This window comes from Plectropomus leopardus, chromosome 16, assembly GCF_026936395.1.
Source record: "Plectropomus leopardus strain MGB_pleo_1.0 chromosome 16, ASM2693639v1, whole genome shotgun sequence".
Lineage (NCBI taxonomy): Eukaryota > Metazoa > Chordata > Actinopteri > Perciformes > Serranidae > Plectropomus > Plectropomus leopardus.
In genome coordinates this window covers 6,885,784-6,943,876 of record NC_142191.1, presented here as the reverse complement: position 1 = coordinate 6,943,876, position 58,093 = coordinate 6,885,784, and the positions used below count along the sequence as shown (strand labels likewise).

The 58,093-nt window shown below is 38.3% G+C and overlaps 5 protein-coding genes and 2 long non-coding RNA genes across 9 annotated transcripts; 4 read left to right on the top strand and 3 right to left on the bottom strand.

Annotated features, from left to right (window-relative positions):
- Positions 1 to 2,655: 2,655 nt before the first annotated feature.
- LOC121955147 (heat shock protein HSP 90-alpha) lies at positions 2,656 to 12,810 on the bottom strand. Its single transcript, XM_042502969.2, has 11 exons — positions 12,659 to 12,810; positions 9,851 to 10,000; positions 8,617 to 8,983; positions 8,391 to 8,524; positions 7,362 to 7,688; positions 7,094 to 7,259; positions 6,286 to 6,476; positions 5,215 to 5,362; positions 4,608 to 4,876; positions 3,893 to 4,226; positions 2,656 to 3,098 (listed from the first exon to the last, which is right to left on the bottom strand). Exons 2-11 carry the CDS (start codon positions 9,998 to 10,000, stop codon positions 2,986 to 2,988), a joined length of 2,199 nt encoding a protein of 732 aa, XP_042358903.1. The 5' UTR covers positions 12,659 to 12,810; the 3' UTR covers positions 2,656 to 2,985.
- A 137-nt stretch (positions 12,811 to 12,947) lies between these two features.
- LOC148186807 (uncharacterized) lies at positions 12,948 to 13,295 on the top strand. The gene is made up of 2 exons (XR_015779146.1): positions 12,948 to 13,104; positions 13,262 to 13,295. It is a non-coding gene; the product is annotated as an uncharacterized LOC148186807 (long non-coding RNA).
- A 579-nt stretch (positions 13,296 to 13,874) lies between these two features.
- LOC121955148 (heat shock protein HSP 90-alpha 1) lies at positions 13,875 to 18,961 on the bottom strand. Its single transcript, XM_042502970.2, has 11 exons — positions 18,790 to 18,961; positions 17,788 to 17,934; positions 17,044 to 17,410; positions 16,819 to 16,952; positions 16,412 to 16,717; positions 16,142 to 16,307; positions 15,822 to 16,012; positions 15,588 to 15,735; positions 15,228 to 15,496; positions 14,384 to 14,717; positions 13,875 to 14,290 (listed from the first exon to the last, which is right to left on the bottom strand). The coding sequence occupies exons 2-11, from the start codon at positions 17,932 to 17,934 to the stop codon at positions 14,181 to 14,183; spliced, it is 2,172 nt and encodes a 723-aa protein (XP_042358904.1). The 5' UTR covers positions 18,790 to 18,961; the 3' UTR covers positions 13,875 to 14,180.
- Positions 18,962 to 22,246: 3,285 nt separating this feature from the next.
- On the top strand, positions 22,247 to 32,569 carry wdr20b (WD repeat domain 20b). Its single transcript, XM_042503424.2, has 4 exons — positions 22,247 to 22,551; positions 26,532 to 26,714; positions 27,585 to 29,015; positions 29,766 to 32,569. Exons 1-4 carry the CDS (start codon positions 22,303 to 22,305, stop codon positions 29,820 to 29,822), a joined length of 1,920 nt encoding a protein of 639 aa, XP_042359358.2. The 5' UTR covers positions 22,247 to 22,302; the 3' UTR covers positions 29,823 to 32,569.
- Positions 32,570 to 34,216: 1,647 nt separating this feature from the next.
- On the top strand, positions 34,217 to 48,040 carry LOC148186806 (uncharacterized). Of its 3 annotated transcripts, none has more exons than XR_015779133.1 (3): positions 34,217 to 34,900; positions 40,651 to 40,748; positions 47,081 to 48,040. It is a non-coding gene; the product is annotated as an uncharacterized LOC148186806 (long non-coding RNA). The 3 variants fall into 3 exon arrangements; XR_015779134.1 differs by having other exon boundaries at positions 46,553 to 48,040; XR_015779132.1 differs by having other exon boundaries at positions 46,307 to 48,040.
- On the bottom strand, positions 42,064 to 49,428 carry mgat2 (alpha-1,6-mannosyl-glycoprotein 2-beta-N-acetylglucosaminyltransferase). The gene is made up of 2 exons (XM_042503377.2): positions 49,261 to 49,428; positions 42,064 to 43,989 (listed from the first exon to the last, which is right to left on the bottom strand). Exon 2 carries the CDS (start codon positions 43,727 to 43,729, stop codon positions 42,314 to 42,316), a length of 1,416 nt encoding a protein of 471 aa, XP_042359311.1. The 5' UTR covers positions 43,730 to 43,989; positions 49,261 to 49,428; the 3' UTR covers positions 42,064 to 42,313.
- A 1,946-nt stretch (positions 49,429 to 51,374) lies between these two features.
- Positions 51,375 to 53,015, top strand: rps29 (ribosomal protein S29). Its single transcript, XM_088089426.1, has 3 exons — positions 51,375 to 51,535; positions 52,005 to 52,104; positions 52,908 to 53,015. Exons 1-3 carry the CDS (start codon positions 51,474 to 51,476, stop codon positions 52,914 to 52,916), a joined length of 171 nt encoding a protein of 56 aa, XP_087945552.1. The 5' UTR covers positions 51,375 to 51,473; the 3' UTR covers positions 52,917 to 53,015.
- The last annotated feature ends 5,078 nt before the right edge of the window (positions 53,016 to 58,093 follow it).

Here is a 58,093-nt window from a genome sequence, read left to right as displayed (position 1 = left end):
GTCTCAAAGGGTTTATGTCTTTGTTACATAATGCTTGGCATCATTCAAAACAACGACATCAACAACAACAACAACAACAACAACAACAACAACAACAACAACAACAACAACAATAATAATAACAATAATAATAGAGAGTGCTTCCTTATTAATTTTGGGAAAAAAAGAACAGATTTTTCCATTAAAACCTTTCTGGGAACTCCATTAATTCGGAAAAACGGTAATTTTTTCTGCAGTGATTACCTTCCAAACAGATCCCAAGCCATAGTTCTGATAAATCAATTTTTTACTCACTTACTCTGAGCTATTTGAGTTATATTATGTAAATAAATATACAAATTATTTCTCCCTTTTTAAAGAGAATGTTCACATACAAAATCATTACTTTTTTTTCTTTTAGCAAAAAGCTTCAGCTCTCTGGTCTGGGCTTCCTATATGCTGATATATTGCTGGTTGTCTTAACTCTTCTAAAAAGAAATTAGACATTAGACAAGTTTGAGTCAATTTCCTTTAAATTCCTCATCAAAACAGCCATTTCTATTATTTTCTTTTACCATCTCAAAGCCACATTTTGATCAATTAGATCCCTGGATTAGATAATCAGAAGTTACACTTTTTCTAGTAATTTATTATATATTGTTTACAAATAAAGCAAAACAATAACGTTTCTAGTTAAAAATTTGTCATGTCCTTTTTGCTACTGGACGTATTTTGCAGGCAACAATTGTTGATACCAAACAGAACTATTTACAGTACAAAACAGTTGCAAGAAATGTTCAAGTTATGCACGCATTTTTTGTCAGTCCACCTTGACCTACAGCTAATTGCTGTTTTCCTGTGGCTGATACACCCTGTGCCACTCAGTTTTCTAGAACATTTGAGAAGCCTGATGGAGGCTTCTTGGAAAGCAGCAGCTGTGTGTTATGTTACTGCCATCTACTGGAACTCACTTGTACACTACAATGACTACTTTCTCCCCAGACTTGTATTCTTAACCCTTTGAAACCTGGATCAACATCAGTTTTCTTGTGCTGTTTCAGACGCCTTTCACAAGCATTTAAACCGTAAGACTAAATGCAAATTGGTCTTTTTTTTGTCAAAATCAATTTGGCATAAAATGTCCAGCAAACTGCATATAAATTAGTGAAAGGTGACAAAAAATTACCTGAAAATTAGATTTAAAAAAAAATCGAGAAAATTAGAAAATGATCACATAAATAAGGAAAACACCAAGAATACTATATTTATAATTACACATTCAAAATAAGTTTACAGAAAAATATTTTTCTGCTTTTTGTGTGCTAATTTTCTTGTAATTCTTTTACTAATTTGTTCATTTTTGGGCAACTTTCTTGTCAAGTTGCATATTCCCTTCTTTCCATGTTTTTGAAAGTCAGTTATCCAGTTATTCCCAAAAAGCGGGTGCCCACAGGTGTAAATAATCAAATAAATGATGTGACCTGCACCAGTGTGCATGCTGGCACTGGGACAGTGGGACACTGGGGGACAGAGCAGAGCCATCAGTAGTGGTATTAGTAACACCTGTGCTCCTCCAGCTGTGACGAGCCGAAATGTCTCCTGTCCTGTTAGACTGACAGAGTGGGTGACTGTGAGGCGACGTCCTTGAAAGAATCAATCCCTCCTCCGTTTTTTTTCAGTTCAAAATTTTGGAAAGATCAATATCACCATGGCTACAGTCTGCAAAGGTTGTCAGTATTGTGTTGTGTGTTTATCAGCCACCACTGATGTCCTTAAATCCTCCTTTGCAATCCAGAATCAGAAATACTTTATTGATTTAAGGGGGAAAACTGTGGTTTGTTACAGCCTGCATAGATAATAACTATAAGTAGAAATAAGTACCAGCAAGTATATCAAAATATAAAATTGAAATACAGTAATAGTAAACAATTAAAATAAATTAAAATTATAAATGTAAGGAATAAAGTATAACTGTAAAGAAATGCAGCAACAATTAGCACTAGTATGTGAATATTTAAATTATAATATGGATACTGTGCTGAGTTTAAGTGTGTAAAATATAAAACTGCCCTATGCAACAATGCAACATATAAAACTAGTATGTAAATTCAAAATAAAAATATGTGCAATGCCACAATGAACAACAGACTACTGCATTTTTAATTCTCATAAATGTCAATTTTCTCAGCTTTCAAAGGGTTTAAGTAAAAGATGTAAAATTACTCGTAAAAACCTTATTTGAGAAGCTGGAAGCATTTTTCCCATAAATCTCTAAAATGAGCAAAATAGTTCTATCAGATGATTATTTCAGCTGTACTTGTAAGCCTATATATTTCTGGGTAATTTATTTTATAAACTTAAAGTAACAGAAGCTGTCAGACAAATGTAGGAGTAAAATGCAGTGAAGTAGAGGCTGAAAGTAGCATAAAAAGTGGTATACGTACCTTAAATTTGTACTTAAAGAGTAATTAAGTAAATGTACTGTACTGACCACACATCAGCTGCATCATATTTGAGATACAGTTATACACACGCAGCTAATTTCACTAAACTGTGCTTTCATGGATTTGACTGAATTGATTATCAATAGCTTTAACTTCTACCACCATTATCAATGGTCTTCATGCCCCCTTTCATGTTGAAAACCCACAAAAAGGATGAACAAAACACGACTCGTCAACATGGTAAACCTTTATTTTTGGGTCCCACCCCTTTCAGATACGGTATCAACTCTGCTTTATTTACAGTCAAAGTAAGAACACACAGAGAACATCGGAATGTCAATAAATACAAAAAACAATGATACAACCCAAGTTACAAAAAGTGACAACTTAAAAAATAATCTTCTAAAAGGAATGAATCTGAACTGCATGTGGTTGTTGCAAAGGAGAAATACAGTGGTCCTAAAAGAGGGTTGAGGGGAGGACTATTCATGGCTCATTTTTTTTACAACATTAAACTTTATTTAACACTATTTATGAACACTAGCAGGCCATAGAAAGTAGCCTAGTCCACCTCCTCCATCCTGGATGTGTCGTCGTCGTCGCCTTCGAGAGGAGGCATGTCCTCAGAGGGAGCAGGGGTGACTTCATCTGGTGTCAGATCGTCTTCATCGATACCTAAAAACAGGAAGGAAGCATGTTAGGATGCAGGTTTAACACTTAAACACTTTTTTCAAAAACATGGGACAAGGGTGACGAGCAACTTAACAAGAAATGACCCAAAAAGAAAGTAGCGAAAAGTAGATTATAAAAAGAAAATTACCTGAAAATAAGAAAAAAAGAAGAAAATGTCGTCAAAAAATAACACAAAAAACACAGAGAAAAATTAAACACATTTTTTTCTTTTTTTTTCTGTTACCTAATTTTAAATAAATAAATAAGAGAATTACAATGTAGTTGAATCCAGTCTGGATATTTTCCCTGAGATAATTTTCCCATCATTTCCTTGTAACATTTTACTAATTTTTGAAGTAAAAGAAAATTACCCGGAAACAATAACAACAAAAAAGAAAAGAAAAAGAGAAACAAATAAACAAAAAACACAGGAAGTTTTATTACAATAATAATTAAAATAATTCTAAATATTTTATGATAATTATATAAGTTTTCAGGGCATTTTTTTACTAACCCTTTTAAAAATAATTTTCTAAATCTGCAAAACTCTTCCAATTTGCGGGACATTTCTTATAAAGTTGCTCAGTTTTTATTTCCTGTGTTTTTGAAAGAAATCAAATAGTTTTTCTGAAGTTTCAAAAGTTTAAACCAGTGTTTAAAAGGGTTACAAAAATTTAACTGACAGACCTGTTGCTCTTTAAAAGTGTATCAATGCAATAATAAACAGCTTACAAATGTGAGAAAAATACAAAAAATGTCATAAAAGCTTTAAATTGTGTTTTTAAACAGAAACTCACCAAGACCCAGCTTGATCATTCTGTAGATGCGGTTGGAGTGAGTCTGCGGGTCGTCCAGGGTGAATCCCGAAGACAGCAGAGCCGTCTCAAAGAGCAGGATGACCAGATCCTTCACAGACTTGTCGTTCTTGTCGGCCTCAGCCTTCTGTCTCAGGGTCTCCACGATGGGGTGGTCTGGGTTTATCTCGAGGTGTTTTTTAGCAGCCATGTAGCCCATGGTGGAGTTATCTCTCAGAGCCTGGGCCTTCATGATCCTCTCCATGTTGGCTGTCCAGCCGTACGTGCTGGTGACGATGCAGCACGGGGAAGAGACCAGGCGGTTGGAGACTGTGACCTGTGGAGCGCAACGATAATAAACCCATTAACACCCGGATCAACATCAGTTTTGTTGCGCTGCTTTCAAATGCCTTTCACAAAGTATTTAAACCTGAGAAAATTGTTTTGATTTCAATGAGTATCTTGTAGAAATGTCCTGCATATTGCAAAAAAATATTATAAATATTATCTTAAAAATTTGTTGTTATGAAATAAATTAGGTATTAGGTAGATATTATTTTTAAAAATAGGGAAAAAATCCAGAAAATTATAATTATTTATCTTTAAGTCTTTATTTTGACCTCTTTCTTAGGAACTGTAACTGCATCGTATTTAACATGTAAACGCTGACAGCCCTAATTACAACACATCATGGTTTGCTTTAATTTTTTAATCTCACCTTCTCCACCTTCTTCTCCAAGATGTCCTTCATAATCTTGCACAAGTTCTCAAACTGAGACTTCTTCTCCTCCTGCTTCTTCTTCTCTTCTTCGTCCTCAGGCAGCTCCAGGCCCTCTTTGGTCACCGAAACCAGGTTTTTGCCCTCAAACTCCTTCAGCTGCTGGACGCAGTACTCGTCGATGGGCTCGATCATGTAGATGACCTCCAGGCCGGCTTTGCGGAGGCGCTCCACAAAGGCAGAGTTAGCCACCTGGTCCTTGGTCTCGCCTGAAATGCAAGACAATGATGTCATATGTATAACGGCTCCAGTTCTTAATCTACGCTCTCGTCAAAGCCACCCGTGTCCGTTGACAAAAAACAGCAATTTTGACTCTCAACGCACGAGCTGCTGTTCTAAAAATTGCTTTCTGATTCTCTGAAATACTCCAACCTGTAGTCGTACCGCCTTTCATCTACTGCCTGTAATACACTGACTATGGGTAAGTACTGCATACAACCCCACTTAAAAAGACCCAAACTAACCCTCTGATTAACTCAGTTCATCTCATTTTGAAATGCTTTATCATTTACAGTAAAAGCTCATGGGCAAAGAAGAGCATCCTCACCAGTGATGTAGTAGATGTGTTTCTGGTTGTCCTTCATGCGTGTCACATAGTCCTTCAGGGAAACCATCTCATCTCCAGAGGCTGAGGTGTAATATCGCAGCAGCTCAGACAGTTTCTTTCTGTTCTGAGAATCCTCGTGGATGCCGAGCTGAAAGACGAATAAAACTAAATGTCAGCAATTGTCAGCTCTCATTCCATTTCTGTCTTCGGGTAAAAATTGCATAACCTTTCATAAATTATCTCAAAGTTTAAAATGTAAAAACAAAAATTTGTGCAAAACTTTTTTCGAAATGTTGATAAAACACAATTGTGAGATGACTGAGTCTCCACTGAGTGATGTAATGCAACTTCTCTCACGATAGAAATCCAGTAACCATGGCGATGGATGTTCAAAACATTAGCAGGTGTATTTCTATTGCAGCCACCGCAGTAGCTGTCATTATTTCCAATCCAAGGTGACATAGACGTATTATACGAGCAATAATATAGTCTATGATATCACAGAGGAATTGTGGATTCAACAACCAGATGATCTGCTCAACTTTTGAAAAGTTATGCGATGCAGTAACACCTCCTGTAGCACCTGCTGCATCATGGCCCAAGGGAGCCAGTTCGTACCTACAAGCCATAGCATCATGTGACCTATACAAGTGAAAAAAAATTCAATTTGCTCAATTTGAAGGTTAATGGAAACCCGCCTAGTAATAGTGGTCTCCAAGGTGTACCCTATGATAACCACAGTGCCTCCATGTAATAAGGAGATGGCACTGAGGAGCACCAAAAGCAGCTTTTCTTTGGGACAATATGGCCAAAGGATCAGACAGATGGCTGCTGCCTAAAGGCTCAGACGAACAAACTGGGATCATTAACTGCCATTTCAAAGGTTCTTTTCAGCAAACGTGAAACTCCATCCTGCTAAAATCCACATTGCAGTTTGCAGGATTTGCAATGACACTGACAATCTCTCAAATTTAGGGCACAAGTGTTTAACACAAGGTAGCTGCCAAAAGTTTTAATGTGAGGAGATTAGGAACATTCACAGCTTGCACGGTGCAAGGCGAGGACACCAACCTTGATGTTCTTGGAGAACTGCTCGTAGTACTTTTTGTAGTTGTCCTTGTCCTCGGCGAGCTCGGTGAAGAGCTCCAGGCACTTCTTGACCAGGTTCTTGCGGATGACTTTCAGGATCTTGCTCTGCTGCAGCATCTCTCTGGAGATGTTCAGGGGCAGATCCTCAGAGTCCACCACACCCTTGATGAAATCTGATGGGACGGATAAAGACATTGTAATCAGAAATATATTCAACTTTCTAAGATTAATTAAAAAAGGCAACATGTTTCAACCACTGCCGGTCTCCGTCAGGGCTTTAAAAACATGTTTTCACATTTTTGGATTGCCTGAATTTCCTTCCTGTGTTTCTAAAATGATATAAGTGCAACAACTGTCTGTTTACATCCATGTATGGGACTTTATTTTCAGAATTGTATGCTCCATATGTAATTTCCTTTACTATATTTATGTATCATTTAGGTTGTATACCGAGATTTTCTCAGACTAGATTTCAAAACCTTTCAATGACTTTTCAAGGACCTGAATTTAAATTTTAATTACCATTTACATATAACACGAACAGAAAAGGAAGGTAAAATTAATAAATGTATGTTACATGGAAGGTTATCCACAGAAGATAATATACCAGTGTCAATACACACCTTTTCCAGAACTTTCAAGGATTTCACAAACTTCATGACTTTTCCAGCCTTTCCATGACTGTGGAAACCTTAATTTGTAGGTAATTTGTTCTTTTTTTGCTGTTTTTTAAAGAAATTGCTCCCAAATTTGCAAAAGCTATTAATTCCACATATGGGTGAATACTCACTGAGGTACTCGGGGATGAGCTCATCGCAGTTGTCCATGATGAAGACCCTGCGCACGTACAGCTTGATGTTGTTCTTCTTCTTCTTGTTCTCGAAAAGGTCGAAAGGAGCGCGGCGTGGCACAAAGAGGAGAGCGCGGAACTCCAGCTGACCCTCCACTGAAAAGTGCTGTGAGATATAGAGGTTTTTAGGTCAGTTATTGGGTCCCTTTTTTAAATTTAATATCATTATTGATATTAAAATGTTGATAGATATCATCAAGAGATCTACCTTGACGGCCAGGTGGTCTTCCCAGTCATTGGTTAGACTCTTGTAAAACTCTCCGTACTCCTCATTCGTGATGTCCTCCGGGTTGCGGGTCCACAGAGGTTTGGTCTTGTTCAGCTCCTCCTGGTCGATGTACTTCTCCTTGATCTTCTTCTTCTTCTTCTTTTTGTCTGAACACTTGTCGTGGTCGTGGTCGTGCTCCTCGTCCGACCCGACATCCTCAATCTCGGGCTTGTCCTCGTCCTTCTCCTCTTCTTCGTCCTTGTCTTTCTCCTTCTCCTCCTCCTCAGCTTCGTCGTCACTCACCTCCTTGTCACGCTCCTTCTCCACCTGAACAAAAACAGAACTTAGTCACTGGAAGTGGTGGAATGTAACTAAGTACATTTACTAAAGTTCTGTACTTAAGTGTGAATTTGAGGTACTTGTACTTTAGTATTTTTTACTAAAGAGTATTTTTTCCATGCTAATTTATACTTGTAGTCCAATACATTTCAGAGGGAAATATTGTACTTTTTACTTATAAAAACCATAACAGTTTCTAAAATATGTTTGTTATAACTTTAATTACCAAACAGTTTATACAAGTACAGCTGCAAAAATGTATTGATTAATCAGTCAAGTCACAGAAAATTAATTGCCAACTATTTTGATAAACATTTAAAGAATTTTCATTTTAACAGATGAACTTTTGGGTGATTTTTCTTCTGTTTCTTAGGTAATTTTTTTGGTGTTTTTATTTTATTTATGTGTTTTCATAGTAGCTACAGTAGGTAATTTTTTTCTGAATTGAGTACTTTTACCTCTTATACTACAAGTACATTTTCCTCATTATTCTTACTTGAACTTATGCACCATTTTCAAATTAAGTACTTATACTTGTAACATAGTATTTTCCCAGGCTGGTATCAGTACTTTTAAGTAAGTAAAGTATGTACTTTTTCCACCACTGGTCACTGGTGCGTGATTTTTGGATTGCTTTTTGGAAAAAGGGTGTAAATTAATTCAATACAAACTACTTAAATGAGCACTTACAAAGAGTGTGATGGGATAGCCGATGAACTGCGAGTGTTTTTTCACGATCTCTTTGACTCTTCGCTCCTCGATGTATTCCAACTGGTCTTCTTTCAAGTGCAGGATCACCTTGGTGCCACGTCCAATGGGCTCAGCTATATCGGGAAAAAAAACGCAAGTTACAGACGCCTCCCATGACCAACAAAACTGAACTGTGGCAAACTGTAAATGCATTTATTTAACTTACAGTTGTCCACTTTTACTGTGAAAGAGCCTCCAGCAGAGGACTCCCATGCGTACTGCTCATCATCATTGTGCTTGGTTATGACCGTCACCTTCTCAGCCACCAGGTAGGCCGAGTAGAAACCCACGCCGAACTGACCGATCATGGAAATGTCGGCTCCAGCCTGCAGGGCCTCCATGAAAGCCTTAGTGCCAGACTTGGCGATTGTGCCCAGATTGTTGATCAGGTCGGCCTTGGTCATGCCGATACCCGTGTCAGTCAGGGTCAGGGTGCGTTCCTCTTTGTTGGGAATGATTTCAATTTTGAGCTCCTTGCCGTTGTCCAGCTTGGAGGGGTCAGTGAGACTCTCATAGCGGATTTTGTCCAGGGCCTACAGAGAGGGAAAATAGCCATTAAAGAAAAGTTTGAATTTATACAATTCAGGGGGTCTACAGTTACCAGACAGTTAAATTTAATGCCTTTCGAGGTAATTTTTACAAGATTTAAGACAGATTTTTGAAAATATAACTTTTTCAAGCATTGCAGTATAAAGTAGTATATACTCCTGTGCAGAGCTTTATGTAGGAATATGGTTATTAGAATGAGTTAGATTAATCAACATTTTACCAACAGGTAAGTAAGTATAAAATTAAGTTTTAGGTTTAGTAGTGCATTTAAAGATAAAGCAACAGGAGAAGATGGATTAATTAAAAGATTAAAAGATAGATTCATTAAATTACTTGTTTTTCACAATAAATAGCTCTAAAAAAAGAAAAAAAAGACTGTTCAAAGACTTGTAAGGCCTAATATTTTTTAAATTGAATTTAAGACATTTTAAGATTTTTTAAGGACCTGCAGACACTGTGACAATTGCCTGAAAAAAATGATTCAATCCCGACCTGAGCTTCCATCAGCACATAAGTATTCACTTGGCAAAATGAGAAAGCCACTTTAACATAGGTTACATGTACCAAAAAACAGCATATTTAGTCTTATATGACCAATTTTAAACAAACTCTTCCTGAGACTATCCTGAAAAGGCCAAATTCAGGCATTTGACCTATTTAAACTAATTAAGTTGCATAATTAAAGTGTCATCATATCGGCAGACGTGTAAATGCCAATATTTAATTAAGAGCCGTAATCTGCCGATATCAATGACGTATCCACATCCCTACTTCAAGCAAGCTCAATAAACATCCTTGACACAACTTAAGAGTAAGTAAACAGCTTTAGACAAATACTGCAACAAACTTACATCTGAAGAGTTTGAGATAAGCTCCCTAAGGAAGATCTCTTTGTTGGAGTAGAAAGTGTTGATGATCAGGGACATCAGCTGAGCGATTTCAGCCTGAAATGCAAAAGTCTCAGCCTCCTCCTCCATTGGTTGGTCGTGTGATTCAGGCATCTGAACAGAGGAGACAATTATAACTATTTTTAGGACATGCATATACCATGGATTACACATGGACACACACACACAAAATAAACTGTATGTGTTGGGGTTGTTTGCCTCCCTGAAGCACAGTGCACTAAAGCCTACACAATTATTTTAATTGGATTAGTAAACTGAAGGCATTGCCGCAAGGTGCAATGCTGGACACCTTTGCATGACTCATGTCTGACCCAGTGGTTTCACTTGTTCTGTTTTTTTTTTGTGCAGGCATGTTATGGACCTGTGTGCCTGATACAGCCGTATGCAGATTTATCAGCTATATGTTAGTACGCCAGTTGACGATTGTCATAATACAATACAAATACAAGATAATGACCTATAAAATACTGAAAACAAGAAATTTACTTTTTTCTCCTGTAACAAAATTCTTAATATAAAATTCTTAGAGATATAAATACAGTTTTGTGGACATTTTTCCCTCTTTCCCTCATTTTTCTAACAATCCTCCCCTCTTTTTTTTTATAAACTATTTTGGGGGATTTTTCTTGTCTCCTTAAATTTTGTGCAATGTGTGAGACATCTCTAGGCAAGTTGCTCATTACCTTCCCCACATGTCTTATGAAGAAATCACACCAATTCTCTCAGGTTTGAAAAAGGTCAAATAGCTTATGAAAGGCGACTTCAACCAGCACACGAAAACAGATTTCAAAGGTTTAAGGGTAATTATAACTGATAATAATAAAAACTATTTTTGTAATAACGTAAATACACAATGATATTTCCTAAGACTGTTATTAAACCATTAAAATCTCATACCGTTGCAACCCTAGTGCACAATCATGTTCATTGGTCTGTGGATCAGCTGCAGCACAGTGAGTCACTACGCTGTCACACCTACAACAAGCACTGCCTATCACCCTCGGGTAAAGTGCCATCACTGACACAAACTATCAGTGTCGTGAAGCTGAATCAATTCGTCTGATACAACCTCAGTATTTAATACAGTGCTGTTTTGTTAATAAGTATAATATAGTACACAACCTGTCGAAACAATCACCAAAAAACAAGTTCAGTTAATCCTTTGAAACATGGATTGACATCAGTTTTCTTCTATGTTCAGACAGCTCTTACAAGCTATTTGACTGTATGAAACCTGAAAAATTGGGTTTGATTTCTTCCAAAAATATGGGGTGGGGGGGCAATGACCCACTTGGCAAGAACTGTTCCAAAAGTTGCAACAATTTAGTAAAAAGTAATAAGAAAATTACCTAAAACTTAGTTTTTACAAAAGAGAGTAGGGTTGTTAGAAGATTATCCAAAAAATAAGGGAAAACTCCAGAAAAATATAATCATAATAATTTTATATTTAAAATTATGTTATAGCAATAAATAAATAAATTAAATTAAATACTTATTTTTTAAAGAAAAAAACATTTTCAGCTCTTTTAGGTCATTTTATTTGTTTTCTCATTTTTGCTGATATTTAGGTCATTTTTAAAAAAAATCATTTTTACTCTTCCCCCATTTTTTTTTTTTTTTTAAAGAAATAAATCAGGGTTCAAAGGGTTAACATTAAGTAACAGTGATGTATGCAGCAGTAATGATAGGTGATGTGTAAGCTTGTATCACTTGTGCTGGCAGGTGGTGTGACAGACTGTCCAGCCCAGATCAGTGCTCCACCTGCCTATAATCCATCTTTGAGACAAAATCCATCTACCTCTACTGTTACACAAGTTACATAATGCACATTTTATTTTCTGAAAATTTACCAAAAAAAAAAATACCAAAAAACATATAGATTGTCTCAAACTATTTTTCCTGACTTTTCCTCCAGACTTGAACAGAAAGCTGAAACAATGATTTCAAGCTGTTATAGATGGATCATGACAGTGAAATATAAGCCCTGTAATCCTATTCTACTGAAATTGATATGATTGATTATTGGTTGATCAAAGAGGAGCGCGTGGCTGGGATAACATCAGTAAAAAAGGACTCCACCTGCCGGTTTCCTGGACGAAATGCAAGTTTCTAGAAGGTACCAAGAGCCGACGAGAACTCTCTGGCAGTTTCTATAGAAATCGAAAGCTCCTCCTCTTCATCATCTTGGGGAGTTTCTGTGAATGATCGCCCTTGTGCTCTAATGAGCTTGCACTGAAATCACTACGAAAGAGCGAAATTTGTGCAAAAATTTGATGTAGGTTTGTTAAACTGTGCGCCTGCAAGTGCAGCAGACATGCACCATGTGGCTGCTATCATCCAGCTTTGAGCGATGCACAGGTAACGTGTGCAGGATAGTTGCCAAAATATTGTTGGGAAAAGTTTTGACGTGTGCAAATAACCTTGACATGCACGTGAGATTACTCTCTGGAACCTCAACGTAAAAATGTTTATTTTATTTTATTTTTCAAATACAGGCCTTTGGTTATAGTGTCATCATAAGCTGATTAGAACACGATGAACTAGATTTACTTACAGTCATCACAATTAGCCTCCAGACATAGCAGGATATTTCAACAATATTGATAATATATTGATGAAACAGGTTAACCCAGTTGTTGGCTAACATACAGCTAAGCTGATTTTAGCTAGCATTAACCATGAATTTCAAAGTGTGTGTTACATTTTATCGGTTGTAATTTTATCTATATATAAAATAGTTAATTTAATTACCTTGGTCCTCTATGTATTGAAAACTCCGGTGTAAAATAAGCGGACGTCCTCTGAAGATGAACCCGGTAAGTCAGATACTCAGCGATGACAGTAACTGTACAGCTTTTCTATCCTTTCCGAGCATTCGAGAAATCCCGACCTGAGCTTCCAGAACCATCTGGAATCTTCCCTCGACGCTGGTCGCTATTTGTCACAGCGGGCTGTCAATCATGAGTGTGACCAAACTCCCTGTCCAATCATGGCTGGAGGGGGCGGGACTAAAGGAGAGGAGGCGGGTGAAGAGTGGGTGCGCGTGCAGAAGAACTGGAATGAACCATGCCTGCGTTCACTGAAAATTCCAGAACAGAACAACCAGAACGGAAGCTGATAATGACAGTAACTTCAGCTGTATTACAAATATCGCATTTGATCCAATAGAGAATTCAGAAAAAGAAGAAATTTAACATGTAAGTGTAAGTGTTCCGCACTTTACATATATGTATATATGTATAGTCTCTTAATGTTTAGTTTTTTAAGCGTATTCCTTTTATATTCTATTAATATTGTTTTCTCTTTATTCTCTTTGTTCATACTGTATGGTGCTGCTACACCCCAATTTCTCAGTTTTGAGATCAATAAAGTTTATCTATCTATCTATCTATCTATCTATCTATCTATCTATGTAATGCAAAGGGCCCCACTGACTCCTACATATGAGCAAGACATATTGTGGAGGCTTTGTTGTTATTAATGTGGCTAGTTTATGTGTCTTTTGGGTAATTTTATGTCTTAATGAGGTAATTTTGAGTCACTTTTGGATAATTTTGTGTCATTTTCTGTCACTTTGTTGTCATTAGGAATTTTGTGTTGTGTTTGTCTCACTGTGGTTATTGGGGTAATTTTTTTAGTCATATTGTGCCACTTATGTTATGTCTCCTTATAGTTGTCTTGTGTTTTGTTTTAGCAGACATTTGTGTTCCTTCAAAATAATTTTGTTGTCATGTTGTCTTTGAAGTAATTTTGAGTCCTTTAAAGTCATTTTGTGTCTTTGTGTAGTTATTTTGTGTCTCCTTCAGTGGTCATTTTGAGTTTTTTCCTGTACAGTACATTTTGAGTGACATTTTTCAAGTGAAGGTCGGGGGGGGGCTGAGATTTTGGGACCCCCAGCCTGTACCCATTGGCCAGTTCAGTAATCCATCAATGTATGCCATAGACCCAGTAAGCAAGAATGCTGGTCTTATTTCTAAATATTTTTTTATTACAAATTTGAATGCATTTCATAAAAAATGTAATAGTTACAAAAAGAGACATAAGTCAAACTCCCAGTGACTGTATATCACTCTTAATGGTTGTCAGTAGTTTTGTTTAAGCAGCTTTTGCAATGTAGACTAAGCCACACTGTGGCCTACATTAAGTCCATTAATTAACTTGTGTTGACCAGTTAATGCTGTTTATGAAATGAGAGTTGTATTAAAGTGAAATGTCTATTCGAAAAAGCAACATAATTACAAAAATAAACATTAAGAAAGCTGGACATTGTTTTTTAGTCAACTTCCTCCATTCTTGATGTGTCATCATCTCCTTCCAAGACTGGCATGTCTTCATCGGCAGGCTGAATGAGGTCCTCAACTGCAGAATCATCATCATCAATGCCTGTGAATGAGAATGCATTGATTAGCATCCACAGTCATGCATTAAAAAAGAGACTAATTTCTTTAATGTCAGTTGTCATGAGGAGAAACATACCAAGACCAAGCTTGATCATTCTGTAGATGCGGTTTGCGTGTGTCTGTGGGTCCTCCAGTGTGAATCCTGAAGACAGCAGGGCAGTCTCGAACAGGAGGATAACCAGATCCTTCACAGCCTTATCATTCTTGTCAGCCTCTGCCTTCACCCTCAAGGTCTCAATGATTGGATGCTGGGGATTAATCTCAAGGTGCTTCTTAGCTGTCATGTAGCCCATGGTGGAGTTATCTCTCAGGGCCTGAGACTTCATGATCCTCTCCATGTTGGCTGTCCAGCCATAGGTGCTGGTGACGATGCAGCAGGGGGAAGAGACCAGGCGGTTGGAGACTGTAACCTATCAAAAATGAAATGTGTCATTTTCATGATCAAACAAAATTGCCTATAATATACTGCAAAAAGGGCTGATTGATATTGCCTTTAAAAAATACAAGAATATTTTAGGCGAAATTGCGATAGACTATATATATATCAATATTTTGAAATCTCTAAATTACTGTAGACCACTAATACTGTAACATAAATTTCTGTATAAAAATGTTACAATGGTGTTAATTAAAAACTGTTATAGTAAAATAAAGTACCGTCATGACAAAGTTAAAAGTACTTTTAGAAGGTATTTAAATAAAGACTGTTACAAAAAAAAGTAAGAAGAAGAAGTCCAGTCACCAGTTAGATGTTATCAGCTAGCTAAAATTGACGTGAATGTTTATATTAGATGTCTGCAACATAGTCTTTTTATATATCCCACAGGGAACAAGCGGCAGTACATCGAGTATTCCATATATTGCCCACCCCAACTGCATCATTAAAATAGATTAGATAATCATTCTGCGATATATTTTACCTTTTCAATCTTCTTGTCAAGGATGTCCTTCATGATCTTGCAAAGGCTTTCGAATTTATTTTTGAGCTCCTCCTGCTTCTTCAAGTCTTCCTCATCCTCAGGCAGCTCCAGGCCTTCCTTGGTAACTGACACCAGGTTCTTGCCATCATACTCCTTCAGCTGCTGGACACAGTACTCATCAATGGGCTCGATCATGTAAATGACCTCAAGACCGGCTTTGCGAAGGCGCTCCACGAAGGCAGAGTTAGCCACCTGGTCCTTGGTCTCGCCTGGAAAAGTTAATACAAATTCACTGAATAAAATAACTTCTGAGAAACTTTTGCAGGAAAATTATAAAAAGAAGCAAGTTGAATTGCTAACCTGTGATGTAGTAGATGTGTTTCTGGTTGTCCTTCATGCGTGAGACATAATCTTTCAGGGACACCACCTCATCTCCAGAGACGGAGGTGTAGTAGCGCAGCAGTTCGGACAGTTTCTTCCTGTTCTGAGAGTCCTCGTGGATGCCAAGCTAAAAGAGGAAACATTAACCATATAAAATTTTCTAGCTGAAGGGTTAGAGTTAAAGACATAGCCGACATTCAGATGGATGCCTACCTTGATGTTCTTGGAGAACTGCTCGTAGTACTTTTTGTAGTTGTCCTTGTCCTCGGCGAGCTCGGTGAAGAGCTCCAGGCACTTCTTGACCAGGTTCTTGCGGATGACTTTCAGGATCTTGCTCTGCTGCAGCATCTCTCTGGAGATGTTCAGGGGCAGATCCTCAGAGTCCACCACACCCTTGATGAAATCTGAATAAAGACAATCAACACTGCTTAGCTTTCCAGATTTTTGAGAGCAGGAATGCATAGTTTTAAGACCATTAATACCTTAAATTGATTGGACGAACGAATTGTGTGTGAACGAATTGTGTTACTCACTGAGATACTCGGGGATGAGCTCATCGCAGTTGTCCATGATGAAGACCCTGCGCACGTACAGCTTGATGTTGTTCTTCTTCTTCTTGTTCTCAAAGAGGTCGAATGCAGCCCTCCTGGGTACGAAGAGCAAGGCACGGAACTCCAGCTGACCCTCCACTGAGAAATGCTACAAGAGACAAGAACGAAGTATGAATTCATTAGCTTAAAAAACACGACATTAAGCGATGACAAAAGAGGTAGTAAGGTGACACTTTGAGGCATCATCAGTACCTTGACTGCGAGGTGGTCCTCCCAATCGTTGGTGAGACTCTTGTAGAACTCTCCGTACTCTTCATTGGTGATGTCATCAGGGTTACGGGTCCAGATTGGCTTGGTCTTGTTCAGCTCCTGGGCATCGATGTACTTTTCCTTGACCTTCTTCTTCCTCTTGTTCTTGCCGTCCTTTGTGTCTTCATCCTCATCGGAGCCCACATCCTCAATCTTGGGTTTGTCCTTGTCCTCAGCGGCATCTTTCTCAACTTCTTCTTCCTTCTCTCCCGCCTCAAGGTCCACCTCCTTCTCCCTGGTCTTCTCCACCTTAAATTCATTGAAAGGGTGGTGGTTTAGGACTAAAGTGTGTCGATATTATTGGTTATCCTTATGTTTAACGATTATGAAAAAAGGAAGTTAGAACTTACATAAAGTGTAATAGGGTAGCCAATGAACTGTGAGTGCTTCTTGACAACTTCCTTGATGCGTTTCTCCTCACAGTACTCAGTCTGATCTTCTTTGAGGTGAAGGATCACTTTGGTGCCTCTGCCAATGGGCTCTCCTAAAAGCAGCAATAAAATCAATGATGAGAGATGAACTTGATAATGGGTCAAATTATTTCATCCTGCGTTAATGACAGCCTTGAAATTTACCATGGTCTGGTTTGACTGTGAATGAGCCACCAGCTGCAGACTCCCAAATGTACTGCTCATCATCATTGTGCTTGGTAATGACTGTCACCTTCTCAGCCACCAGGTAGGCAGAGTAGAAACCCACGCCGAACTGACCGATCATGGAAATGTCGGCTCCAGCCTGCAGGGCCTCCATGAAAGCCTTAGTGCCAGACTTGGCGATTGTGCCCAGATTGTTGATCAGGTCGGCCTTGGTCATGCCGATACCTGTGTCAATCAGGGTCAGGGTGCGAGCGTGCAGGTCGGGCCTGACTTCGATCTTCATCTCCTTGCAGGACTCAAGTCTGCTGGGGTCGGTCAAGCTTTCATATCGGATTTTGTCCAAGGCCTGTCCAGAAGGGATAATTTTGTTAATTTGTTTGTATACATTTTGCCTTCGCACAGGAGATTTAGAGTCCCACAGGCTCTATTGAACAGATTGAAAAACTCCTTTGTTCCTCGGTCTGTCAACCTATCAAATGAAAGTATGGCTTCTAAGTAGTCTCAGGGTGCCTGGGTCAAACAATGACTGTAACAAGGAATTATAATTATGTTTCACTGCATCCACTTTTCATTATGTCTGATGTGAGAGTAGGGTTTGTTTGTTTTGGTTAAATGTTGTTTTGTATTTTTCTAATTTTGTGTATTTATGAAATACACATAAATGTGAGGGCTGACATTTGAAAAACAAAGGAACTTCTGTGATAAAGTGCTGATTTTACTTACATCTGAAGAGTTGGAGATGAGCTCTCTAAGGAAGATCTCTTTGTTGGAGTAGAAAGTGTTGATGATCAGGGACATAAGCTGAGCAATCTCAGCCTGGAAGGCAAAAGTCTCCACGTCCTCCTCCATAACGTTTCCAGAAGCAGGCATCTAAAAGAAAGCATGTGTTATATTATGCGATTGAAGATTGTGCTTTTTATGCTTAAACATTCTGTTTTTCTCTAAAATAAAATGTTAGTTTTATTGTAGACATCTGCTGTTACACTTGAAATCTGTCTTCCCCCCACCCCTCCCCGTTAAAGGCAGCCTCGTGGCATGAGGCGAGTATTGCAGATGGTGGACGAACACATGTTCATCCTGTCAATCAAAGACTTGCAATTTGCCACATGGGTGGAGTTCTGATGCTTGTCCCAACCCCCTAAGATTTTACCATGTCTCATTCAACACCTTTACACCAAAGGAATTAAAAGCAGCTACGATGGAAGAAAACTATCTTTTCATCATAGAACAGTAATGATCTTTTATCCTTGTTTCATTTAAAACAAAAGAATTCTGTGTTGCAGTAACATTTTTTCACTTCCTTTTTTAAATTCAGGATCATAGGCCATACAGAAGTTGGTATATATGTGATTCCACTACATTCAAATATGATTACTGTAGTTTTTTTTATATTTTACTGTCCTAAGTTGTTAAATTGCTGTATCTGTTCTTTATGCCAGCCGGTTTTCTGGCTCATCCGCCATTGCTCTCACACTCAGGGTCACCCTGCTTGCCATGTGCATGTTACAGCCTCACTAGGATACCGATGGCCAGTGTACGTTTGCTCATAATTGTGCAATTGTTTTATTTCCATGTATATTATTTGAGCTAAGTATTCTCGCTGTTCTGCCTGTGCTCCTACATTTAAGCAATCAATGTAATATAATATTTATTGTACCTTTTTATTTTCCCTATCTAAATTGCGATGCAGAAAGCATTGCTTGATTTAAGGTGTTGCAGTCTTACCTTGAATAAAATCTTTTCCTACAGTCGCTTCTTGATAGTCGTCAAATGTATCACTGAGCTTGTCTTCTCTTCTCAAAGAGTTCCAAGTGCGTGTCTTGCTGCTTGTCCTGTAGGCAGTAAGTCTCTCTCTGTGTGTTCAAGTGACTCTATGCAGACCCCACGTCATGCCGGTGTCTTTTTATACTACAGGGGTGGTTTCTCGAAGCTCCCATTCAGAAGCTTCCAGAAGATACTACATTAAGAGGGGGTGTTGAGAAAAGGCTGGGAAAGGGGGGTGGCAGCGACAGAGACACCAGAGCCCTAAGTTTATGTGCCCTTATAGGGGTGCAGAGTCACAAGGAGTGCCTGTCACTCACACCGAGAGCTTTCCTGATAGCCCGACTGGCTCTCAGGCCCCATACCCCCCATCGTAAGCGTCACAGCTGTGCTCTGCCTGTGCTATCAGCTGCTGTTGAGGTGCCTCATTGGACACATACCATAAGGCTTCCTATGGAAGGCAGGCATGTTTCTTTTTTTGGCGTGCCAGATTGGGGTGAAACCCAGAGATTTCACAGAGAAGCAAAGACACACAGTAAATGAATTTTTGAGTGTATATGAGTTTATGTCATGTTTTTAAAAAATAGATAATATGAACAAACTTTATTGTAACTGTTGGACTAAAATTCTTGGCAAAAGGGGCCACCAACTAGAAATTTCCAGAACTTTCAGCCGCATCTAGTTGCCTCCATCACATGGATTTTGCACACAGAATCAGCTAACATGAAGATGTTTTAATAGTTCATTGGCCACAGTTGGAAAAGTTAAATTAGCAGGCCCTGGTCTGATGACCCAATGTTAGGGAGATTTTGACTTCTATAGTTTAGCAATGTAAGTCCTGATCTGAGGCTTTTACATGTGTGCCTTGAGCTGATCAAAATAATTTTAAAATGTATTGTAAAATGGCCTGAGAGCCACTAAATTAATTACTTTCGATGTCATTTCTATGTAATTCTAGTCTATGTTTAAGTATTCTGTCTCAGTTGAAGGAAACAAAGCGAGAACAGTTTTGTGATATGGTTGTTAGAATATAATTGTCAAAATAGGGCAATATATTGATATTATATCTGTATTGTTATACGAGACTACATTGTCTTAGATTTTTGATAATATTGTTAGTTTTGTCTTTTTCTTGCTTTAAAGGCTGCTTTACAATAAAGTGATGTAATTTCCTGAACTCACCAGACTGTTCCATTATTTTCCTTCACCCACTTAATCATTATATCCACATTATTTATGACTTATCTCAAAAATATCTTGTGAAAACACCAATAGTGAACTCTACAAAGTCATCGCAATATCGATATTGGGGATATTTTCTAAATAATATCAATGATATTTATTTTTTTCCATATTAAGTCAAAACTAGCTTCTTTGACACATGTGACATGTAGCTTGGCGAACCAAGAGTGTTACATATGAAATTGTAACTACACATATTTATGATTAGCAAATTTGAAAAAACATGATATTTTGACAAGAGCTAAAAGAGCCACAAGAGAGGAGAATAAGGTGCAAACTCAGTATACAGTATATACTGTAGTCTGTCTGCTATCAGTTATCATAAACCCTGGATCTTCAATAGAGGGTTGTGACCCCTTGGGGGTCCTCAGAGTAATTGAATTATTGTTTGATAATTTAAAACATGTCCTAAATACACATTAATATGCTTCCAACATATTAGTACAAATAAATTCATAAAAAAAGAAAAAAAGTAGATTACAGCACAGTATTAAAACACAATGTATATACATATGAATCTGATAATAATTATTTTAATAGCTTAGTATTGTACGTACCATAAAAGAATATGTTTATAATCTGCATTTTAAGCAGCCCTACATGATATTTTAGGTCCAGTTTTATAAGCAACTCAATTTTGGGGTGGCAGTAGATCATTTGGCTTGGGAACTGGAGGGTCACCATTCAAGCCCCTCTACAGACCAAATACAGAGTGCGGATTGGCAGCTGGAGAGGGGCCAGTTCGCCTCCAGGGCACTGCTGAGGTGCCTTTGAGCAAGGCAATGAACCCCCAACTGCTCATCCATGGGCAGCCCCCTCACTCTGACATCTCTCCATTTAATGCATGTGTTTAGGTCCTGTTTGTGCATGTGTGTGTGTTATCAGGCCTGTGTGTATCTATATGTATGATCAACCCTCAGGGAAAAATTAAGTATCTTATACAAAATAACTGTATGTCGTGGGAGTTCCCTGCTCTCACTTTCCTTCAGCTAAGGGTTTTTTGGCCTGAAACACATTGAAGACTCCTGCCATCAGGGTACTCAAATGTTGGACAACACAATATACAGTAAATAATATACCTTGTATATGTTAAAATACTAGAAGTCTGTAGTCCAGTCTGGGTGTCAGTGACTGTAGCTGACCAGAGGATGGCAGTGCATCACATTTGCTACAGATCTGTTATGCAATAAATGTTTCCACACTACTAGAAGCTGACTGTCAGTGTAACTGAGAAACTGTTGCAATCACTGTAAGGTGATATTTTCTGAAGGAGGGAACCAGATTCTCCATAGGTTAAATAGTTTGCTGCACTAAGTCCACACGTGTGTGAACTGAGCATTACACACGATGTTCCTGGAATTCAGAGCTATATGGTGGCAGTCTGTATGCTAGGATGTCCATGATCGGATATCCTTATTTTAACATTTTGATAACAGCAAAGTGAAGAAATTCACACCACAAAAATCCAAATAATTTACATGGTGAAATTATATAAAATCTATATACACAAATCTATATATACAAATACACAGATACTCTGCCCATGGTTGATAGCTCCACAGGATACAATATATTTGGCATGAAATAGATATTTTAAAACACATATAAACATTCATATATAATAATAATAGTGGATTTAAGCAAGAAAAAACATTAAATAGGCACAATTTATCTGTAAGGCAGGAATACTCAGTGTGTTTTGCTTGGGGGGCACTTTTGTAAGATGACAGTAGGCCAGTAGCCACATAATATACGTTAAAATATATAAATATGTTTCTAGGATTTTAGGATATTTCTCAGAATTAACATTTCTAGGATGTTTGCAGGATTTTATGATATTTCTCAGATTTTATGACATCCATAGGAACTTTTGTAGGATTTTAGGACGCTTCTGGGATATTAGAATATTTCTATGGTTTTAAGACGTTTATTGGATTTTAGGACGTTTCTAAGATTATAGGACATTTCTTGGATGTTAGGGCATTACTGGGATTTTAGGACATTTTTAGAATTGTATAACACTATGACAGATTTTAAGACATAATATTTTAAAACATTTCTCCGAATGTCAGGGTGTTTTGAAGCCTATTTTTACATTTATACACGGTTTATTTTCCTGGTTTTGTCTCACATGACTGTGTACTCTGTACGCATGGCTGCAGGACTTCTACGTTCCGACGCATGCGCCGTCGCTAACATCCGGGGCTCGGACAAGGATGAACGCCAATTTCCAAGATGGCGGCGGAGGGAGGAGGGAAGGAGATGAACGAAATTAAAACTCAATTCACCACCCGAGAAGGCGTCTACAAACTCCTCACTCACTCCGAATACAGCCGCCCGAACAGGGTGCCTTTCAACTCGCAGGGCTCCAACCCCGTCAAGGTCTCCTTCGTCAATGTGAACGACCAGTCCGGCAACGGCGACAGGATCTGTTTCAATGTGGGCCGGGAACTCTACTTTTATATCTACAAAGGCGTGAGAAAGGTAAACAATACTGACTGCAGACACCGACACCGAGCTGTCCGGTAGCTGCCCGGTGATCTGCCGTCCGTTACCGAGCTGTACCCGGACTGTCAGCCCCGTTAGCTGCTGTCATTGAAGTGCGCAGATTGTGAGGACCAGGCCATGTAGCAGACCTGGCTAAGTTAGGAGCTAATTAGCATTCTTCGCTAACGTCGCCACAGTTTGTTGTTTGTTTGTTTTTTGCCTCGGTGAGACTTGGGTCGGAGATGTTTGAGCTGTCAGTCTGTGTTAGTTTGTGACATGAGCTAAATGACACGAGCTTGTCATGTCTCGTGTTGTGTTTGTTTATGCTCCTTATGTACATGCTAAAGCTACATAACAGTGGAAAGTTGTGCTTAGTTACCAGCAGGATCAACTTTGTCTTATACATCTAACTTTATTGTTGTGTCAGTAAGGAGTGTTTTTTTTAACATATATATATATATATATTTATTTATTCGTGATGTAATGGTGAGTGCACTTCACTGTCAGGAGTCTGGATGTGATGTAATATGATCCACTGTTTGGATGAACACAGTGATGATGTCATTGCAGCAAGCCACGTTTGGGCTTGTTTAGCAGGCATGGTGACTGTGACAGGGAGTGATTGTGCTGTTTATGTCCCCGAAACAGCTACAGAATACGGTCACTAGAAAGTCTGCAGGTATTTCTCCAGTTGAGGTGCTCTCAGTAAAATAGGAGAGAAAGTTGTGTTTGGGTACAGGGTAAGCAGGGTATTTGATTTTTGATTATGCAAATATATGCATTAGTGTATCAGTTTGTAGTAGCCCCATCTGTTTTATTCTATTATTTTTTTAATGCAAGTAATCACCTGAATATGACATCATGTTTGATTCATTTTTAGGACAATTTCATATAATACAACAGTCAGTTAAGCAACAGAATGAAAACATGATATACTCTTCTTTCAATTTTCTAACTTTACAATTGTCTTGTTTCAAACACTACCAGTATTGCACCTGAATATGTACAAAGTTATGCTGCCTTACATCAGCCACCGACAAATTTCCAAAGTGTTACAGCAATCTTGTCTTAATTTTGTCTAACACCAATCTTAATGTGCCAACATAATCAGTCATGTTTAATATCATTATAAGTTTTAGTCCTGACTCATGCAAATACTAAGTTTAATGATGTGAACACTGTCAACAGTAGATAGCTGCGCTCTCTCCAGCACCAAACGCCAAACTGGGAAGATGAAGGGGACACCAGCGAGGTGCAAGAATGTGAAAAGGTCTCTGTTCTCTCGTACTGTGGAAGAAACTGGTGGAGTTGTAGAGTGAACAAACCATTTTAGTCAATAGTCAATGTTATGTCATATTTCCTTGTTGGTATAATATCTTTCAACTAAAATCTCTACTTGTGATAAATGAATAGATGTACTCAGTTCTGCATTTCTGCTCCTTTGAGTTTTCCTCAAAAACATGCATTTCCTGCTGATTTAGAAAAAGCTGTACGTTTAAAACACGTGTTTCATCTTAAAGTACACCCCTAAAAATCCCTGTGGGAAATATCGCAGTCTTTCGCATTGTAGTCATCCCTCAATTTGACAGTGCATTGATGATTGAAAAACGATATGTTGTGCAGCCATATTTTCAATTAACTGTCATGGATATTTGCATCGTGCTGTGCTATTTAAAACCCCGATCACATCCTTTGAATGCACGACGCATTTGTTTATCCATATGTCAAATACGACACAGCAGAAGAAGTGTTGTTTACCTTGGTGATGTTCTGGCAGTTTGCCCCAAATTGTAATGAGCGCCTGTTCCCTGCAGCTCTTGATTTAACCAGCTCACTGTGACTGCATCTTCTTGTACTCCACCTTTCTTAAAATATTTCAAATTGGTCTGTTGACAAAAAAACTAAAGAAGCGTGTCTGTCTATCTGTAGATTTGAAGATCAAGTTTGCTCGGTCTCTAACATCTAAGGCTTCATTGCAGATCTGCGAGCACAGAGAATACAGAGACTATTATCTGTTAAATTAAAGTGTCATGCTGCCTCATTGTTGATGGGGATTATTGGACAAGCTGTCCACATTAGTATGTGAGCCCCACTCACTTATCTCTATACATTCAGCCCGTCATATTAACTTTAATGATGTTTTTTTGCCTTTAATTCAACTATTTGTAAAATGGTAGCCAGCAGGGGAAGCTTTGCATTATGTTGATGTAGCACTTGACATGTTTAAGTCTACCAAAGAATCAGAGCAGCCTCACTTTGACAACACGGACAGCCTTTTTAATGAAATCCCAGAAGCTTTCTATCTGCCTGCTTTTAATGAAAGTAAACAGACCACAAGAGACTTGCAGCTATAAAGCATAAAGCCATTGCAAACATCACGTTTTCACTGGTCCAACACCAGATACATTTCCTGCCAGGTTCCCAGCTCTGCTCACTAGGTCTGTTATCTTTTAACTTTTAGGCCTACTGCAGGTTTAGCTGATAGTCTTCCATTGACCTACAGTAATGAATTGTTAAGTGATGTATAGTGTCAGTTTTGGGTGTTTATTTTACACAATAAGGAGTCAAAAAAGCATGCAGGATGAAACGTTTGTCATATGGTACGCACTGGAAAACAGATTACTTCATTTTAATTTTATTAAATCTTCAAAGTGTCAGGTTTGGTTTTAACCGAGTTGTGTTGTCAGCTGCCTGTTGGACGACAAACTAAACTGTATATAGTCTGCCTGGGCTGTTCTTCCTCTCTATTTTTGGATAATGACTTTCCATGTGTCACAATTCATTACTATCATGCACCAGGAACATTGGGTTGGCACTTTGTAGACAGACACAAACAAAGAGTAGATAGCAGCCAGCAGTGCTTGAGATATTTGTCCACAGCTAGTATTTAGAGACTTTAGTTATATATTTTAAAAAATGGCTTTTTCTGAAGACTAAACATTTAATTGGTTCAATTCTGATCTGGGATAAGTTGTCCCCTGATGGTGAATGAAATAATCAAATGCAATCTTAGACTTGATGTGTTTTTTTCACTGCAACTTAAAGTGACATTTCCGCCCAAAAATCCTCTTAACCTGTGGTGCTTTTTATCAATCTAGATTTGTTTTTCTGTGAGTTGCAGAGTGTTGGACATATCAGCTGTAGAGATGTCTGTCTTCTTTTAGATCTAAGGGGACTAGATGGAACTCAGCTTGTGGTGTTCAAAGTGCCAAAAAAGACATTTGAAAAACTCAACAGCCATATTTCTTTCTAGAGATCATACTCTGGTTACTGAAAATAATCCACAGACCTTTTTGTGAGCAGTTTCATGCAGGAACTAATTTCTTTCTAGCAAATCACATCCAAAAATCAGATCACCATGCAGAAGGAAACGTGCATCTACTGTTTTAGTTCAGCCGAGGGGGACGTCATCAGTGTTAAGATCTCGCGCTGTCACGATCAGAAGCTTTTTCCCATGAGGTGATGCACGCCTCTGTGCTGTGTGGTGATACAGTTGTCGGGTGTAGTTCAGAAGAAAGAAAATAGCTCCTACCTGGGTCATGATTTCTGGAAACAGACACTGCTGTTGACTTTTTCAAATGTATTTTTTGGCACTTTGAGCACCACAAGCCCAGTGACATCTAGTTGTATTATATTGGAGAGAAGGCAGACATCTCTACGACCAGTTTCTTCAACACTCTCACACCAAAACAATAAGAGGAAGAGGGAAAATATGTATTTTTGATTTGGGGATGACCTGTCCCAAATAGATTTTCAGTCTTCTATACCAAAAATCTTTGGAAAAAAGCTGTAAGATAAACAGAAGTGATGTGTTGTAGAGTGAATTATTAAAGGTCACCTTAGAGGAAATTTCTATGTCCGAAATTTAGTTTATATAAACAAAGTAAATAGAGGCCAAGTCAAGTGTCTGTCACAATCAGAGCTGTTTCTGAGCAGGGTCAAAACAGCTGATTTGTGTGTATTTCTCTTTGTTCTAGGCTGCCGATCTTAGTAAGCCCATAGACAAGCGGATATACAAAGGAACGCAGCCCACGTGTCATGACTTCAACCCCATCACAGCCACAGCGGAGAGCGTCTCCCTGCTGGTGGGCTTCTCAGCCGGCCAGGTGCAGCTCATCGACCCAATCAAGAAGGAAACCAGCAAACTCTTCAATGAAGAGGTCAGTTCAACTTAAAGACAGTGGAGACAACATTTAGAGCCTGTGTATAACTGGTATTAAGCCTTTATTTAAAATGGATACAACTGTATTTAATTGTGAGTCTGCACACGGTGATCTACACCACCCTGAGTTCCAACGGTCATGGAAAACCTGGAAATTTGATGTGTGTTATAAATGAAATAACATTAAGGTAACATAACAGCGAATTTATTTTCTGTAGCTGACGACGGAATATAGCTTCGATATGCATCAGTGTGTGACAACGTTTGGATTTGTTACTGTTTTATTTGTTCATCACAAAAGATTCTTGATTTTCTCGCTGCATTTAATCTCTCCCTTCACTAGGCACGTCAAATCGTTTTTAAAGCACTTTTGGCTCAGGGGAGGGGCATACAACTTTAAATGCCTGTATTTTGTATAGATTTTACTGATGATTTCTAAAGAAATCTTAAATATTTTTGCTTTTTTTTAAAAAAAAAATTTGGGGACGTGATTTTCTTTTGTATTTGATTTTTTGATTTTTTCGTCTTGTAAGAAAACATGTTTGAAAAGCATGCTTTCTTTAAAACCTGAAAATTTCAAATTTCTGAAAGTCGTTGAACACATCCTTGAGGATGCTAAAAATTATGTTCTAATAGTTAAAAGCTTACATGTGTGAAAAATACTGTGCGAGTGCAAACTTCCATGAAATGGGGGCGTTTTGGGTGATCGTTTAATCTTTTATTCAAAGCTGTCCACTTCTGATCGGATCACGCGAGATGCGTGTTAATACCAGGTATAAACAGGCTGTTAGTATCAGTTTTCCACTGTTGTAGTATTGCTACAGGCTGACCACTCTTTGTTTTCTCTGTTTCTTTGTCCTCCCTTCAGAGACTTATAGATAAGTCACGGGTAACGTGTGTACGATGGGTTCCCGGTTCAGAGAGCTTGTTCCTGGTGGCTCACTCCAGCGGCAGCATGTATTTGTACAACGTGGAAAACACCTGCGGCACCACGGCGCCTCACTACCAGCTCCTCAAGCAGGGTGAAAACTATGCTGTGCATACCTGCAAGAGCAAGTCGGCTCGCAACCCGTTACTGCGCTGGACAGTGGGTGAAGGGGCGCTCAATGAGTTCGCCTTCTCCCCGGACGGCAAGTTCCTGGCTTGTGCGAGCCAGGACGGCTTCCTTCGGGTGTTTGGCTTTGACGCCGCAGAGCTCCACGGGACAATGAAGAGCTACTTCGGTGGCTTACTGTGCGTGTGCTGGAGCCCGGATGGACGATATATCGTGGCGGGAGGGGAGGACGACTTGGTGACGGTGTGGTCGTTTTCGGACTGCAGGGTGATCGCACGGGGACATGGTCACAAGTCGTGGGTGAGTGTGGTGGCTTTTGATCACTGTACCACCAGCGTGGAGGACGGGGACCCCCCTGCTGAGTTCAGTGGTAGCGACGAGGAGTTTCACGAGCAGATTCACTTTGGCGCGGGCAGAGACAGAGCGAACAGCGCTCACTCTCGGCTCTCTAAGAGAAACTCTACAGACAGTCGGCCTGTTAGTGTGACCTACAGATTTGGCTCAGTGGGCCAGGACACCCAGCTGTGTCTGTGGGACCTAACGGAGGACATTCTCTTCCCTCATCTCCCTTTGTCCCGCACTAGGACTCACACTAATGTTATGAGTGCCACAAGCCCTCCAGCTACTGGACAAACTACGACTACTTCGACTACTACGACTACTACTACTGCTACTGCTACTGCTACTACTACTACTACTGTATCCACCACTAATCCCACCAACGGTAAAGACAATGGGAGCAATAGTAGCACCAGTGGCAACCCAGCTAACTCCCTCCCCAGCACGCTGCCGCGGTCCAACAGCTTGCCACACTCCTCCAACCCGACAGGGGGCAACACGCCCAACAGCCACACGGGCAACAGCAGCAGCACCAAGGGCAACAGCATCATCGACAGCGCTTTCATCGCCACTGGCGTCAGCAAGTTCGCAACGCTGTCGCTGCACGACTCGCGCAAGGAGCGCCACGAGAAGGACCACAAGCGAAACCACAGCATGGGCCACATCAGCAGCAAGAGCAGCGACAAGCTCAACCAGCTCAGCTCGTCGCGGACGGCGAAAGCGGAGGCGGCTAAGACTCTAGGCACGACGCTGTGCCCGCGCATGGAAGACGTGCCACTGCTCGAGCCGCTGGTGTGCAAGAAGATCGCGCACGAGAGACTCACTGTGTTAATCTTCCTTGAGGACTGTCTGGTAACAGCCTGTCAGGAGGGTTTCGTTTGCACATGGGCTAGGCCGGGGAAAGTGGTGAGTGACAGGCCTCACGAGGATACTGTCATGTGACACCTCTTAACTTTTGCATTTTCTCGCTGAATTCAGACGCAGTTAACGCCGCTGTGTGCAGGTTTTTTCAAGATTTACACTCAGCATTTTCATGGTTAATAGCACATCTTTTCCCAACAGTAAACCTCATGGCCTCACTAAAGAGTGCCCCAGGGATGACGTTTTTCTGTAGGCCAACCCGGAAGCTAACATCGCCCTGGTTCTCTCGTCAAAAGGCCGGTGGGATTTTTCCATTAGATTTTGCAGAAAATCAGCTCTGCGGTAAAAATACATTTATTATACTTAGCAAGCGATGTCCTGATCCAATCTCAAACATCGGATTAAGGTCGATCAAGGCATTTTTTTGATGAATCGGGATCAGGAATATTTAGTTATACTAAAAAACATAAAAAACTTATTTCTAAAAACACCACAAACAAAGCTCACAGCAACATATTGCATAACTTTGACAGCATTGCACAGCCTGTTGATTAATCAATTAAATTTCAACCATTAAATTAAATTCTTATTGACTGATTAATTGATTGTCGATCAATTGTTATCATCCCTACTAAAAAAAAAACAAACCATTGCCTTTGAGATGAGGGAACCGGAGGTGCTGAAATGCTGACAGATTCCCGGGTTTTAGGACTCATTCCTGGGCTTCTCTGTTCTGCCTCTTTTGATGCATTCACTGTTGTTTGTTATCAATGTGTGTTATCTGTCTCTCCACAGGGACTGCTATCATCTCAAAACAACCCAGCCAACTCCCCCAGTGGAACAGTAGTATAGCCCCAGTGCTGGTGCTGCTAATGACAGCTCCATGCAACAGAGACGGGGGGGATGACCAAGGCCAAGGCCCCTGCAGCAGCTTCTTCACACACTGTCACACACCACATGACCTCCAGTGTCACCTTCATTCTCGTCACTACAACTACCCCAGATGCTCTCTTTGTGTGTAGTCACCGACGTTTGGCCAAGCCAGGGTTAGAAACTTGACGCCCCTTTTGTGCGGGGGTTAAATAACAAAGGGTGCTATTGGAAGTAAGATGGCAAGCTTTAAATCGTCCAGGAGGTTTATGAGAGGCATCGACTGGTTCACATTTCCATCTTGTCTAGTCTGAATATAACAAACTCGAGTACCCAATCCTTTGTGCCTGTAGATCTGTAAAGACTAGATGCCTCAACGTTTTCGTCTGGGTTGTAATTCAGATGTTTTTCCCCCATATTTTGTTTTTTCACACATAAAGGGAATAAGAAGAGGGATTGTTTCAGAGCAGCAACGCAAAGTCTCTTTTCATTTTTCACTTCCTGGGCGATTCTCCTGCTCAAGAGAGCTTTTTACTTCCTGTACAAATATTTTAAAGGAATAGTTCAGATTTTTCAAACTGGGGTTGTATGAGGTTGTTTTCCATAGTCGGTGTGTTAACATGCACAGTGCAACATGGAAGATGAAGCTGCGTTTCCATCAAAAGATTTTGGTGTAGTACCTTTGGAAACAAAAGTAACACAAACGAACAGATACCTACACACTAGATCTGTTTAGCGTTTCCTGCCTGTGGGCGAGGTTGTTGTCACCAGCGGCTTCGCCCAGCAGCAGTGGGTGTATTTCCTTGTTCTCCGGTGATTCAAGTGAAGTTTGCACCCTGTTTGTCTTCCACAGAACAGGACTGCAGGCTGGAGTTAGAGTCAACTGGATATCTAAAAATAGCAGATCCAAGCACTGACTCAGTGTCAGGTAAGAGCAGGGGTTTAGTGTTGCCGGTACGCATAAGAACGAATTTCTTTTATACGCTTAAAGGTCCACTCATTACTAAAAGTGAATGTCATCTAAGAGAGATAATAAAAACAAATGCAATAATAACAATAATAATAATATATTATTATTATTTTATTGGTCCTTAAAAAGTCATGGAATAGTTTTGAAATATTGTAAAAAAAAAAATAAAACCGATTTCTGATGTGAAGCTGAAGCTGTTACATCGCTCTCTTCAAAGCCAGACTCCATTGAGAAAAATGATAATTTAACATCTGTGAACACAGGAGCTTCTGGTCTGCTGCTGCCTCGATCAGTTATTTTGTTTGTGTTATTGTGTGACTTAAGTGTTTAAAAGGGTCAGTTCAGATTCACCAAAATCACACAATAACACAAACTAACTTACTAAATGAAGCAGCAGTACACCAGCAGCTCTTGTATTCAGTAAGATAAAATTACTGTTTTGCTAAATGGAGTCTGGTGTCTTTGAAACTGAAGGAGATTATGGCTTTCCTTGTAGAATATATCAATACAGTGTACAAGATTTTTTTTTTTTTTAAAGCTGGGACTTCTTTTAAGTAGCTAAAATATGTTTTCTTGCCAGCCCCCATCCACAGCAGTACATTACTTAGCTTCTGCGTCAGACTCCATCCTGCTTCTCCAAACTGAGAGCGTACCGACTGACATAAACTGCTTGTAATACACTGACTGTGGATAATTACCTTGTACAATTCCACTTCAAGAAAACTGAACTATCCCTTTAATTAGTGGTATCACACTTTAAAGTGTATTTGCACAGATTTTGTTTTTTTTTCCCATTTTGAATTCATGGTGGTGGACACACAAGCAAAAGACAGCTTTGGAAGCACTTGGGGAAACGGCTCATTATTGCCCTCTGTCTCAACGCTGGATGCTGCAATCATAGTTTTTTATATGGAAAAAAAATTGTTTGCACTTAATAGTTTGTTAGAGGAGAATGGCTTTACATTTTTGGAGTGTGTAAGGACTCCTTGACAAGGTTGAAATATAAATAGAATTAAAAGAAAAAAAAACCTTTGTATCTATTGAACATTTATTTTAATATTGTTTCAGATGACATGGGCTCTGTATTATATGTAAATATTGTACTTCAATGATTTATGGGTGAAATGATCATTATTACCTTAGATCCTCATTTCAGAAAATAGTGATATTTCTAATACAGAAGATCTATACCTAATATTAAAAATGAATCTTGAATATGCAGGTGTTTTTTTTCTGTTGTACATAAAGAGAATTCAGGTGTATTTTTATTAATGAAACATTTGGTATAGGAGACGTCTATAAAATCCTCTTATCTAACAGGTAGTGCTGAATGCTAGCTCGCCTGTTGCTGCAGATTTACTTTTTAGGCAGGTAGGCGCAGACGCAGCGGCCTCGTTCAGCCATCACTCCGAGCTCAGGTAAACCACAGGAAGACTAACGCTGGCATAGTTCCCCTCACTAGTCCCCATCCATCAACATGTGTGTGAATTCACTTTAACTAACAAATAAGACTGACTACATGTTCTGCAGATGGGGCTGTCCTGTTTCTGTGAGTAATAATTTACTGAACTGATGCTGAACTTGTGAACAAACACTTTTGACACTGTGTTGAATACCGACTGACTTGACGTCAGCACTTGATGATGGTGTAAGTGCTTGAGGTGAGCGTGTTTTTACCCACATAGGAAGACTGAGGATATTAACAGTGGGAGCCTTTTTCCTCCATGTGACGCCTATTAAAAACAGCTTTGACATATTACATGTTCCATTTGTGTCGTTTTATTAAGTGTGCGTACTCACCGCATGAATCGATGTCTTCATGTAGCTCCGTCTTCATTATATGCTTCCCTCCACAGGAGGTCAGAGGTCAGCACGCAACATGCATTTATTAGTATTCTGCTGACAGACAACAAAACACTGATTCAAATCCCTCTACTGGCATTTATTTAGCTCAGCCAGTGTGTGCCAGCATTTAAACCTTTCACCTGTGATTGTATAACATCAAGCTGAAATGAAAGAAAGGTCATAGGTCAGTGATGGTGTTTAAAGCGCCAGATTTTGGTGTCGGTTTTATTGCAGTGAATGGGGGGGCGGCAAATCTCACTTTCACCCATCGTGTCCTTGCACTCTCAACGTCGAAGGGAAAATCCTTCCATCAGATTAACCCTTTGAAACCTGATCAATTTGTGTTGATTTCTTTAAAAAATTTGAAAACGGCAATCAAAAACTAAATTTTGACCAAAATTAACAAGAAATTACGTCAAAGTTACAAGATGATTGACCTGTAAAAAAAAAAAAAAAGTTAAATTAATTTTGGCTTAAAATTTAACATGAAATTAGTATGGGTTACAAGAAAAATACCTGAAAATAAGCAAAAACAAACACAAGAACAATACAAAAAAAAAAAAGAAGTTAATTTTAGCTCCAAAAATAACATAAAATTGGTAAAAGTTACAAGAATATTACCCAAAAATAAGCAAAAACAAATGTGAAATTAATTTTGGCTCCAAAGTTAACAAGAAATTATCCAAAAATAAGCAAAAAATACAGAACAAACAAACAATATGAAACAAAAATAAAGTTTAAAAAGAAGAAGAAATTAATAAAGGTTACAAGAAAATGAACAAACACAAAAATAACCCTGAGAAAGTGCTGAAGATACATATATATTGTCATGTAACATAAATTCAAAGAAGTGATTTTAAGAATCATAAAGTTGGTTTTGTGGATAATTTTTTGATGACACACTCACCCCTCAAATCATTCAGGTCATTTCGGTGTCATTGAGGGACATTCTTTGCAAAGTTGCCCATTAGCACTTCATCCATATTTTTGAAGGAATAAAATCTCTTTTTTCCAGGTTTCAGAGTCACTGGTGAATCTGAAATAATCCTTTAACACATCAAAGTCATGCAAAAAAACAACTTCATTTTCTTTACAAATTCAAGTATTCCTTTAAGTGCATAGAAATAGGCATCTACTAATACACTCAGAGTTTATTATAATGTGTCGGTCTTAAATCAGTTCTTTCATTTAATTTAGTCAAATTATTAAAGGGCCGTGCAACAGGTGTTTTCAGTTACGGCTAATCAGACCTCTGGAGTCATGCTAGACTTTACACACGGCATTTAACCAGAGACCCTGCACAGTCACACAGGCAGTGTCACTTATTCTGGCTGATTAAACTTCTGCTCATGTGTTGGTGAAGAAATGCTGGAAATTACATTCAGTTGACAAAATCCCGATATGGATCAAAACAGGTAAAGGTGTAGTTTGTCCCACCTGCGCAGGAGACAAAACATCAGTCAAGCACATTTAGTACAAGCTTACACAGTCCTGAGAAGGAGTGTAATCAGGTATAATAAGTGAAAACACCTGTGTGGGTGAACAAAGGGTTTGTAAAGGGTTTGGTAAAAATGGTTAAGGTGCTAAACCTGCAAGAAATAGAGCAAGGACACCGAACTGTCCTTATTTTCTTGGAAGACAATTGGACATGTCACAAAACAAGAAGCACAGGTGGAAAAAGGACAGTAAACGATGGCCGAATCTCATTTACTGTGGATTTTAATTATGGAGACTGGTATGAAAGGTTCACGTATAGATATCAACCCACTACAAATGGATCTTAACGTACTCCATCTGCAATCAAGGCAAGCAATGGAAATGACGAGAACAGCCACTTTTTTTGGATATCAAAAGATGACTTTGGTATTTTTCTACCTGGTACCTATTTCTTCCACATTTTTGTCTAAAATCCCTTTTACACTGCCTGTTCATGGTGGGAATTTTCCACCTCACCGTTCTTTATAAAAGGTATGATTGTGGAATGAAGGGACAAAGTTGTTTTGCCTTAAAGCCAGCGGTGGAGGTAATAACAGCGCAGCATCTACGTTTGTGTTAAAGGGACAGATGGCAGGATGGGACAAGTGTGACAATGTGACAACATGCTACCCATCACAGGAAATTTTAAAAAGCAGTTAGCAGCGTACTCAAAGAAGAAGAACAGCTTCCGAAAATGTCAGCAGTTTGGGAAAACAACGAGATCCAGGAGCTCCTCACCCTCGAGATCAACCGACATATGACAGAGAAGGTAAATGATTGTTAATGACATGTTGAAGCCATTATTGTTGTTTATAAAGTGCTGCCAACATTTTTGTTATATGTCACACTGTTGTGTTAAACGTCACACCTCTTTTTGCTTCTGCGATGCCGGCATGCTGTCTAAAATCACACACTGGAGCACAATGATGCCACCGTTGTTTGATTCTGTGTAAAAATGCAAAGGTGACAAAAAGAAGGGACTTTGTAGCAGCTTTATAGTGCACTCTCTTTGTAAAGAGGGATAAGTGACAAATAGGAAAAACTTTATTTCTTTTAAACTAGTCAAGTTATGTATAAGAAAGCTGCGGCTGGCAGCTGTGAAACAGGCTGCAAAATAACATTAATGGGCAATTATGAACTGCTGATATACATATATTAAAAATGGTTGTTTTTGCCACTGACAGGCTCAGATTATTACTCTTAGTCGGACATTATAAAGAGAATCCCTACGGAGATAGACCGTTGTGTAAAAGTTTTGTTTTTTTTTTTAAAAAAAGGCCCAAAAAAACCCCAAAACACCACAACAACAACAACAACAACTCCTCTCTCATTCTCCGCCGGTGTCTCAGCTGGTGTCTGTATCTGAAACCTGGACTGACATTGCCTTTCTTGTGCTGCATTAAGATGCCTGTCACAAGTATTTAAACCTTTGAATCATGAGCAAATTATTTGATGTTTTTCAAAAACAACGGGAAAAAAGGCAATGAGCATTTTGGCAAGAAACATCCCTCAAATTGCACGAAAGTAGTAGATTTAGAAAATCATTTGTTAAAAAGTTAGGGGGGAAAATTCCAGATAACTATACTTATAATTATCAAAATTATTTCACACAGTATCATTTTTAATTTTTAAGTATACTAGTTAAGTAGTTTTTCAGGTCATGTCCCAGTTTTTTTTCTTTCACGTTTCCTTGTTTGTTTGTTGCTAATTTTCAGGCACTTTTCTTTTATTTTTTACTAATATATTGCTATTTTCTGAGTCATTTCTTCTTAAGATGCTCATTATACAAGAACCTTTTTTTGCCCGGGTTTTAAGGGGTTCAACTGATACTCTTCCACATATATAACTTCATTACACTTGCAGCCTTATTACCAGTTTGTGGCATGTTTGGGTTCCAGTCAACCAGTAGGGGGCAGTGTTACTCAGACAAATGAGCACTTGAAAACAGCCCGACTTGATAAAGCAGGGGAAAACAATGTCTATATGTGTATATCCTGACGTCTCTCTTTACAAATGTATTCCCACTACTCCACCATACGACCTCATATATATTTTATACTCCAAGTGGGGAATAAAACCGCTCCTCCATAATTTATGAGTCACTTTTAGAAGAAACGTGAGCACTTGCAGCCATTAAACCAGCGGCCTGTGGCATCACGGTGAGGGAAGAGGTGATCAGCAGGCAGGAGCAGCCTGATCATCCTGTCAGGGCGTCACTCAACACATGACGGGCTCTGACGGACCGTCTGATCCCCCCTGAGCCGCACACATCAGTGCCGAGCAGGCATCAATCAGGATTTGTGCTTAGTGAGATGTTCTTCGTAAAAACATCCAACACAGGATGAACCATCTCATCACACTAACTGTAGTGTTTGCACTTTTATGTTGTTGATCCAGCAGTTAACCACATTTATTCATTATATAGAAATCAAGCCACTGTTTAACTCTTTAAAACCTGGTAAAAAAACATCGCTTTTCATGTGCTACTTTCAGCCGCCTCTCACAAATATTTAAACCTTTGAACTCTGAGTAAATTGGTGATGAGCAAATTTATTTTTCCAAAATATGGGAATAAAAAGGCAATGAGCAACTTTTTTTTTAAAGCTAGCGGAAAAAGGAAAGAAACTAGAATTATTCTATTTTTAAGCACTTTCCCAAGTTTTTTTTAAACTAATTTCTTGTAATTTTCTTGTACTTTCTTTCTAATTTCTTGCAAATTTTGGGGTAATTTTTCTTTCCTTGTTTCATTCCATCTTTCCATGTTTTTTTTTTTATTGTTGTTTTTAATAAAAAATAGAAATCAAGTCAATTTGCTCAGGTTTCAAAGGGTTATTTGTATTGAGCATATGACCAGTATGCACTCTTAGAAATAAAGATGTTAACTAGAACCATATAGGGTTCTTCAGCTTGCTCCCATAGGAGAACCCTGTTTGATTCCTCGTAGAACATTTTATTAAGGTTCAGGATGAACCCTTTTGTAACCTTTACTTCTAAGAGTGTACAGTAGGAGCTTTGAAATCATTTATCTTGCATCCTCAGGGAAATCGGTCCCTCTTGATAGGAATCCAATGCACTGAGAGAGTGTCGTATTGCTCCTGTTGGGTCCTGCTTTAATAATCTTCTCACAATTCCCTCGTCTGCATGCCTCCATATATTGACCCAGAGTTTTGTTTACCTTGCAATGTGTGCAACGGCTATGAATGATTAATATCCTCTCGGAGCTGCGAGCCTAAAGAATGAGCCGCAGTCGATGTGTTGCAAAAACGAATGCGTACAATTAAGACACTTTTTTGGTTACGTCAGTGATAGATTTCCTTTGAACAAACAGGTCTAGCAGTCAGTTTATGGAAATGAACAAATTAACCTAGTTTTTGCACAAATTCCACTGGGACATTTATTTAGCCCAGTTGTTGAGACCTGCAGTGAGTTCAGAAATGAAGGAATGTCAGAAAGTACGGATAATTAATAAATTAAATGGAACCTGAGCGTCTTCTTTAAAATGGCTGTATTGGCATTTGGCACTTGGGGAGTTTGGACTCCAGTGTACAGTAATTAGATAACCACTTATGTATTCTGGGAAAGAGATGGGACAAAAAATAGGTACAGGGCAACACTCAGGAGGTGTTAAAGAGACAGTTCCCTCCAAAAATCCAAATTACATATTTTTCCTCTTACCTGTAGCGCTGTTTATCAGTTTTAGATGGCTTTGGTTTGAGTTGCAGTGTTGGAGATATCGACCGTAGAGATGTCTGTCTTCTCTTCAGTGTTGTGGAACTGGATGACACTCAGCGTGCCTCGCTCAAAGCGCCCAAAAAATATATATATACATTTGAAAAACTCAACAGCAAATCTCTTTCCAGAAATCATGACCAGATTACTCAAGATCCACAGACCGAACCAGCCCCGCAATCCGAATCAAGAAGGAAGTGTGCATCTCTTTCTAGCTCACCTAGCACCACTGAGGTAGCTAATGTTACAGCTCAGGCAGGGAGAGAGCCATTAATGTTGAAACCTCATACAAGCCTCTTGTCAGTGAGTAGATGCACGCTTCCTGCTGCTTTATGATACAGTTGACCGGTGTCGTTTAGTAGAAAGAAAATAGTTCCTTCATGAACCTGCTCACTACTGCCAGCTCACCAAGTACCACTGAGCTCCATGAGTAGATGCACACTTCCTTCTTGATTCAGTTGGTGGTTGTTGCTCAGTAAAAAGGAAACAGTTCCTACATGAAATTGCTTACTAGCTCACTGAGTACCATTGAGCTCCATGAGTAGATGCACACTTCCTTCTGTGCTGTTAAACAGTTAGGCTATGGTTTTGTAGACAGAAAATGGCTCTTAGATCTTTATTAACTGTGTCATGATTTCTGGAAAGAGACACTGCTGATGAGTTTTCAAAACAAAATTTAAGAATACGACAAATCCATGTTTGTCTAACAGGAGGTTTTACAATTGGTGAATTATGAATTATCTTTCACCACGTCAGTAATTCAGTTTATGTCAGTCTAAGACACACTCCTACTAAGCATCCAGCAGTGGTTTTGTCTTAAATATCAAGATGGAACTACTACAAGTAGATCATAAACCCACGAATATAAAAAGGACCCAAGTGCAATTGGTTGAGAAATATAAAAGTTATAATTCTTCTTAACCAGAAAAAATGCAGCTGCCCTGTTTAGTTAAAATCACGTCCAGGTTAAACTGCTAAATAAGGGTCATAATGAAGTTGTAGACTACTCTTTAATTGGTCTTTAATTATGTAATTAAAACAACCCTGGAACTACTTATGTTTTGATCAATTAAAAGTTAATGATTTTTACCGTGTGTTTCGACTGCAAAAACTCTTTCTGCTTTTACAATAATTAATTCGGAGGAAAGATTAGCCCTGTGGCTATAGCTCAAGGCACATCACAGGACATTATTACATTTAAATTATGACAGACAGTAGCTTATGTCGTCATACAGCTCTTTTTATGGCCTTGCTGTTAGATAAAAAAATAGTTCAGATTTGATGATTTGGGGATTTTATTCTTGAATTTTGTTTGTTTTCTCTACTTCATTGGTCAATGTTTCCTCCTATGTTGTTAGATTGTCTTGTTTCAGTGTAAAAATTGTGCTACATAACCAAGTTTTTCTGATTAATGGGCAGCACAGATAACTGGGCCATCAAAAGCTTTCATGTACAACTTTTAAAGTGTTTTTTTTCCTTTTCATTCTTGCCCTCATATATTAAACTAAGTAGAGCGCTTTCAACATCGCAGTTTCAAAGGCTCCAGCATCAGTTAACCATTAGTCACCAAGAATCAAGAGCACAGTGCCACTTCCTCCTTTTCTCAAATCTATTCTGAGCCGTTTCCCTTGAGGTGCGGACCCAATTATTGGGCCTCCACCATGGGAGCAGCTGCACAGTTTGTCACATGACCTCGGCACAGCAGTCTCAAGTCACACATATTCACACTGCATTAGGAATTAAAAGTTCACACGTTGGGAATAAAATGAGCATGAGGTCTGTTTGTCACAGAGGGAAGCTCTGTTAGGCTTCATCCGTGTTGTTTGTCTTACTGCGCCGAGGATACACGCTGTACATTTGTCATATTTAATTCATGCAATGTTTAGGAATGCTATGCTGAGTCTCCGAGAGGCCTAGCAGAGTCTGCCAGAGGATGTATTTAATATGAACCATACGGAGAGTCCAGTCAGCGATAACTCTGCAGTTATTTCAGATTTTGAACAGCGTGCAAAAGCGATTGTTAAACATTGCCAGAGGGGGGGAGGGGGAATCAATGCAGCTCCAGAGAAGCCACCAAGCTCGGGCCACAGCGGAAACCATCGATATAAAGCTGTGGTCTAAGTACTTAAAATGTAAATGCATCTTCAACTGCAACAACACCAAGTTGTATCAGTGTCTTGGGATCTCTCCAGGTGCAACGTGTGCATTCTTCTGTGAAATCAAAATCTCTGCACAGAGATACAAGCTGACTGATTTGGTGGATTTGCTCCCAAGTGTTAAGCCGGACAGTGATGCATTGCAACAAAGCAAATGCACTGCACTGACCAAACACTCCCTGTGTCAAACTTATGCAAGTATCATCTGCGTGTTTATAAAGATGTGCACCTTAAGTGACATCTTTTCTGCAGCCACAGGAGTAATGACACGCTCAGCGTGCTCTAGAAACCTGTTGAAGATCAGCTAAGTGGGGGATTATTTAAATGGAACAAGGTGTCTCAAAGGATCTCCTTTGATCTCAGCAAATTTAGGTGATATAAATATCTCCAAATTAATTATGCATGCACAGTGGGATTGCTAAATCCACAGATTTACCAAATTTATGACAGCCCTGATGAGCGCTTGCATGCTCTTCCCAATTTACCACGATTTAGATTTAGTTTTTGGGGTGACTTAAAGGTCCAGTGTGTAGGATTTAGGGGTGATGTATTGGCAGATATTGATTATAATATTGTGTTTTCTTTAGTGTATAATCATCTGAAAATAACTATCACTGTGTTTTTGTTACTGTAGAATGAGCTCTATATCTACATTGGGAGCGGGTCGTCGTCAGTGGAGTCCGCCATGTTTCTACAGTAGCCCAGAACGGACAAACCAAACAATGGCTGCAGGTAAGGCCGTTCACATTTTCACATCACCTCCACAATGAGCCCAATAGTGTCGGAAAAACTGTGAAACTGCTTTATTCAGTGTATTTACTGGTTTAAACCACTGGGTCCGTCTGTTTTGCAGAGGAAGAGACCTCTAAAGGTAATGCGGCTCACAGTAGCCCCTTTTACTCCGTCTCTTCGAGGCGGCAATTTCACACCATGTTTTGTTATCTATTCTGTATGAAAGGTACAATCGCTGCAGAAACACCCCAGAAACAGTGTCTGTATAAGGGGGAAAGTCGGTAGGTCGTGACATTTCGATTGTGGGAGATTTTGAAAGTAGCAGGCAGCAGTAGAGTTGCATAGGTATAACAGCTGGTATGAAAACTGTTGGTTATCACATCATGTGCATTTACTTATCTATGGTATTGAAAAAAATGCAACTGGACGGGGAATCTCACCTTTATTTTAGCTACTTTGAAAAAGGGAGACTTTTTTAGAAAAGCTTCAAGTTTATTATATATATATATAATTATATGTAAAATATATAAAAAATAATGATTTATTTCATATATTATTAATTTATAAACTACTAATAATAATATTTCTTAATATTTATCATTATTATTATACAAAACACTTAAACAAAACAGTTACTAGTTTTACAATACTAGTTTTCAAAAACTAGTATCATAACTGATAATAATTCTGTTATACCGTCAAACCATCATATTTTATGAGGCATTATTGTACTGGAAAAATCTCTCACTTTGTTTAGCAGCTAATTTAAACAATAACAGTGCCGGAGAATGTCTGCAAATTGGGAAAATAATGAAGATGAGATCAGCCGCCATTTAACAAAGATGGAGTGCTGTCGATGCCTTTGTTATCTGCCACAGTAGAGGTTGACGCAGTTATGTTAAAAGTCACACCTGTCATGCCACTTTTGGTTCTGCAGTGCCGGCAGGCTATCTAAAATCACACACTGGAGAAGCATTGATTTGCTTGGTTTTGTGTAAAAATGGGAATATGGCATAAAAAAAGGGACTTTTTTGGAGCAATCGGCCCTTTTTACACTGATTTTTAATGTGGAACTGCTTTATTCAGTGTTTTTACGGGTTTAAATCACCTGCTATGTTTGTTTTGGAGACAAAGATACCTCTGCGAATAATTTGTCTGAAGGTAAAAACCTGATAAATATACACTATAGAAATTCTAACCGGGACAAGTTTAAACCTGTTTGCAATTCGTTATCCGCCACTAAATGCCACTAAATGCTACACACCGCTCCTTTAACAGTGACCAATCTCAAAGTCTTAGAGAAAACACAACAATATATTGTTTAGTATATTATTGTTAATTACAACTTACAAAACAAAGCAGACTTGCCAGGATTCACTTAAATAATTCGATGTAAGAACATACGTGTGTTAAAGAAGCCAAAAATCCAACATTCGTCTTTATTTGGAACAGTCCGATAAAACAGGCAATATGAAGAATAGTCCATAAAGATTTACTTTTAAAAGGCTTTTTTTCTTTATAGAGGATGCAAAAGAGACAATAATATATAATAGTAGCAATTAAGGTCACTGTAATCGAACATAACTCTTGCAGAGTTCATGGTCCCTGATATCTCCCCAGCCCCCGTTTTTCACATGAGGGGCCACGCCTCCGGCCCCGTTGGCAGGCAGTCTCTTTGTTATCAGGAGGTTTTTTGGGAACAGCTGGTTCCCGCTGCTCTGTAGGATGTTTTCTATCTTGGTTTTCTGGCTAATCGGCATGCAAGAAGCCTTCTTGTGGTGCATGCCGCAGTCTCCGGCGTGGAAAACCCGCGGCGCCTCGCTCACCATGACCTTCCAGTAGGAGGGCAGACAGGACACGGTCAGGTGCTGCAAGGACCAGTCCCAGTTGTAGTCGTCGTAAGTGCAGAACGTGTCGGTGCACTGGATGAGCTTCTGGTACGTCTCTCTGCTCAGAGCCATGCCCATGTTGTGCTCGGTGGACTTCCACGCCTTCACCTCCACCTTGTTGGCTTTGCTGGAGTAGCCGATGTGGCTGTAGCTCCCCAGCGAGAGGATGTCGCAGTCAGTGCACTGCTCCCGTTTGAGAGCGGACATCAGCTTTAACAGGTGGATAAAGTCCGGGGACATGTAGTGGTCCTCCTCGATCAGCAGGACCACCCCCTTATGGTCCTTCAGGACTCGGACTCTGTCCCATACAAAGTGCAGCTTCCACCACCAGTGGTGCTTGGTCTGGGAGAACTTTGCCTCACGGTAGTGTCCGAACGAGTCAGGGTACTCCGCGTTGATGCAACCCAGCTTTAAGGCGTCTTTTTTGGGAATGTCTCTGGGGCAATCCCTGGGGTCGTGCCCGGGGAACTCCTGTGGGTACAGCTGGATGCTGAAGGGGAAGAAAATCTGAAGTACCTGACAAAAGTCAACAGAGGCGACGACTTTATTTATCTCAGGGGACCAGTAATCGTGGCTGAATATCAGCAGTATGCTCTCCACGCCTCTCGCTTTCCGCAAACTGTCCACTAACAGCTTAAGGTAGTCCGGTCGGTTGTGGACCTGAACCACAACAACCAGATCGTCCTTCTGTCGCGCCGCCTTAAACTTCTCCTCATTTCTTATCGTCTGATCAAAGTTGAGCTGGAAGACAATGCCTCTGTACACTAAAGTGGTGTTATCCGCCTCAGGCTTGGGTATCTTCTCTTTTTCTTTAGCTTTCTCCTGGTGTGTGTCATTTGCTTGTATAACCGGGGGTGGAGCAGGTGCCCTGCTGACGGCAGGTGTGGCTTGCACCTGGATATGATTGTTGATGCTACTACTACTGCTGCTGCTGCTGCTGCTGCTGCCTCTCCTCACCGCCTCCACCTCCTTAGGGAACGAGCCGCCGCCGTCGTTCTTCTTCTGCCTTCCGCTGCTCCAGAAAGCTAGGCCACAGATGACAACCACCACAGTCAGTATCACCACCTTCCTCTTGTAGATTCTGAATCTCATGATAGGGGGTCAGCCTCGTGCGAAGGGAGAGAAGTCGATTGCGGTGAAACAAAAAAGCACAGGTTTGCGATTGTGATGGGTGTGCTTTTGCGAAAGGGAGCAAGGCTGATTAAAAAGAAGCTGATATGAGGCTAATTGTTGGCAAAATGAACCGTTGTTGTAAACATGGGTCCCGCTGGGATGTCATTGATGGCGGATGGATGCTCCATAAGGCATGACGGTTGCTGGGGGGCAGCAGGGTAGCAGTGTGCATGAACCACCTAAATGAAAAATAAATAAATCAATAAAGTCAGTGGCTCTGAGGCAGTTAGGGCTGAGCAATCGCTGAAATCACTACCACGTCTTAATAACGATCATTTCTGATACTGATATCAGTTTATCACAATATAGCACATGTATGCAAAAAAGCATATCTCACTTAAATAATACAAATGACAGAAATGAATTAGATCCCAATGTTTCAGAAGGTAAAACTAACAAATAATTGAGTAAACCTATTACAAGATCGCCAACATTTTTAATGATTTAATTATTAATTTTCCGAATATGGACTTTGCTTACTCGTGGAGCTGAAACAATCAGTTGATTATTTGATTAGTTGATGCTAGGGCTGCAAATAATGATTATTTTTATTGGTGACTGATGTGTTGACTATTTTCTTGATTAATCGATTAGTTGTTTGGTACGATGGCGTATTAGGGTCACTGCAGATCCAAAAGAGGGCAATATAATATACAAAAGCTCAGAATTTCTGAGATTTATGTGTCAAATTTTTGAGAAAAAGTCAGATCTTCTATAAAGTTGCAATTTTATGAGAAAAAGTCACAAATTTTTGGGGAAATTTTTCGGCCATTCTCTGGGTTTACAAAGTCTCAAAGTTATGAGGAAGAAAAAGACTGAAATTTTTTGGGTTTTTTTGGGGGGATTTAAAGAACCACATCACTTCACTTTGGAATACTTTGCAATTGGATAAAGCAGTAAGAAAATACTCCTGATTTTAGGTCAGAATTAACAGATTCTCATCAGCATTCAGAGTTTGAGGAGACGCTGCCAAACCATCCACTATTTTTGACTTTTTTCTTACAAATTTGCAACTTTATAACTTTATAAAGTCAGAATATCTGACTTTGTTCTTGCAATTTGCGACATTAATCTTGGAAATTCGGAGGGCTTTTTTTTTCTCAGGACACTGCCCTGCGTTTTGTTTTTTTAATCTACAGTGGCCCTTAAACGCAATCATAGTTTAGTTCATAAAATGTCAGAAAATGGTGAAATATGTTGAGCAGTGTTTAACCAAACACGATGTCCTCAAATGTCTTGTTTTGTCTACGACTCAAAGATATTTAGTTTGCTGTCATAAAAGAGATTCAGAAAATATTCAGATTGAAGAAGCTGGAATTGGAAAATTTTGACTTTTTTTTTAAATACTCAAACCGATTAATAGATTATCAGATTATTTGACGATAAATTTAATAGTTTACAATTAATCGATTAATCTTTGCAGCTCTAGTTAATCAACAAAGGATGCGCAACTAATTTAAATCTTACTGAAATAATAATATAACCATCATAAATGGAGCATTTTGGTGCTACAGAGATGGCGTAGCATTCAAATCATATTTTGCACATGAGGAGACATGCTTCTTAAGTATACAGAAAAAAAATCACATCATTGACATTTTTAGTGAAATGAAATGCAAAATCTAACATCGCCACAAAAATTGCAGCTCATATCAGAATATGTAATAATAATCCCCATATGTTTTTTTTTTTGTTTTTTGCATACCATGCATACACTCGACCATTAAAATAATCGACTGGGCTAAATGTTTGAGCTCCACGACTCAGCAAACTCCATTTGCTAATGAAGAAAGAAATTCAATAACCAATTTAGTTAGATTTCAATTTGGACGGCAGCAATCTGAGACACGATAACACGATGAGATCATATCATTACGAGCTCTAACGCGCAGTTTTAATGGACACACGCTTAACAGCAATAGCAGTTATTTCATTTCACATCACAGGACAGAAAAAAAAAACTATCACCAAAACCACACACACGGCTTCAGATTCACAGCTGATTATAAACCCTCACGCACCATTTGACTCTGTATTCTTTAGTCAACGTGTGCAGGATTTTGTACTCATACAGCTTTATTTATAAAGCCATTCTTGGACTGCTGCCCACTTATTTATCCACTTAAAAGTCACATAAACAGTGCTGTCACAGCCCCACCTCTAAATTAATACAAATTAGGTCACGCAGCCCCATTTGCATAGATTTCCCTGCAGGGACCTCCATGTGAAAAGATTTTGGTCGTTAGATACATTTAGGGAGAAAATCAATGATCAGAAGTGTCACTATTTGAGGACCCTGATTAAAAATGACCCCCGCACGTCTCTGTTTCACATGAATATGTAAACTCTGTATTTAATTACCGACATTGTCCCCAAATAAGGCACAAGCTGTCTTTTGTGACTCCACTCTACATAACACAGCATCTCTTTTTTTCTGAACCAACTGAAGCTATTCTTCCACTCGCTGTCACGCTATCTTTCTCATCGTCTTTGGAGATTTAGCCCTTCTGACGGACTGAGGCTGAGAGTGAGACGAGCCTCCTGCGGCCGAAACGCTGTCTGAACTTTTTCTTCTCCAAATTACGGACACGGCAAATTCACATGGGATCAAGATCGCAGATAACCACCGCAATTATTATAAATCACTGGAGGTCCCCAGGTGATACTCGTCCCATGCAGCTAGGGCTTTACTCTCATTTAGTGAATTAAATAGTGGAAATAAGCTTTTACTCATTTTTCTAGGGACCCCCCTGGAACTCCCTCAGGGACCCCTGAGGGTCCCTGTACCCCTGGCTGTGAACCAGTTTCATAACCGATAATCCCATCACTTTCAACCCCCCCAGTCTGCACAGAATTTGGTAAATTAAAAAAGAAAACGCCTCCTCCTACTCTCCCTTCAACCTGAAACATGCTCCAGCAGGAACTGAAGCTGCTCGGCAAAATTCCCCTCAGGGACGTTAAACTACTTTAAGGAATCTGGAGACAGGATCTGTGGAGGTTTTCAATAAGTGTACATAGTTTTTAAACTATTTTTTACGTCTAATTTTTTATTTGTGTCCTTTTTTGACCTGTTTGTGTCTGCGTCTCAGCTGGATTACCTATTTAAATTAAAATTAAATAACTGTTTAAAAAAACACTCTGACTGCTGCTTAATCCGCCTCTTTGGTTAAACCATCAATGTTGATTATTGCTCCATGCTTTTGTATTTTCCTCGACATAAATCTTCACCCTCGACTGCGTTATTAATATTGATCATCTCTCTGTCTTCAGATCTGCTGAACAAACCTCCATCTCTTCTTTGTTATTAAATTAGTGGTCTTCCAGGCTTCCTCCTGACCTCCTTTATCCGCCGTCTCCCTGCCTGGCGACTGCTCGGCTGAATGGTCGCTGTGCGGCATCGTCACTGTCGACATGTATTAGGGACTGTTCGTTATTTATGAGAGGGAAGGAGGTGGTGCCAAAAGATAAAAGATCATTTTTTACACACTGGGGAAACACGTTTGTTTTGTTTTTATTTCAGCTCAGAGGAAGGGCATACAACTTTAAATAGCTGTATTTTTATAGTATTTAATACTATTTTTAATGTTTTCTTTAAAATCACCAAAAATATCCATTTATCAAATGTCTGACAGCCATTGAACACATCATGTGGGACAAATGCTTCTGTCATAAAAAAATTACCAAATCTGAGCTTAAAATAGTGATATGTTATGATCAAAAATAAACTGTTTGCATGTTGATGAAAGGTTTAAAGTTAAAAGACTTGGTTTTTCAGTCTTGTCATGCATGCTGGTTGGTTAATGCAAATACTTTATATTTGGCCAAATTTTAAATGAGATGTACAGTAAAGTGATTTTGTTGAAACGTCAATATTCTGAGCTTAGATTTGGTTATGTCTGTTTTTTTTGTACAGAAGCGTTTGTCCCTTACCCTTACCCTCAAGTCTTCACTCAGAAAAAAACAAAGGGAAAACTTTTAACATAGCTAGAACAGTACAAAATCACACCTACAAAATTAATGGACAAAATTAAACGTATCCTTTAACATCAGTGACTGAATAGAAGATATTTTATTTCTTGGCAAACAGTCAGCTTTTAATTTCATTATCTTAAGTATTTGACATGCCTCCCCCTTTTTTGCATCACCACCTCTCATAAATAATGAACAGTCCCAAACGGTTTCCATTCAGCTGAAGCTGCCAAATCAAGTGAGACGTTTCCTCTGCAGCTGATAGTGTTACCATTTAAAACCCCTTTCTTTCTTTTACAACAACCAGAACCATTTCAATCAATACAAGTCTGCATCTGTGGTGTTTATGTTTTATAATTTATGTTTTTACAGCTTAATTTTGGCATTTTTTAAAAAGAAAACATGCCCTCAAAACCATGTTTTCTTTAAAAATTGGAAGTTAATTAATACAAAATAAAGCCATTTTGAGTTGTATGCCCATCCTCTAAGCAATAACAAAGAAAAAAGTCCCTCCCCAGTGCTTAAAAAACGCTGTGCCTCCCCCATTTTTTCACCATCTCCTCTCCTCTCATAAATAACGAACAGTCCCTAATGGTTTCCATACAGTTAAAGCTGCCAAATCAAGTGAAACATTCACTCTGCAGCTGAAAGTGCTGTCGTTTAAACCCTCATTATAAAATAAGCAAGACAATTTTAATCATCACAAGCCTGCGTCTGTGTTGTTTAGGTTTTATAATTTCTGTTTTTGCAATTTAATTTTGGCATTTTTTAAAAAGAAAACATGCCCTCAAAACCATGTTTTCATTAAAAAATGGCAGTTAATTAATACAAAATAAAGCCATTTTGAGTTATATTCCCATCCTCTAAGCAATAACAAAGACAAAAGTCCCTCCCCAGTGCTTAAAACAATGACATGCCTCCCCCGTTTTTACACCATCATAAATCTCACCTCATAAATAACGAACAGTCCCTAATGGTTTCATACAGCTGAAGCTGCCAAATCAAGTGAAACGTTTGCTCTGCAGCTGAAAGTGCTGCCGTTTAAACGCCCTCATTTCAGTCAACACCAGTCTGCATCTGTGGTGCTTTCCCTCTCTTATAAATGCACACTGTTTTTCTGAAATCATCCTCACCGCGAGTTTTTCTGTCCTAAATTGGCCGTTGTCTCACACACACACAAACACACACACACACAAACACACACACACACACACTGAGCCAACGACAGCTTTTAATCGATCTTTAACATAAATAAACGTTTCCGTTATTTCACCGATTGGTGATTAAAGCTCTCGTATCAACTCAAAACAACAGTTGTCGTCGCAGCTTCGCTCTTTTATGACGGCGAGCATCCCGGAAAATTAAAAAAAATGCTAACAGTAAGTTAGCTTCAGCTAGCAACTTGCAGGCAGCCCGTCCAGACCACAGACCGTCAACAACAGCGTCCATGACGGACCGCAGCCGCCGATCACCCCGCTTACCTGAAACCGGAGCGGTCGTTTCACCGAGAAACATCAGTACGGCGGCGTCCCGTTTTCCTCCATACCTCCATGCAGGCTGCAGGAACACGTAACTATCAGCTAGCTGCAAAAACCCCAAATACGGAACCACTGCTGCCGCTGTCCCACAATGCACTGGTCCAGCGGGGGGCACCCGAGACTCCCTAAATATCACATAACCTGCAGCTGACTGTGTGTGTGTGTGTGTGTGTGTGTGTGTGTGTGTGTGTCTCAAAGAGGTTCACTATACCTTTAAATACTTTACAAGTTCATATCAGGGCTTCATACATACACAGGCTATATTTGTCACGTGATACATATATACACACACACTCACACACATATATAGTTATTCTTATGTATATCTATAATCTTCGTCGTAGCATTAAACATATACGATATTTATTTTTACCCCATCCTTCTTATGGCCTGCTCTTTGATTGATTGATCTTTATTTCGAACATGTAAACATGTAAACGAGTAAGTAAACAAACAAAACAAGGAAAGCAAAATAGCATTTACAAATAAGAACAAGTATAATGCCACAAAATTAGAAAATAGTAAATAATAATAAATAATATAAATATCAATAAAGTACCAAAAAACAAACACACAACAAATAATAATAATAATAATAATAATAATAATAATAATAATAATAATAACAGTGACGCATTTGGCAGTTTTGAGTTCACATGTCCGAAAAGGAGTGACTGCTCTTACCATCTTGTCACGTTTTAATTTATCGACTTGCACATCTATCTCTTACTCATCTGTTTGTATCATCCTGTCTTTATTTAAGCCCCACTGATGTGATGTCGTCTCGATTTCCTCTTTTTCTTAATTATTTTTTTGTCTTTTATTGCATTTGTTTTTATATTTTCTTAAAACTTGCTTTATTCTTGTTGATCTTTGTGTGTGTGTTTTGTTCTGGCCTTTTTGACTGTCCTGCACCTTTCTCTGTTTGGTTTGATTGTTGATGTCTATTTTTTTTTTTTATCCCTGAGTTCCTGCCTTTGCTTTGTCTGTCAAAGGACTTTGTAAACAACTGTTTTTAAAGGTGCTTTATAAATAAAATAAGATGAATTAATTAATTAAATACAGTTTATTATTATTATTATTATTATTATTATTATTATTATTATTATTATTATTATATATGCACATATATTTTAAACTTATATACTAGTTTTATACATTATATTGTAGCATAAGGCACAGTTTTATGTTTTACACACTCATTATCCATATTACGATTTTTAAAAAATGACAACCTTTGTGTGTGTTACAGTAAAGAGCAATAAGGTCAGAGAACATACCAACACACTGTTTATCAGCTCACATGTGTTGATTTTAAAGATTTAGTTGATTAAAAAAACATTATTAGTCACATTTAAAACCAGAAGCATAACCTATTATTACCCGGGTGAAGTATGTGTGAAATTTTAATTATTGTTGTTATTATTATTATTATTATTATTATTATTAGTGTGTGTGTGTGTGTGTGGGGGTATTATTAATATTAATATTTATTATTATTATTATTATTATTACATACCCTTTTCTGGATAATTTTCTAATAATCCTCCCGCCATTTAATTTTTTTCTTTTTTTTGGGGGGGTATTTTATTATTATTATTATTAATAATAATATTTTTATTTTATTATTATTATTATTATATACCCTTTTCTGGATACTTTTCTAATAATCCTCCCGTCATGTATTTATTTATTTATTTATTTTGGGGGGTATTTTATTATTATTATTATTATTATTATTATTATTATTATTATTATTATTGTCACCTTATACTAATTTATTCAGTATATATATATATATATATATATATATATATATATATATTGAAGACAGTTTGTGGGACATTTATTGCCAAGTCAGTCATTGCCTTTTCCCCGTCATGTTTACGAAACAAATCAAACCAACTGGCTCAGTTTCAAACGGTCAAATACTTTGCAAAAGTCGTCTAAACGTAGCACAAGACAACTGCGCCAGGTTTCAAAGGGTTAATGCCTCCTCCTCCTCCGTGTTCTGGCCTCCACATGCTGCTCCTCTCTCCTCCACCAGGAGGCGCCGCACAGCAGCTCCGCAGCCGGAAACGCTCCATCAAGAAAGCCTCTTCTGCGCACGCGCGGCCTCCTTTCTTCCTTTCCGACGCTCGAGCGAAAGAGACAAGATGGGCCACCAGCAGCTCTACTGGAGTCACCCCAGAAAATTCGGACAGGGATCCCGATCCTGGTCAGTCCTGCCCTCAACACGTCTGTTATCGATAAATGTGCTAAAACGCATCACTTTAGAGCCGTTTGTGACACCCGATGTTTAAGAATTTATCAGTAAACTATCACCGCATGGAAGCTGCTCCCGAGCCAATATGGCGGCGGAGGATGCACCGTGCTAACTGCTAACTAGCATTGTGTTTAGTTAGCCGCTCACCGTCTCTGAAGCGAAAGTACTTTCAATAAAGCACCAGAAAGCTAAAAAACACATTTAAATACAAGTTCTCGAGTTGCTATGTGTACGTTTAATTAGTTGTAAAATTGCTATATTAACTTTATCGGAGCTAATTTTGCTAACGGTTAGCCGAGATGCTCAAACAGCTACATACCGAACTTCCGCACTTGTAGTTTGTATTATGGACTTAAACTAAACTTATGTTACGTTTTCTTGTAAAGATGAAAGTAATAAATTGATTTCTTTCTCCTCACAGCCGGGTATGCTCGAACAAACACGGTCTGATCCGTAAATACGGACTCAACATGTGCCGCCAGTGCTTCAGGCAGTACGCTAAAGACATCGGCTTCGTGAAGGTAAATTACACCGTCCGCTCATGTCGAAATGGAAACTTTGTAACTTGAGTAATTTAGCTTTATTTCTGTCAAAAACACGGCGATCAGGCAGCGAGCAGCTGAAGAACAAATGACACAGATATAAGAAAAAAATCACCTGAAAGTTAACATCAGCATCACATAAATAAATGGACAAAAAATCAAAACAAAATTGGGAATGTTTAAAAATAAGAAAAACAAGCATCAGATCTGATTTGAATTGTTAAAAGTATTATAAAAACAAAACACAGTTCTCTGAAAAAAATTTGCCCAATTTTTTAAAAACAGAATTTTCTGAGTTTGATAATTTCTTGCAGTTTTCAGGATGGTTCATGCAAAGCTGCTCATTACCTTTCCCCCATATCTATAAAAGAAAAACGTTTTCATAGGCTCAATTGCTTGTATAAGTGTCTGAATACTTCATCAGAAAACTGATACTGATTCAGGTGTTCAGGAGTCACTTGACTGTTAGGTAATACATTTTTTAAATGTCATAATAAAATGTTAGCTTTGGTTTGAGCAAAGGTTTGTTGTTAACATCTTTGCACATTGATTAATTCTACAACACAATTTTCACTTGTTTAAACTTAAAGTCAGGAACTTAAATGTTTCCATGTAGAAAGTTTCATGAGTAGTAATGTAGAGTATCATTGCAGGAATTCTGCTCCTTTGTTCAGTGATGCACTCATTGTTTAGCTGAAAACTGTTTATGTGGTGGTTAAAGAATAAAACTGCTATTATCATGTCGCCTTAACTAATGCCTTTATCGCTTTATTTTCACGCAGCTGGACTAAATGTCACGTCCTCAGACGGGTTCAGTGATCCATAAAGGACTGGCCAAGATGGGATGATTCAGCACTGCTAATAAAATGTGTTTTTTTGTCCAAGCTAAATCTCTTGTGTTCATTCATGCATTGTTTTCTACACATTATAAAATCAAAGGTTGTTATCAATGTTCGGAAAAGAAATAAACAAAAGATTTGAATGCCAAAAAGTAAACAGAAGTCAACATAAGATACTTAGATTTATTGTCTGTGGTCACTCTCAGATTACCCTCATAACATCTCTTGGCTGTCTATTCAAATAATTTTTGGGTTACATGCTGTGGTGTTTGCAGGTCTTAAAATGTCAGTTATATTTACATAAGTTTTAATTTGTGAGCTCTGAATTGTCACAAATACTCAATATAATTTCACTTATCCATCTTTTTTTTTCTTTTGGTAAAAACGCCAGATTCATCTGTGTGTAAATCCACATTTCTGACAATACACACTATATACTTGCACTTAAGTGTTGGCAAAAATGTAGATGACCTTGATAATATTCCTAAGAAAGCCTTTTGGTAAAAAAAATTCTTGTAAAGGTCTTTAAAAAGCATCAAAATTATGTGTCCGGTATCTGTAGACACACCTGCCAGTCCAGTGTACAGCACAGTGTCTGCAACCATGCAGCTAGTTGTAGTTTCAAAACATACTGAAAGGAAGATATTTATTGCATGCCTGTTATGTAACAAATTAACAAAAATATATTTAAGTCGTATCTGTATATTGCTGCATAATAAGATGATAACATCCCAGGAGAGCTTAAGGCTACGTGTGAATTTTTAAAAATTTAATTTTATTTATTTAAATAAAAAATAGATTGAAGAAAACAGCAGAAAGTGAAATTATGCTGTAGTTAAAATACTGAAAAACACAGGAAATGACTTGGTATTTATTTTGTCAAATTTATCAACATAAAATAGTCAACGGCCTTCATAAAGTGTATTGTAACGTCCCGAACTTTTACCGTTTGAATATTGTAGAAATTGTTTTGATTTCTTTCAAAAATCATTAGCAAAAAATGTGAGAAACAATAACAAACGAAATTTACCATGGCAACGTGCTGAAATAAAAAAAGTGTATATGTTTTGTACATTATATATTTTTCCGTAACATTGTTTTATATATAGAATTATTACACTTATAGATATACTTTTCTGGACACCTTCCCTATTTAAAAAAATATCTTTTAAAATTAAGTTTTTTGGTAAATCTTGCAATTTTTGGTAAAGTTGGTCATTTTCTTTTTTCCCCATGTTTTCAGAAGAAATCAAACCAATTTGCTCAGTTTCCAAAGAGTTTGAAGGGCTTGTGAAACGCATCTGAACGCAGCACAATAAAACCGATGCTGGTCCAAGTTTCAAAGGGTTAAATCCTGACCCCAACTAAGCTAACACTGAAATTAACTGAAACTGAACTAAAACAAAAAATAAGAGCAAATGAGCTGAAGTCCACTATGGAAACTAAACTGAACTGAAAACAAAAATTAAAAACAAAAAAGAGAAAAAATAATATATTAACTGGCGCCAAACTGGACACCTTGTATGCCAAATGTGCATGCTGGAAATTAAATTTTTAAGCTGCATTTTGTGATAAAGATGTCACATTTCTGTATTAACCCTTTAAAACCTGGATCAACATTAGTTTCCCTAGGCTACATTCAGACACCTTTCGCAAGCATTCATATCTCTGTGATCTGAAAAGAAAAATGGTTGAATTCCCTTTGAAAACTTTGGAGAAAAGAAATGAGCATTTTGGCAGAAATGTCTAAAAAATTGCAGAAAAAACTATTTTCAGGTCATTTTCTTTCTTTCTTTCTTTTTTAAATTACAAATTTCTTGCTATTTTTTGGACCATTTTGTGTGAAGTTGCCCATTGGCTTCTTCCCATGTTTCTGAAAGAAATCATGCCAATTTTCTCAGATTTTAAAGGGTTAATGACCCTTGAATTAAGGGATATTTGGGGAGCTGTTTTCCAAAAGAAAAAAAAGGCAGCACAATTGATCCCTGCAGCTGTGCATAATTATAATCTGCACTGCAGTTAATTCATTTCTAAGTCAGCGTGTTCTCACATGAAACCGCATTACCTCTCCTCACACCCAGGAATTGCAAACACGCTGAGATATGTTTTTTTTGGTAAGAAATGAATGAAATCTGATCGGTCCCCTGCAGTGTGGCTAATTGCTTGGTGCCTTCTTCTATCTGCAGCTACCAAACTTTATCGTGTGAGCTCAGCACAATCACATGTTGACTCGCAGGCTGAGAATGTGTTTTATGTTCTCTTAAATCTGTTTTCATCGATACACGTCCATCGGCAGCAGGGGTGCAGATCCATATATAGACTTTAGTCAGGATTTACTAAGTGATTCATGTCTGTTTTTGTTTGCCTTCCTCCAAACAGAGGGTTAAGTTTGAAGCACTAGATGGCAGCAGCACGTCGCATTCATGATTTAAGACCAGAGACAATGAAAACAGCACTGAGAAATTCTTTAATAATAACAATAATAATAACAAGTTGTTTTTACACCTAATCATGCAGTTACAGAAACTTAATTTCAGTGAGTGTGTGGTTAACCTTTTGAAACCTAAACAAATTGGAACACTTTCTTTAAGTCATCAGAGCAGGATGATGTGCAACTTAACAAGAAGTGGCCCAGAAATTTGAAAGAAATTAGTAAAAGTTACAAGAAATGCTTGAAAATAAAATAAAATAAAAATAAATTTAAAAAAAATAAATTAAATTTAACTTAAAATGAATAAATAATAAAAATACAAATAAAAAAACTGACCTATAGAACTTGCTAAAAAACTTAAATATATTTATTTATTTAACATAATTTTAAATATATATAATTAAGACAACTATAAATACAGTTTCTAGAGATTTTTCACTTATTTTCAATAATATTTTATAATCTCTCCCTACTAATTTTCAGATAATTTCTTTGCCAACGTTTATTTATTTATTTATTTATTTATTTATTTTGCAGTTTACAGGGCATTTTTTGCCAAGTTGTTCATAATGTTTTTTCCTGTGTTTTTGACATCAAACCCATTTCAAGTCCAAATGCAGCACAAAAAAGCTGATGACTATCCTGGTGTTAAAGGGTTAATGTGAGGTTCAGACAGGTTGAATGAGCACTGAAAATATTTCACTCTGCGGTTACTTTGATTAAAAAGAAATCATCATTTGAAACATTCATCTCGGGTGTATATTTAGATCACGCCTCGCGCTTTGATCATTTTTCAGCCGCAGGTCTGGAGTTTGGTCCCGTTTAATCCGAGGCAACAAATAAATAATGTTTGGCAAAGTCCTGTTTATCATAAATAACAGATCTCTTTGTGCTCAGCAGGATTAAGATGAAACTTTAATGATCCCATTGGGGACATTTTTGGAAATAATGTTGCAAAGAGTAAATAAGATCAGAGAAGTGGAGGTTATACAAAAACAGCAACGTACGATTCCAGCACAAGAATAAACTGTGATGATGTGAGGTATGTGTGTGCCAAAACCAAGTCTATATATATTTATTTATATATATATGTGTGTGTGTGTGTGTGTGTGTGTGTGTGTGTGTGTGTGTGTGTGTAGTGTTCAGGTTTTTTTTTCTAGTTTTATGATTTTATTTATTTTTTTTGATTATTTTAAATTATTTTTAAGTTTTAAGTTTTGGGGTGTTTTTTATTTTTAAAATTATTAATTATTAGTGACTCCTAATTATTTATTTTTTAGATAAAAAAAAATAGTATTATCTTATTTGAGTTTTAGGGGTTGTTATTTTTTTAAATTTATTTTTTCTTTAGGATTTTAAGTCCCACAATGGGATCATTTAAGTCTCATCTTAATAAATTGGGTCACTTGCGATTTCGTGGCTTCTCCCATATGAGTTCTGCAACCTCACCACTAGATGCCACTAAAGTCTAAACACTACACCTTCACTGTTTTCACTGAGGAAGAAAAATGCACATATTATAAATACTGAAAGGCCATTGTCCCCTGCGTCCCCCTGAAATGTATGGCCATGTACAAACTGAACAAACATCAGCAGAGATGAGAAATACACTCTGATAAAAACGAAATAACACATACAGCATGTAAGTGAGCAGCATGTGCACCTCAAACACCTTCATAAAAACATAATGAGGAATCAAATATAAGCACATGTACATAGCATGTGTATGTATGTATTATATAAGCAGTAAGTCATATGCATAAAGGAGTGCCTGTGAGGACAGTGTGTGCCGGCTGGCAGAGGCTGTTTGGACAGAGGGAGCTGAACACACAAGTGCTCCATGTTGCATCAGTCCACCACGGAGGCGGCTGAAAGGTGTTGTCTTTGATGTTCAGTTTCTTTTTCTTTTTTTCTTTACCAGTGTATTAACACTTCTGTTATGCTGCCTCCTCAGCACACCACCGCCAAGACAAGCGACTGTGTAGGACATGCTGAAAAGTCTGTTTCATCCAACCAAAGCTGTGCTCAAGAAGGCTCTTTCTTCTTCGCTGCATTCGAGTGGTCGCACCAGTTTGCTGGTCTCATGTGATACCATTACAGGCTATTCACAGAGCCAAGACCCCCCCAAGTATCCATATTTATTTTTAATTCCTCTGTGACTTAATGAGAGGCTTTCTGAAAACATTGTGAAAAGGCAACGACCAACGTGATGAGAAATGTCCCACAAATTGCAAGAAATTTGTAAAATGTGACAAGAAAATTACCTAGAAAATAGTTTTTTTTAAAAGAAGGAATAATTATTTGAAAATTATCCAAAATAGGGATAAATTTAAAAGAAAAATAATAAATTAGAATTACAGAAAAAACATAATCAAATATATAAAATAAATACTACATTGTATTTTATTTTCAGGACTTTAAAAAGGTAATTTTCTTGATTTTTCTTTTTCAAATTTCATTTCATTTATTTATTTATTTTTATTATTTTCAGGTAACTTTGTTACATTTTTTACTAACATTTTGTTGATTTTTAGGTCATGTTTTGTTAAGTTGCTCATTGCCTTCTCCCCATGTTTTTGAAAGAAAATTCCATAAATTCTTTTCTCAAGATATCAGCACAGCACCACCCAGTGTAACACACGGTGAATAACAATCCATGTCTTGGCTGAAGATCATGTTTGTCTCTGACATCCACAAT

Bases quoted from the DNA above. Each gene is read 5' to 3' on its own strand.
- LOC121955147 (XM_042502969.2), bottom strand. From the start codon at position 10,000: ATGCCTGAATCACACGACCAACCAATGGAGGAGGAGGCTGAGACTTTT. The intron at 7,689-8,390 runs GTAAGTGCTCAT...GTTTTTGTTCAG, and splicing joins GCTATCCCATCACACTCTTT to GTGGAGAAGGAGCGTGACAA. The intron at 7,260-7,361 runs GTAGATCTCTTG...TATATCTCACAG, and splicing joins AAGACCACCTGGCCGTCAAG to CACTTTTCAGTGGAGGGTCA.
- LOC121955148 (XM_042502970.2), bottom strand. From the start codon at position 17,934: ATGCCTGCTTCTGGAAACGTTATGGAGGAGGACGTGGAGACTTTTGCC. The intron at 17,411-17,787 runs GTAAGTAAAATC...CCTTCTGGACAG, and splicing joins TCATCTCCAACTCTTCAGAT to GCCTTGGACAAAATCCGATA. The intron at 16,718-16,818 runs GTAAGTTCTAAC...AATGAATTTAAG, and splicing joins GCTACCCTATTACACTTTAT to GTGGAGAAGACCAGGGAGAA.
- wdr20b (XM_042503424.2), top strand. From the start codon at position 22,303: ATGGCGGCGGAGGGAGGAGGGAAGGAGATGAACGAAATTAAAACTCAA. The intron at 22,552-26,531 runs GTAAACAATACT...TCTTTGTTCTAG, and splicing joins TCTACAAAGGCGTGAGAAAG to GCTGCCGATCTTAGTAAGCC. The intron at 26,715-27,584 runs GTCAGTTCAACT...TCCTCCCTTCAG, and splicing joins GCAAACTCTTCAATGAAGAG to AGACTTATAGATAAGTCACG.
- mgat2 (XM_042503377.2), bottom strand. From the start codon at position 43,729: ATGAGATTCAGAATCTACAAGAGGAAGGTGGTGATACTGACTGTGGTG.
- rps29 (XM_088089426.1), top strand. From the start codon at position 51,474: ATGGGCCACCAGCAGCTCTACTGGAGTCACCCCAGAAAATTCGGACAG. The intron at 51,536-52,004 runs GTCAGTCCTGCC...TTCTCCTCACAG, and splicing joins GGACAGGGATCCCGATCCTG to CCGGGTATGCTCGAACAAAC.